We start from the raw sequence: 72,089 nt of genomic DNA, 5'->3' as shown, positions 1-72,089 counted from the left end.
TGTGAGGAACATGCTTTATCAGGACATCTATAGGCATGATGGTCTAATTGTCGACAATTGTAACATTTCATACTGGCAAAGTGTGATCCTCTTCCAAAGCCATAAAATCTTCCCATGTTACTAATGTCAGACCCTCTTCCCCTATTAAACTTTCATCTTCCACTTGTATCACTGCCCTATTTAGTCCATTTGGACTCCCCTTGAGGTCTATTTTCACCTCCTCTGCCACTAAATCCACCTCCATGACCCCTTGAGTCTCTTCCTTTGCCTTTGTCCTTAGGATAAGTTTCTTGCTTCTTTCTACTATTCTCCTCTACCTTGAGAGCTAGTTGATAACACTTATGGACTGCAGTTGGACTCAAGAGACTAATCTCTTCTTGGATGATCCACCTAAGCCCACTAAGGTATTTGGCTACCTTGATGTTTTCATCTTCTTGCACCTTTGACCTCAAACACAACTTGTGGAACTCCTCTATATAGGCAACTACATCCAAATCCCTTTTCCTAAGGTTTTGTCTTCTCTTATGTAGTTGTATTTCATAATGTTTAGGTAAGTATTTCTCTCTTACCTTAGCCTCCATTGGTTTCCAATAAGCTATAGGCTTCTTCCTTTCTTTCTCCCTTTTTGATTGGAGAAATTTCCACCAAGTAAGGGTTGGTCCCCTCATTCTTGACTTTTCTACTTTTACCTTCTGAGCCTACATGATGCCTTCACATTCAAAATGGTTCTCCATCCCTTCTATCTATTCCATCACCAACTCTAGTTCCATCTTGCCACTAAACAATGGAACACCTTCTAATGCTTTCCCTCCTAAAGCTTTTATAGCCTTGAGGAATGGCTCCTCTTGTAATGGTGGATTTGGTTCAAGGATCTCATCTATCAATTTCTTCTCCATCCTTCAATTTCTCGTTCACTTTATCAATCTTACCTACCACTTCCTCTAGCTTAATTTTCATAACGTCTAGAGATTCCTTAAGGAGCCTATTCTCCTCCTTCTGCTCTCTCATTTATTTAGCCAACTATGCATTGGTCACCATGCTTGTCTCACCCACTGACTTTGAAATATAATATGTCTTGGCCCCAAATCTTTAACTAGGCTCTGATACCAATTTTATAGGGAGGTTCTAGTCTTTTCTCAAGTCTTCTAACCAGGCTTGTCTAAGCCTTTTTAGAGCTTTTCTCACCACCCTAACTCCTAAGAGTCTTTTCTACTCCTCATCCTCACTAGAGCTCGCTACCAAGTATGATACTTCCCTTGACCTCTTGTGAACTCAATCCACTAAATTCACTCTCAAGAACTTCAAGTCTGCAACTTCCAACAACTTGGATGGATAGGCTTCATTTCATGCATAGTGGACATGAATTTTCTCCCACAATACTTGGATTCTTTATCAATTTCAAGAAACCCTATAAAATAGAGCTACTAGGCAATTAGACCTAATTAGGCCTCCAAAACTAGGTTTTGATGAATACTTGTCAAACTTTTGAAACAAGCCCCAAAAGAAACCTTAGATTTAGATACCCTTTTGGATGACCTCTTTGATTTTTAGGGTTTTAGGCTTTCAAGGTGTCTATACAGTAGGGTTTTTGATTTGGCCTAAAACACAAGGGTTTGCAAGTCAATTAAGGTTTTGGGTCTCAAACACATCCAATTTGCTAACCACAACTTTACCATTGGTTCCTCAAAAACTTGAACTAGCCAACTACCTCTCTACACCCTTTTCATTCACTCACCAATCAATCCAACCGTGTTTTTTTCAACTGTGATGTCTTTCTTAGTCAAGTACATATTGTCTTGCCTAGGGAAAAGCATTAAAAATAGAAAACCAACTCTACTCTCCAAAATCCATATTTGCACTGTACATGAAATTATCGTCCATGTCCCAAAAGGTCGTGACGATTCCACGGTGGGATTTATGGAAAGAATGTTTTTCCATCTGCAACTACAATCAAGACCATTATATTGGCTATGGAGAACATATTTTATTTACCTAATCGAAACTATTGACCTTACTCTATAAATGCAAACAAAGCAACTATATACAAGGCCCTAAACAACCATGAACAAAAATCCACCAATTCAGTCCATAACAATGGAGTTGCTCCAGTTGCAAGATGGTTGTGATAAAATTGCAAAGGAAAATGTTGCAACTATTATTGAAATTTGTTTATAGAAACTTCCAACCTTGATCAAGTCTTGGATGACCTCAAATAACTCCAAACTCCATGCCTCAACTATTGAAATCGTCCTCCAACTAATTTTTGGTGATTTTCAACTTTTGCCAAAATGTTGTCTTGAGCAACTTTTACAACATTTGAGATTTTGACCTTTTCTCAAGCTATGGGGTTTCCCAATTGAGTAGAATGAACACTTATGGGCTCTACTACTCTCCTAACATGCCTCTTTCACATTTTGACCTCATTAATGCCATTTTGCACATTTGGACCAATAGGTCGCAACTTTGGAACTTTTAGACAAACATCAAGGCAACTTTTGACAAGACTTGGAAAAACCTTTCCAAACAAGTCTCTAAACCCTCTAGACCTCCTAACACATTCATGGGACTCCAATTTAGTCCTTATTCCTCAGTGACTTGGCTATGGTCACCTACAAGCCAAAAGACTCTTAGGGTTTATGCCAAAACCCTAGGTGCTCCTACACCAAAGATCTAGCAAACCAACAACCCAATCATCAAGAAAATCGTAATAAAGTACCTAACCTACCTGAACAATCTAAAGATGTAAAGAGACAATTCAACAAAAGATGTTTTGCATGTAATCAACTTGGACACATGAAGAAGGACTGCATAGGTAAGTATTCTAAACCTTTTTCTAGATATGTTATAATAGCTTTATTTATGGTCATAGATCTAATGAATGTAGGAAACCTAGATTTGATAATGGTATCATATTTGAAACAACATGAGATCATAGAATATGAATCTAGAAGAAATGTGAACAATCCAAGAAAGAATGAAAGTGTGAAAGGAAAGCAAGTAGAAAGTTTTAATAAAACATTTGTGAAGGAAGGAGCCCTTGTGAATGCGAAGTATGGATTGCAAAGACAAAGAACACATCCGAAAATAAGTTGGAATTGGTACCTACTACTAAAAACCCCTCATCAACCTAAGCAACCATTTTGTAAGATTAAAATAGGGGATAATACATCATATATACATTAGACCTTTTTATGGCATAACAAAGTTACGTGGAGTTAATGATAGCTTGCAATAGATGAGATGAAGCTATGGCTAAGTTCGCAGAAAGAAATATGGTCTTATGCAAGGTCACGAAGGAAATCAATATTATTGGTTTGATACCAACTTTTTGAAGTATGTCTACTTGTGCAATTAATGTAGATGCAAGTTTGTAAGGATTTAAGGGTTAAAACTAAGTTAATTGGTCACCATTTGATCGATTAAAGATTGTGGAAAGGTTAGCAAAGCTATTTAAAGGTGTTTTGGAAGATTTCTAAGGAGATTTGAGCGAATTTTTGTGAAAGCCCTAATTTGCAATTTCTACAGGTATTTATCGGACTTGCGTAATTATCTATTGAAGAATATTTGAAGTTAAATTGGTGCAATGGAAATTCCAGTAGTATGTGATGTTAGAGAAAGACCTAGGTATAAATTCAAGAAGCATCCTTTCGTGTCTTTGGTAGATGACCCGATAGGAGCATTTTCTCAAATTCTAAATAGCATTTTGCATGTAAAGGATGCGTGTGCTTACATACATTGCAAATTTGAAACAATTGGGGACACTGATATTCATGAGGATATGAGTAAAGTGTGTAACAATGATCTATCATTCACACTAGGGTGTGAAAATTTGGGACAATTGAATATTACAAAGCATATGTTTTGTGAGAAATTTGATCAACATGAATGGACTAGGGTTATATTGAGCAAAATCCATGATGGAATTTTTTTGGTAGGTGATATTCATGTAATAATCACTAATGAATTGATTCACAAGTTGACTAGTCTAAGTAATGAAGGTAGTGTAGTTGTAAATGAAAAGAAAGTCAAGAATTTTGTTGAATTAAACACAAAAGCAACATGGGATGGTAGAGGCATGAAAGTTGATCAAGTCAAACAAACAAATGTAAGAGTACTCGGTAAGATAATTGGATACAAAATAAAGTATAGCTCTAGACCTAATTATGTATCAGTTGGGTTCATTCATGCAGCCTATTAGATGACAGCTGAGAAAGAAAAGGTTAACATGTGTGAAATCCTGAGGCAACAACTAATCGACAACCTTGATAGGATAAAGAAAGGAAAGTGCACACCATTTAGATTTGAGTCAATATTGATTCATCTTTTCTTTCAAGTTTTGGGAAGATTCCCTAGTATGCCTAATTTTGAGTGGAATTCAAATAATTGTGCAATGGAATTAATCATTCACTATTTCAGGAAACATCCTATAGAAAGAATGACAAATAATATTTTCAAAATGATAGAATCCTTCCAATTTGAAATGAAACAAAGAGTGGGATACCTACATGGGTTGTGGAGAATTAAAAAGATGAAATTTACTTCATGGTAGAAACAAATTTTACTTGCATGGAGGCAATTAAACCTAGGCTAACATACATAGACCCTAAGGGATAAGAGGTTGCTGAGCAAATGGTTGAAGGTTATGTAAAGTTGATTCTTGAGTCAAAAAGATAAGGAATGTCCTAGATGGGGGAAATATGAAGGAAAATACACGTAACTTAGAGATCGGCTCTACAATAAAGAAATCAAGAGGAAAGTTGGTAAGAAAGTAGATCAAATGGTCAAGAAATCAGGAGTGTCTAAGGAAGAATTTGAGGAAGCAAAGAAGACTGCATTTGAGATGAGAGCTAATGGTTAATCACAAATCCTATTTGTCAAACCACTCACTATTGATGCCACTCCTAGCACCCTTGTAGCATTAGTGACACCTAACGAAGTAGCTAAACGAGCATCCCCTAAGGAGGAAGTATAACTCATATACAATCAACACCACCTACACCCACTAGAAGGTCTATAAGGTCCTACAAAAAAGCCACCAGTTATTTTGAAGACAAAAGTTAAACAAGAAATGGAAGAACAACCTAAGAGGTCTATAAGAGTGAAAGACATGGCAGTTGGACCTGGATCAAATAAGAGACCAAAGATTGAAACAATTTACAAAAGGAGAAAAAGTCATAATGAAGAAAAAGATACATCGGCTCAAATACCGAGGATGAGAGGGCAAATACCACTGCCTAAAGAATAGCCAAAGCAAAATCAACCTGAACTAAGTAGTAGTGGAAAGAAAAAGAATTGGAAACCTAAGATTGGCAAGATGCATGACATGATCATAAATGAAGGTAACTTAGCAAAGTTAAAGAAATTTAATTACAATTATGATGCTAATCAAAAGAGGAATTTGAAAGTACCTATCATTAAGTATATGATCAAGTTTAGAACACCTCTAATTAGTCTACATGGAACTTTGCCTAATGAGATGTATGAATTATTGAACAAATCAAGGTTGAGGACAGTAGAGGAAGAGAAGAAGAGAACTATCTATTCGTTATTGTTGTGTTATCGAGAATGATGAGCAGTTAGAAAGGATTAAGAAAAAATTGTACCCACTTTTGAGAGACAAAATGAGAGAAAAAAGACTAATGGGTGGACTTTATGAAAAAGTAAGGGAAGAGACAGAAATGGCAGACTACCAAGTGTCAAGTGAGCCTAGTGTTTTGCCACCACTAGTAGTAGTAGAAGAACCACCACAACAAGACATTTCAGTCATGGATACAAAGGACAACATCATTTCCACATATCAGATGGATAACACTTCAATGTTCATATAGGGCATACATATTATTGTTGACACAATAATAGATCCTTTCAAGGATTATTCAAAAATTCGGATGGCAATTTGGTTAGTGATAACATTGAGAACTACTCTAGCGATGAAGATGAAAAAGATGATGGGAATGAGCACATTGAAATGAAGGAAAGCATAGGTTGTGAGGGCGTAAATGTTCAGCGAAGTGAAGAGTCATCCAAACGATTATTTTTCACTTGGCCCTATCATAGCTTGACAACATCAACCCTCACAATTGAGAGCCCAAATACCAGTTCTCTAGGACAAGGTCAAGAAGGACAAGTAGAACAGAAAGAAGAAGAAAAAGAGAAAAAGGCAGAAGAAGAGGAGAAAGAAGAGGGATAAGAAAAGAAAAATATTGTAGATTTACAGCCATCACAGACCATAACTAAACAAAGTAACGAGGCTATAATTCAGAAAGAGGATGAAATCAACAAGGAAAGACAGATTACAATAATGGAGACACCTCCTAAGGCAACTGATAAAACTACAACCATCACTTCAAAATCAACTTTTGAAGCATTATTTTCAGACTTGCCAACGGTTGTTACAAATATATTTGATGGAAACAAGGACATCTAAAAGTACATTCAATTATCAGCATTTTCTTTTGGGAAGATAGCAGAGGAATCTCGTAATATGAGTAAAATATACAAAGATTTCTTGAACAAACCATTGAAAAAATGCACAGTACCTTACCCTTTCTTGTACAGTTGAATGAGCAAAATATTGAAAATAAAGTAGAGAAATGATAGAGGAATTTGACAACCATTATTCTACTCTAGAAGAGGCAGTGAGAGTCAAAATACAAGCACATCATTATGGAAGACTTCTTAGTACAGTGTGTGACAACATTAGAAGTGACATGACAATATTAGATACTTGTATGAAGGAAATGAGGAAATGTATTACTAAAGGGAAAAATGTGTATGTTGATTGTGCTCTAGCACATAAACACACATCTAACATTACAAATGCCATAAAGGATAAAGAAAAAAAAATTGGGAAGTTGATTGATGACTTGAAGAGTAAAGATCTAAAACTTAGTGAGTTTGATCAGCAGGTTGGGAGAGCAAGTGATAAACTACGAATTTTGTAGCATGACAAGGATAGAATATTGAAGAAATTCAATTTACTCTGAATTCACTTGATTCCTAAACTCAATTTCATTCAGAAGTAGCTTGATATACTTTTGGAGGCAAAGATATCTTACGAGAAGTTTGCCTATACAGATTTGAATACAACATAATTGGCAACTTATGGCTTATGTGGAGTTATCACTGTTGCAAAAGTCATAAAATCTTCATGGGATGAAGACTTCAAGAATCTAAAGACAAACTTTTCTGATTGTATAAGTCTTTTGGGAAACAAATCAAGTTGAAGAAATGGCACTACTATTTTGACATGCACATAATTTTACTCAACTTTGTCACTGATGTCAAAGGGGTAGATATGATGGTAAGGAAAATTGTAAGTATTATGCATATTGTAAAGATTGCATGAGGGAGATATAAGTTAGAACATAGCCTAAGGGGGAGTATAATATATATGAAGAAGATGGTATTACTAATACAAATTATCCACATCTTTGAAATTTTCAAAAGGCCACAAATTTTGTAATTTTGTTAGCCAATTTTTTACATATGTTGTCATCAATGCCAAAGGGGGAGATTGTTGGTAATTTGACTAATGTAAATTATTAGAGTTGTCATTTATGGCAACATATAGTCTATTTTGAGATGGAAAAAAGATAAGAATAAGTTTGAAGTATAGAAACTGAGAAAATTGTCTAAATATGATAACGAGAAACACTGAACAACCAAACATTTTGTTTTGGTGAGTTCCATTGGAGGCACATGAAGTTACACACACATGAAGGAAGATAGTATGGATAGTACTTGCCATATATCTAAAACCGCTAAAGAAATATTGAGTTTTGTATGAATTATGGATTTAGTAGTAACAGTTTAACATGGCAAAATAAAGTAAAAGGTAGTATAATGGCATTTTGGTTAAGGGGTTATTTTGGTCTACCAAAATAATTGCTTAACAGTGTTGGGACGACATTCTAAATGTTAACCCACACATGGAAAAACTTTATCTAAAGATTTAGCAAAGTATCAAATAGCACAAGGCCTACAGGATGAAAAGTTTCGATATAAAGGAAAGGAACTTGTGTTGAGCGAAGTGTGGCATTGTATTGTATTGATGGAATGTTTATATGTGCACTTTATGTGATTGGTATAGATGTGAATTTGATGCTAGAACAAAGCAAAGCAATTGTATGTACAGTTTTGAAAAGGAACTACAAAGACATATCAGATATTGAGGATATCAGCACTATAAAAGGTTTTTGTATCTATCTCTATTGATAGCATTGTACAGTTGTATATGCATGTTTGAGCAGTGGGCACATCTTACACCTTTTGTATTGTAAATACAACTCCTAATAGGGTTGAGGCTTCTAACAAGGCCTAGTCCTCTAACAAGGACAAATACATTATACATATGTAATAGACTCCTAACATGGTCAATATCTTTCATAAGATACTTTTGATCACTGGATCATTTTGTGGGTACCATCCCCACCAGGGTTTTTCCTTGGCCAAGGTTTTCCTAATCAACAAGTAATGGTGTTATAAGTTTTTTTGTGTTATGCTTACGTTTACTTTTCGTTTTGATCATCTATGCAAGTGTAAAGGTTGTTAATAGAATCCATTGTTGGGCAAAAGTTTGTGGAACACTAATTCACCCTGCTCCCCCCTCCGCCCCCCACCCCGCCCTCAATATTTCCTATTTCTAACACCATATTACATTCAGATGTGCCCAACATGGCTTAAATTTATCAATAACACCATTCATATGCTATAATATCACATTTGACCATTCTGACTAAATTTGACCTACCAAATCTTGTTTGGTCTTACAATGACAAATTGGCTTATTAGCTTTACAAAAATGACTTCAAACGATAAAACGTATCATCCAAATGGTCCAATGGACCTTATTAGTTGTTTTCGTATTAAACTAACATCAAAACATTCATAGACCCCTTTTGACCTATAGTTGCTCCTACATCCAATAGGAATGGACTTTAATTTATTTGAATTAAATTTATTAGAAATGGGGCGTGGAAAATAATGGACAAGTGAATGCTTCTCAATAAGTTAATAATGAAAGAGAAAAGGCATATATAGTGGTAACACAAAACTAAAGACTTGGATTTGAGAATACATCCATCAAGCCCAATCCACTCAAAAGGTAGAAAATGTTCTAAATATAAAAACTATATTTCAAGATGACATTTTTTGAATGAAGATATCAGTGTAATATCCCCTTCAAAGTAGTTTAGAACAAATAATTAGCCTATTTGATTTTTGTAGGATAAAGTCTAGAAAAAAAAAAAATTTATTTAACATTATCTAGCAAAGTATATTTTATTAGTAATATTATCAAATCAAATTTCCAATTCATTATAAAGTAATTTAAGTGAAATATTTTGAGGCATTAATAAAGCCACTTTATTTGTCAAATTTAGATTAACTATTAAAAGACCAAGAATTTAACATTTTCTTCTATGGCTCTATTGTTTGAGGCCCCTCCCTCTTGGAGTCTGACTGGGCCTATGTTGAGAGAGTCCAAACTCTTTTCCTTCGACGCATTATCAAATGTCACTGGTCCACACCGCACAGCATCGTTCTAGCAGAGTTTGGTGCTCACCCTTTCAAATTGGGGACCATCTTTGATTTAGTTTGGCTTCTTCACCGGCTCCGGAGCTTTGTTGATTCCTCCAACGGTCGTCACAAATACTCTGGTCACAGGTCTCATTGCTCGAACACCTAAGTCTCTGCCCTCTTCGGCTCAAATGGTATTAGTTTGGATCGTCTTCCCCCCTTTCAGTTTTCTTTGGACGCTCCAGCCCATCTTCTTCCATCTCAGTGGGAGTTGAATAAGCACGTTAGACTTGACATCTACAAACAATATGTTATCATGACCTCAAGGAATCCCCTAGGTGAGCTTCATCCGCGTATGGCCTTCTATGCTGAGCATGCACTTGATATCCAGGATGGGATCATCTTACGCCCCTAGTACCTCACTCATTGTTGGACTCACACTCTTCACATCTCCTTAGGATCTTTTAGAGTGGGATCTCACCGGCTACATATTCAGATTGATCACCAGATTGGCAGGGAGGACAGGATCTATCGGCTCTTTCACCTCAAGGAGGTTGAGACCGAGTCTCACTTTATTTTTCATTGTTCCATTTTCTATGAGATCCAAGGGAGATTCTACTATTTGTTCAGAGAGTGTCGGTCTCTTCCCTCATTCTTCAGATATATTGACTAGCATTGTCTTGCACTCTACCTGCAGGAGACCATGCAACTTTGCAAGCACACTATACAACTCCAACTTTTCTTGACATCGACCCCTATGCAGGTCATCACCTCTTTTTTCAGTCCTACGGTCCCTACCCGAGGATTGAAGCAGCCTCCCTGCACTACCTCGATTCACAACAGATCTGTGAGACCCCGTAGAGATCTCACTCAGCAACGTCCCTCTAGTAGACCTCAGAGGCGACCTTTCATAGTACCTGATTGTTCTAATGCCCACCTTTCCATTATGGACTACCTCTCGCCTATGAGGAGTTTTTAGTTGTTGTTATTCCTTTTCTTGGTTCTTTTGTTGTTTTGCTTTCACGTTCTTTTTGCGGACACCGTTTGGTGCTCCCCCCTACTAGCATTTTCCCTTTGTACTGTTTCCAGTCCCTTAGACCCTCGTTGGTCTCATGTTGGACATTAATAAATTTATCTTATCTTATCTTATCTTGTGGTTTCAAGTTGTTCTTATTAAATAATGAATTTGGAGCTCATTTGGTTGCTTGGATTATTTTTCCTTCCTTTTGGAATTTATAATGCTTATTAGAAGCCAACCCCTAGAATAGAAATCTTTAGGCTATCGATTCCAATGGTGCAGTGATCCACCCTAATAACTTACATACCAAATTATTCAAGTTTTGTATTTACAACCCAACAATTATGGTTTAAAAATTGTTGTCTCGCGTAAAGGAAAATTTCAAGAATTTTGAAGATTATTTACAATGGTTTGAATATTTATGTGAGTCACTGATATTTAGGCCCTTGTATAGTCTTCTCATTGCTGGACATAAGTCTCATTCAATTAAATGGGTTTTTGTAAAATATTATTTGAGCTACTAATGTTTAGATGTTTGGATGGAGAGTCACATTCAATGGTGTAGATTCTTGAGCAATATTGCTTGAGTTGAGAGTTTCCAATGTTGGGTAGTTGTATGTGTTAGTCTAAGTGTGAGAAGTGATAGCATATTAATGGAAATTTTGTTTGGATGTGAGACAAGATAGCCACTTGATGTGGTATTAGTTGTTCCTAAATGTGTGAACCTTCCTTCTCCAATCACAAAACCTATTCAAGATTCATCATCACAGTCAAGGGTTCTAAATAGGGTGTATGAAATATTTACTTTTGTGAAAATTTGGTTCACCCTTAAACATTACACACTAAGGGGAAAAAATCTTGGAAAAAGTAAGTCAACTTTAACTATTTAACATTTTTTGCCTAGAAATCAGTTCTTAGCGTGTGATGTTTATAACACGGGGAAAGTGGAAGGTACATGTAGAAATATTGAAGATAGAATGAGGGTTTCTAAACTCAATTCTTTTAATCACTTAATTTTGAAAATATTTGTCTTCTTGAAGTCAACCTGCTCTTATGTATATTCATTATTACCCACAACACTTCAAATATGATAGCATTATAGGCAAATGGGGATCAAATTATATGCATTGATTATGGTATATTTCTTGTTTTATTATCACTTGTAATGGTTATAATTATACATCTATTCAATGACATAGATCGGCTCCATTATAAACACATGAAATAAATTAAATTATGGAAACTCAAATATCTCATAAACCAAAAGAACATTGTTTGACACAACTAATTAGAAGGAAATTATGAAATTGAGAAGATTTTGGATTGTGGGATTATATAGTGGTAAAAAAAAGCTTTGATTCTTTCTAATTGGGAATGAGTTATGCAACCTTTTAAAGACTACTACAATATAAAAAGAAATAGATTGAACTCAAATATTGAAAACAAAGGTCAAAGTCTGATACAGTTACAGAAGGTGAAAAGTTTATGGGTGATAAAGAGCATAGAGAGAAAGAATAGACCACCAGGAACCTAACATGGGAGGCATTCTCAATTATTTGACTAGATGGTTCAGTTTATAACAAGATTGCAAATCAATGTACAAAGGATGGAACAACTAACTTTAAGCCTCTTATTCCTAACTCTCCTTCTAGAAACAATCTTCAAGTTGAAAATGAACCAATACAACAAGAGTTACAAGTTTAGACGTTACAATATTGGAGAGATCTGAGTGCTAATTTTAGGATAAAATATATTTCCATCATTACATAGATCTAGATTGAAATAAACCTCAGAAAAGTGGTAGATATTGTAACAATTATTTGTAGAGAAAGGTTGGCAAGCTAATCATTCCCTACTATGACGGAGTCCCAAAAAACCCCAACTAGAGCATATGTGCAAAAGCTACATACTTATTTTCATCTAAATCCCATGCTAGAAGATGAAATCTAAGTATGAACATATTCACTTGGATTGTAGTAATCCTGAGTGGTGGTATCAAAGAATGGTCACAATAGGTTATAACCAAATTTATTATTAGGAAAAGTTAATTAAGAAGTTGATTGATAGGTTCAATAAAAAGAATATGGAACTTCACTAGGAGGAGTTTGAATATTAAGCAATGGAAATTTGTTGATGCTTATATAATTGATTTTTAGAAGCCATCAATTTTGCTTTTTGATATTTCTATGGAATGATTTTACTATTTATGAATGGATTATATGTGAATGCTAAATTTGAATCTATTTTTAAATAGAATAAACCCAATCGAGAACCTAGATGCATAAAATAGTTCAACAAACAATCAATAGGGCTCTACTTCTTGAAATGTAAAACATAATAAACAATACTATCACATTTATGGAATTCTTGATTCCATCGCTCTCTTATCCTTCAAGATATTGTAGAATTATGTTTGCTCTCAGTGATGCACAAGATGGCATGAAAGAAATGGAGTGCATTTGATTGGTGTTGATAAAACTATATGATGTAGGATAACAAGTCATCAATAATTGTAATAATCATAGTTAACCCTAAATGAGGAAACATGTTATTTTATAGAAGTCCTCAAGAGAATCAAGGATTAATATAAGAGATAAAAAGATAAATGGATAAGATAAGAATGAATCAGATTAAGAGACTAATTTGAAATTAAGGGATAAGATTAAGTGGCAGGTAAGAGTTAAGTGGAGATGATGACATTGGTAGCATATTTTTGAATTCAATGAACCTAAAAATGTTGGAAAAAGAAAAGAATGAAAAGGCAAAGTAAAAGACGAGTGGCATTTTTGACATGCCTATGAATTTAGCTGGTGATCCATGTGAATGAGATGGAGGGTTAAGATTGGATAGAAAATTATTATGAATTAATGCAACATATAAACGTATTAATTAATTAATAGAGGAAAAGGTAGAAAAATAGATAATTAATTACATGAGGGCATTTTTAAGTTTTTACAGTAATAAATCCATTAAGACAATGGAGTAAGACACCTAAGCCACCCACGCTACAGAGTCCATAAAAAAAGCTGAAAACATGAAATCCTCTACTAAAAATGGTAATCTTTTAGTCTAAAGGATTCACACATAAGAGAGAGAGAAGGATAATAAACCCTTTAAATATTTTCTTAAAAATGACAAATTAAATGATAAATCGTGAAATGAATTATGCTAAAAAGATATGGCTCAATAAGAAGCCTTGAGAATTGGGTCACGTATGTTTGGAAAAGGATAAGGTACATTATATTGAAGTGGTCTTTGATAGTGAAAATCAAGAGAGGTATAACAAACTCAAGATCTAGTAAACATAGTGATTTCAAAGATGAGTGATTAAGAAATGAGGAATATTCACATAAGGGTTGAAAGGTTGAACTATTTCTATCCTATTCAATACACCCAAACTTAATTATTTTAGTATGTAGATTCTTATAGCGGAATCATGTAATAGATTTAGTAGATAGTTGGACAACTCATAATTTCGTAGACCTGGTATAACTTCATAAATGGTTTTGACATAGTTTATACCCAATGGATCCCTTAGTTGAACATTACACTAGATAATTATACTACTACTAAATGACATGTATGTATAATTAGGGCATAAAAGTCCTATATTAGGAATCTAGTGGTTACATTCTAGAGGAAAGTACTCGAAAAACTTCCAAGATATAGGGTTCATGTTAAAAACAAATGGAAAAAAAAAAGATTTTTAAGAGGGATATCCAATGGTTCTCCAATTGTGTTGGAAAAGAGAATGGATTACATTTAGACATGGGAATGTGGCATGGGCATAACAATGTTTTATTTCTTCTACAAACTTTTCAAATAGTAGTGATTATTATAATGTGAGCATTTACACAATGTTGGAAAAACATAGTTTGGTATTCAATGAGATTTTTCCATGGAGACATGTAGATAGAGGGTTTAAGCATATCATTGAGTTAGAGAAGGGCTCTAACTATGTCGTCAAAACTTCGCATATGAACCCTAATAAAATTGAGGAGATAGAAAAACTCAAGGATTTATTGGAACATGCCACATTAAGCCTAGTTCAAGTCTATATGCTTCTTCAATTATCCTAGTGAAGAAGGATTCATGTAGATTATCGTATCCTAATGAAAAAGATCATTAATAAATGATACCCTATTCATAAGATCAATTATTTTCTACATGAGTTGCAGGGTGTAATTTACTTCTCAGACCAATCTTCAATGCTATGAAAATGCAACTATCTTGCACCACTTCAGCTGAGGATTCTCCTCTCAATGAGTAAGAGGATGATCCAACGCAGATCTTTCTTCCCAAATTAATTTTAGGTGGACAAGCCTTTACTATTAATTAAAAATATTAAAGTACATGTTTACAAAAAAAAAAAAACTGAGGGATACACAATCACCCTACAAGAGTCACACGGCCATAGGCCGGAAGGCTATAAAACTATTCATAAAAAAAAATCCACCTCAGGCTGCCAAAGATGTATCAAATGAGGGAGGTGGGTCATAATTGTCATCTATTTTACCCCATCAAGCATTGGAGTCCATAGGTGGGTTAGGCAAAGACCACCCATCATTAGTAGCATCTTTTTCTTTCTCTTTTTCCTCCTTGGTCCAAGGAGGCGAAATGGCCAAGGTTAGGTGAGGGACCAACCATTTGGATGAGGTGGCATCAAGCCATGAAGAGCCACCACCACGAGTGAGCCAACCAGCAGCAGGAGGAACAAGAGCAATAAGAGACCAATCCAGATAGATCGAGTGACAACGCCAACCATCATTCCCACTACCTAGAGAGTGGCGAGGAGCCTAGGACCGAGGAGTCTAGAAATGGCGGTGGAGGAACTACATCCACTGCAGCAACCACGAGGCATAGTGCAATCGGCAGAAAAAGAATCCGGTGGCACTTTGGCGATTGTACACAAGGCGTTACCCCTGTGGTTTAGAAGCTCTTGCAGGTGGGCCACCTCGAGCACCACCTTGTTAGCCTATACTTGGATCAACATCATCACATTGTTGCTTATGTAGGCTTTAGTGTACATAGATACATTTACAGCAAGAAAGTTGTGAGTGAAAAGAACAACCTTTCTATCTTTTCAAAGAGAAAATATAATCTCCATCCTAAAAGCATGCCAAATCTGAGTGTATTTGAAGGGGATTCTAGGCGAATCAACCAACAAAAATCATATGCCAAGAAAAAGGCTAAGGTCGAAATGGTTTGAAAAAGTCATGAACCCAACTCTGATAATGTTGAGCTCTTCATCACAACCAAATTATATGAAGGTCGATCTGTGGTTACCCACAAAAGGGACACCTAGGATTAGGGACTTTCCAAATGCTTGGGTCAAGAGCAAGCCTTGGAAAAGAACACACCAAGCAAAGTGTGCAATCTTCGGCTCAATAATGATGGTCCAAATAGTGTGAAACCATAGTCTCCAATTTTTTTTTGAGAAGACTGCAAGTGCCAACACTAGTTGAGGGTGTCAACCATGGGCAAATCTAGCACCAACCAATGGACTAAATATTAGGCTTATAACTAGATGAGTGTGCAAGGATACCATTACCAATCCTTTCACCACAACTTATCAGTTGAACACCCAACTTGTGAAGCATGTCAAGAGGCAAGGCATAAATCAGCAAGTCAAAAGTATGTCAATCTGGGCAAGATAGACAAAATTTAACTAGCATGTCTTCCCCTGTTTTGAGGTTCATGGTAGCTCTGGGGAACAAATTTTTGGGTATCCTGATGTGATGTTTATGAAAACGCAGAGCACTAACACCTTGAACCTTAGCAAGCGAAACCCCTTGCAAAGAAAAGAAGGGAGACCACCAAATATTATGTTGGTTCATAGAAAGCCCATCACCAACCCGATGAAGCCACGACTTGATGGCTTCCCATGCTCTCCAGACGCTTTAGACAACAAAAGTGCCCTAGATTTGAACTGGTCTATCATGATGAGAAGAGTTTGGAAACCAATCCCCTTCCAAGTCACTCTGTTAACAGGAAAACCTGTAGAAATGCAATGCCTAAAAAGAATTTTCCAGACCTCGTTCCCAATCAAAGCATGGACGACCCACTTAGCACATAAAGCAATTTCTTCGTTCTGCGTAGAAAGAAGGCATAAGCCTCCAAACTCCTAGGGAAGGCAACAATACTCTCTAGCTACTATAAAACCCAAGATGATTCTAGAAGCTTTGAGTGAATCCCGAAGGAGTTTCTCCAGCTCCATTTCTGAGGATTTTGAAGGAACCTGGCATGAAGAATAGTAAACATGGGTGGTTGCCAAAACTTTGGAGCAAATCCACACATTACCAGCCAAGGAAAGCATCTTCGTAATCTAGCATTCACGTTTCTTTTTAATCTTGGCAAGAACTACATTCCACAAATCAATAGGTGAAGCTTGGAAGGTAAACCCAAAAAGCGCAAGACCTCTCTATGTTGAGTCAATTTCCAACCATATTGAGAATGCCAAGGAGAAGTGGGAAGAAAAGATTGCTTATAACAGAGAATCGTGTACCATTGAATAGTCAAACTAGAGGCAAGACAAAAAGTGTCAAGGCATTGGAGAGCATTGGAAACATTTTCGTCATCCTCAATGAGAGTGAGGAATCATCGGCAAAATGGCCATTAACAAGCTGGGTAGGTAACTCAAGCAAGGAAATTCCTCTGACAAGGCTAGAAGAGATAGCACTGCCAAGCAAGTAGCCAAAACCCTCAACAACAAGCACATAGAGAGTAGAGGCTAAAGGGAAACCCTGGCGGATGGATCTAGAAAGGCCAAAAGCTTCAGATTGTTTGCCATTAATGGTAATACAACAGATGCATCATTAAAAAGCATTTGGACCAACTCAATTGAAGGTGGGACCAAAGTCGAGGGCTTGAAATACATGAAACGTAATGTTTATGATGGGTACTAAACACTATGTAATTCACCCTAACTCCCCAATTACTATCGTTGGAAGGACAATTGTGTTTTAAGTTTTTATGACTCCAATTTCCGTAGCCAACCCCGATTATATGATGTTTAGCGGGGAGGAGCATCCATGGTGATTTTTCCATCCTCTTTCCTTTTACTTGTTGGTTTTTTAGTTTATACAAGTCATATTTCCCCTATTGGTAGTCTTTGTAATGGAAACATTATTTTATATGTTGGGTCTCAATTTTTTAGGCAATATAATACATAGAAGTTTGACAAAATCTCTTTTGACACTTAAGTGGCATGGCTAGTTAATATATAGTTCCCACCTCGTGAACCATTTGGTGTTTGGGTTTAATTTCCATGTCAATATCATTAAATTGTTTAAGTAGAATGGATAAATTATTATTAGTAGATGGAACTATTGAGCTTCGTGCTACCAAAAACTGAGCGGACAAGTGTCTCTTGGTAACTTACCTATGTTTATAAGATGAATTCCTCACTCAAATTTCCATCAAAATTTCCTCCTATAACAACTCACAAAATCAGCAACAAAAAGCAAAGCAAACTTAGAACTAAAACAAGAAATGATTTGGAGTGATGTAGGATTGCTTATGGACCTAGAAGCTCCTACCTCAAAGGGAAGAAATAGTTCAAAAAAGTCAACTCAAATCAATGTGACAGTTAACTCAAAAAAAGGACAAACAAAACAAAGACTTATATTGTTTGAGTTTGACAGCCAACAAAAGGTGACAAAAAGTACATGGAGTGGATTAAAGGAGAGTCAACTATGTATCTGACAATGAGAAAACATGCCAACGTGTTGAAGTCTCAACCTCAAAGTGATTCACCCATCTATTTTGATTGACAAAGTGTAAACAAAGTCTTGTCAAAAGCTTTACTAATATAACACAATGACCAATATTAATATAGAAGTCAATCAAGTAAATGTGATACTATTGTAAAAGGTTAGTGCAAAGTTTATAAATAAATAAAATGCGTGCATATTAATAAATTCATTAACATGTATAACAACAACAATCTATCATAGTGGAAAGCAATTACAACATATTGAAGTGGCACAATGATTGATACTCAGCATAAATTCCTTCTTTCAAAAGCTTCCACATACAAATAAACAATTTTAAAATTCAAAGCATCAAGATATTGTTAAAGTCTTAGTGTACTTCAAAAAATGTCAGATTCCATCAAAACAGAGAAGAGACTAAAAAGGATTTTGTTGTACAAGATTGAAATGTCCCTTTTCTGATTTTGTATGATATTTCCAATCTTTAATCAGATCTTTAAGATCAAACAACTAATATCACAAAGATCCTCCAAATTTCTCAAGAAACCCCAAATCGGGTATGCCAGACATGGTGCCAAAAGCTTCACAGCTTCACCTATTATTAATAAATCTGAAAATGGCCATTTTTACAGATTTTTCAGCAGCATAACAGCTTACAAAATGACATTTCCAGATCTATATAGCCTTTACACAACAGCTCACAAATGTAGGACAAAAACTATGCTTATCGGGCTCCCGAAATTAACACAAAAATGCCCAGAAACACCACAAAAACACTAATAAACTATCTCAGAAGTTTAATCACGTCCCAATACATATATTCAGCTCTATTTTAACAGTTTAAAGTCTGAAATACAGCAACAACCAAAACTGATATGAAATGCTCAACTGAAAACACCAAACTCATGCAAAAAACACACCCAAAAACCCACAAATCTACACTGTTCAGCACAAAGGCAAACTCTGTATGAGCATGCACATGGAATGGCTTCAAACTCTCGTCCTTAGCCTTCCTGGAAACTTGCAAACTCCCGTTCTTGGGTCTCCCTGGAAACCTGCAAACTCTCGTTCTTGGGTCTCCTTCTCCACAGGTTTGGCAGCCTCTGAAGAATAACAAAGAATGAGCAAAATCAAGTTCTCCTCCCTGCCCAAAATGCCTCCAAACCCCTTAAAAGAGGCCATAACCGTAACTCACGTCCAAGAGAGGTTAATGAAACATATTTTAATAATAATTTCATTTATTAGTCCAACGGTTTCCAAAGATTAACCCCCCTTTTTCTAAAACTTCACTTTCTTGGGCCTGCCTGTCTTAGCAAAGATTATTATTTTTTTATTATTTGAAAAGGGGACATGACAAGTCCTCCCCTCCCCAAACATTGCTTGTCCTCAAGCAATGGCTGAACAATAAACCAATCAATCCACCTGGATCCCAAATATAGTCATGAACTATACTACTACCAATTAACACAGGCTCCTGCAATATCCTCTGCAATATGACCAAGAGGAATCCATAATCAAACTGACAATTATAGCTCAACCAAACTCCAAAATCACCACCACCATAGTCAAAAACCCATGAGACACAAACTCTTAGAACATCAGAACCCAAGTAAAGTGGACAAATCAGACTGCGAGCACAATAAATACCATCAACGCATCCCACTGGCCTATACGAAATGTACAATCCAACTCTGCAACAATGGTGAATGCTCTCATATGAAACTATACCAAGTATGGAGAATCCACACACTGTACAACTCCTGCAATCAACACAACTCTGTAGATCATCAGCCACTGTCTCATAACTATAACTCCCATGCACCCCTGATGGTGAAAAGCCATCACAAGATGAACAACAAGAAATGGAATCCAAACCAAATTTTCCTACCATCAACTCCTCAACACAAGGATCAATTGCTAACTGATGTACATACCCTGCTGAAGCATCACTCCAAAACCCCTGCTCTAAGTCATGTATTATCAAGCTATCAACTACATGACCTATCACCATGTCGTGCCCATCACAACTCTCATCCCGAGGCATCAAACTATTCCATAACTGATGATAAGCACTAGGAACCAAAGTACATCTCTGTATCATAATCTCATTAACATGGTCATCAAAGGTAAATTGATGAGCGTACCTCATAGTGTAATGCCAATAGAATGCGCCAATCTCAGTCAGTGGCTCAGACTGTAATCCAGATGAAACTAACTGCAATTGATCATTAACCATATTGGAATTGACTACTATCTCTGAAGATATCACCAAGGGAGTAGTATTACTAGTAGGAACCATGCCAACTGTCGACTCACCAACATCACACATGCTCTTTGATACATCTCTAGTCTCTGTGCCATCAGTACTAGAGGCCACCACCATGTCAAGCATACAACAATCTGCTACAAAACCCAACTCAACTGAACCTGACTCTAGTGGGAATGAAGCTGATATGCCAATGTTAGTATCAAGGATGGATACATCCCCATCTCCACTGTCTCTGAAAATCTCGGCCATGGACATCCTCGGATCACCAAACACCATAGCTTGTGACTGTATAGAATCAGGTAAAGACTGTAGCCACTCTAACTCCATGGTCGCCTTAGCTAAATGAAACTGTGACTCCGTGAAAGCCAACTGTGTACTCTCAAGAATCTCAAAAGTCACCTCAAGTTGCTCAGTAAGCTCACTCACCTCATCTTCCTTGGCCAACAATGCATCATATGCTGTACTGCCCCACTCCATAAGATAATCTCTGTCAGCTACCAACTGCATATAATTCTGTCTCAAAATCTGAATAGCCTCCCATAAAGAGTGGATCTCTGTCAAGGAAAGATAATTGCCTTCTTGCTCATCACTAGTAGGAGAACCCCATCCATAAACTGCTAACAACTGACGAACAGCATCAAAATGCTGGCAAGCGATAGCAATGTCTCGGTCACTAACTCTTAACTGATTAGGCACATGATGGCACTGGCTTGACTGTCTCCTACAAACCTCCTCTGATGCACTGTCTAAAGGAGTATCCTCAAAGTCACTAGTCTCTAGAGTATTACAAGCCATACCCTGTTAATTAAATCTAAAGCTCATATCAACATACGGAGTATCAAAAACATTAGCACTGCTGTCCGACTCCTCTGTACCCAAGGAAACTAAGTCTTCAAAACTGCCCACTACATCCTCCTAGATGTCATCAATGCCAATATGATCCTGGGACTCATCTGTACACACTGCCAAATATGAAATATCATCAACACATTCCAGCAAGTATGGTCGACTAGATATATGAACAAAGCCCAACACCGGTGTATAAAAACTAATACAAACATCGGATAAGCTCCTGGCACAAGAAAAGACAACACCGTGCAATCTGCTAATCAAATCCATGGTAGCACCCAAACAATCACTGCTACCAAAAAGTGTTAATGATTTACAGTCAACTGAACCCCAAATGCCAATATAAGAATCTCGAGTCCATATCTGTAAACTAGAATTAGCTGGTAACTCAAGCAAAATCCTAACTTGAGTAATATGACCAATACCAACTAACTCCACATACCTGTCATGATGAGATAATGTAGTGACAATACTGTCTTCACACACCTTCAGCTGGCGGGATAAATCATGTGAAGTACTACTAGCCTCAACCTCATGTGACGAAGCATCTAACTGTGCCTGGTACTCTCTCTCAGAAAAGTCATGAATGCTCAATGTCGCTCATCTACACCAGGTATCTCACCATCATGCACAACAACATCCTCATAATCATCATCCTTGAGTTCAAATCTATCTATCACTCTTTGACTAAAATCATCAAATGCAGTTACCTGATCATGACCTTGAGTAGTCATTCCATGATACCACCAATCATAGGCTGCATCTTCCAAGTGTAGACTTGCAATTTGAACAATATCACTCTCCTTCATGGGGTTAAGTGTGAAGAAGGTCTGTAATTTTTGTAGCCATGCTCTAGCTGAAATTTTATTTGTTCCATCAAAAGTAGGTGCTATAAACTTGCTTATTTTATTTTTGAGCTCTCTTCCACTTATGTCATGCTCCCTTCTGTACTCTTTCTTGGGCATCAAGGTGTTCATCATATCCACATATTCTCTAAAAGGAACTGAACTATGAAAGTCGTCATCTAAGCCATTATAAGTAGCTCTTAATGTAATCAAGTTACCTGTAACCTCTTCCATAGGATTAATGGCTGGATTTGGTACTGGTGGCTCATCTGCAGGCAAGAAAATAGTTTTGGTTGATTTAGATGGTGTGGATTTCAGATTTCTTGGCTCCTCTGAAGTGCTCTCTTTCTCATTAATAGATGCAACTCCTTGTAGTTTTTCTGTCAATATTCGCAAAGCCTCTCTAGTTTCTGCCAAACTATCCACTGTTTGCTTCTGAGTATTTTGGATGTCTTGGAAGAATTTCTTTGCCATCTCATCTGGATCAGCCATACTTTTCCCTTCCTTGGATTTTGTACTTTTATTTTCAACTCGAGGTTTGATCAAAATTTCTTTATTTTTTTCTCGCTACAAATATCTTTTTTCTCTTTCACTTAGTTGCATGCAACCATAAATTTTGACATGCAGCTGATTAGAAGCAACATGCAACCACCAAATTCACCAAGAACTAATATGCATATGATTAGAAGTAGAATGCAACCATAAATTTTGACATGCAAGATTTGGGTAGTTATGCAAGATCTGGGTAGTTGTCAAAACTGACATGCAAACTTCTACAACCACCAAATTCACCAAGAACTAACATGAAAATGATTAGAAGTAGAATGTAACCATAAATTTTAACATGCAGCTGATTAGAATAAACATGCAACCATAAATTATGACATGCAAAATCTGGATAGTTGTCAAAACTGACATGCAAGATTTGGGTAGTTGTCAAAACTAACCTGCAACTCCTACAAACCCTCAGGCTGGCAAGATCATGGCTCTGATACCACTGAAATGTCCCTTTTCTGATTTTGTATGATATTTCCAATCTTTAATCAGATCTTTAAGATCAAACAACTAATATCACAAAGATCCTCCAAATTTCTCAAGAAACCCCAAATCGGGTATGCCAGAAATGGTGCCAAAAGCTTCACAGCTTCACCTATTATTAATAAATCTGAAAATGGCCATTTTTACAGATTTTTCAGCAGCATAACAACCTACAAAATGACATTTCCAGATCTATATAGCTTTTACACAACAGCTCACAAATGTATGAACAAAAACTATGCTCATTGGGCTCTCGAAATTAACACAAAAATGCCCAGAAACACCACAAAAACACTAATAAACTATCTCAGAAGTTTAATCACGTCCCAATACATATATTCAGCTCTATTTTAACAGCTTAAAGTCTGAAATACAGCAGCAACCAAAACTGATATGAAATGCTCAACTGAAAACACCAAACTCATGCAAAAAACACACCCAAAAACCCACAAATCTACACTGTTCAGCACAAAGGCAAACTCTGTATGAGCATGCACATGGAATGGCTTCAAACTCCCATCCTTAGCCTTCCTGGAAACTTGCAAACTCCCGTTCTTGGGTCTCCCTGGAAACCTGCAAACTCCCGTTCTTGGGTCTCCTTCTCCACAAGTTTGGCAGCCTCGAAAGAATAACAAAGAATGAGCAAAATCAAGTTCTCCTCCCTGCCCAAAATGCCTCCAAACCCCTTAAAAGAGGCCATAACCGTAACTCACGTCCAAGAGAGGTTAATGAAACATTTTAATAATAATTTCATTTATTAGTCCAACGGTTTCCAAAGATTAACCCCCTTTTTTCTGAAACTTCACTTTCTTGGGCCTGCCTGTCTTAGCAAAGATTATTATTTTTTAATTATTTGAAAAGGGGACATGACAAAGATTAATGGTGCACCAACCAAATATAAGTATCATATCCTCCAAGTTGGATGGTGATACACATATGTTGAATAACTTGATTTTTCATTGATACAAACAAAGTTCTGTCAATGTCATCAAGACATCAAAAGATGATAAATAGTATACTGGTAGAGAAGTAATTATTTTAGTTTCTTGATGCTTGTAGTTTTAATTGTGATTATATTTTGTGCATAAGGAAAAAATGAATCTCAAGCTGACTGAAAGATGCATAATGCACATACAATAAGGAAGATGTTTGGTTTCAAAATGTCAAGTTATTAACAAGGTCATTGAAGATTTGCCATGCAATCTTCATCGAAACATCCAAAGATTTTTAACATGCACTTAAATAGCATCTTCTATTTATAGTTTGTTGCCAACTGTTGTTATAGATTGTCTGGCTCCTCATGCATGCAAGAGACATGAACAATAAGAGATAAATTATAATATTTCAAAGGCAAACACATGTTGTAATATTAAAACTAATGGATGAGATCATTTTAAAAATGCATTGCAGGTCATGCAAGAAGTTGTGGTTAAAGTCGAAATCCAATCAATTTGTTTCATGCAAAATTTTTACAATATAAATGTCTTTTTGCACTTATTATGAGATGATAGTAATTGTAAAACCTGCATATAGCTAAAGTTGGTATTAACCAAGCATTTAGTGTTATTGTTATCCAGAAAGATTATTTTCTCAATGAAATTTATTACGCTTGTCTTGCTTGTGAATGTTTATTGAGATGTCTCAATATACATGGTGAGAGTTAAATTGGTTCGACGAATTTTCAGGTTTGTGTTGTAGATCAGCTTGAAGTAGATAGTAGATTTATACCAAGTCCTACATTTAATATACCATAGCATTTGTGTTTAGGTGTTAACCTACCCAATCTATGTTTAACATTGTATATTTTAACAAAAAATTGTAACCTTGTCTTAGGATTTCTCCAATAAAAAAAATACAAAATCCTTAACCTTGTGCTAAAACAGCATCTCCACCTTTTACAATAGGCGAACCAAGAAAAAGACACGTCAAATTGATTCAATCAGAACCTGAAACCTCACAAAAACATTGCAACGATTAAAATTATCAATGAATATTTTTTTTTGGTAGGTTATTTCTTATTCAGCAGGAAGCTTCCCGTTTCTAATTCAAAAAGCAGTTTGAATATGCATTTGTTCTGTTTTTCGCTGCACTTTAAAGTGTAAAATACTGAAAATAATAACATGGATTTTTAAAAATTCAAAGTTTTTCTTCCAGAACTTGCAAGCACAAAACACCTAATGCTCGTAGTATTTGGTTTTAGCTTTTGTGGTAGAAAGGGCTCAATATGGTGTTGCACATACATATACTGATTTCTTAACTAAAAATTTGCTATTTATAAAAGAGGGTGATAGTTTGATTTCAGGAGAAATTCTAGTTGTAATTGGCATCGCCATTCATTTATTTTAGATACATTATGATTACCCTTGGCTAATAAGTGAATGACGTGAACAAAATTATATTTTGTCATAGATATATCATTTCCAGGAATCGTTGTGTATGGTTTTAAAAGAATAGAATAGGAGAGTACTCAGTTGCATACAGCCATTGATAAAAAAGAAAGATCTAAACTTATGTTGGACCATATGGTAGTCACAGTTGGCCTTATAAGTGCTGCAGTTCCAATGCAGGGCCAACCGGTGGTCACATCATATAAAAAATTGAATATTGTTGTATACTCTGACTCCTCTCTTAAAGTTTTGCAATTTCAAAACAAATGGCTTGTTTTGGAGAGTCATGGCTCTGGGGGAAAAGTTGTTGAAGTTGCCACTGAAGATGTTTACTGAGCTGTCGTAGTTGCTGCTGAATTCTGATAGAGAACTTGAAACCTACAGAAATAATGATTAGTTTAATTCGCTAGCATATTAAGGTGTACAGTCATTTAACAATGGTAAAATAAACGTCAAACATGCAGCCAATACATAATACCAGCAACATGATTAACAAAAATATCACGCCATGATTAAATACATCCAGAAAAAATTGTTTTGGGGCATTCCAAAGTATGTAATGCTTTGGTTTCTCTTCCACTTTGGCATTGCTGGAAGATCATATCACCTTTCTATGTTTTATTGGGCATAGAATTCCATTGTATTCTTGGTTTTAACCATCTTCGGACTTTTGATAGTGGTATGTAGCAGTTTTACATTAGTAGATACAGGCACAATTAAAGTTTCAGATATATGTGTGAGGATGGTAATGTTTTATAGCATCAGTCAGATAAAACATAAAGTGTGAACTTAAAGATTAACTCTATGATTATATATATATATATATATATAGCCTCATAATAATATATATATCTATAATGATATTATTCTAAGGTTTTATATATTACTGAATTTTCTAAATTACTCTTTTTTTATTCTATTAGTCAAATTCTTATTACTTTCCTTATATGGCGGGGCCCTTTCCTTGAACTAAAATGGTCATCCACGTTAACAGACAAATATCCCATCGTACTGTTTGGAGGGTATCTTGAGTTTGTTTAAATTTAATATGCTTCGCTAAGTTTGGGTGGAATCACTCCCATCGAACGTGACTGCTAACCTTGTACTTATATGTGCTCTGCGACCATGCAAAGAGATACATCTGCCAAGATAAAAAAAACTCAGACCAAAATCAGCTCTACGTCACATTTGATTTGTCTTGCAACTTGGAGTTTAAAACTATTATAACTCCAACAAATGCATTGAATATTATTACAAACAGATGTCTGACCTTGGACGAAGATCCTGATATAACATTGAACATTGAATTGTTGGTCGTATTTAATAAGACATAAGTCATATAAAAATAAATATATACGAGTTCAAGTGATTAAAGGATTAACATAATAAGACTCATATGTATATAATATATTTAGTGAATTGAAAATTACCAATCTGATTGAAGTTTTTTAACAGAGGACACTAGTGATGCCAAGAGGGCATGTTATATATTGATGTTCAGCCTTGATTTGTGTCATTTTATTATGGAAGATGTTGAGCTTTGTCATCTTCCATCTATGAAGGTTTCAGTCCTTTTTACTCTGCAGCGGAAGTAGTTTCAGTTAAAAATATTATCCCATGTGAAGTAGAGCTTCTCAAAAGCCCAAGAGGCAGAGTTAAGCACTTGTAATTAACTCAGAGTGGCATCAGGGGAAAATGCTCACTCTTCCTAGGGGTTTATGCCTATTTAGCAGCTTTTCAGGCAGTAATTAGTGTATTGCAAAATTTGTAGTTGATGCTAGAAACTTCATCATGCTATGTCGCACATGCCTTTGTAAGTTAAAATTCACTGTAAATGGTAGAAATGGCTATAAAGACGTGCAAAGAAGTCTGATTCTTGTTGATTCCTGGGATGTGACATAGCCAACTGAAAGATATCCACTCATGCGATAGAGCCAATTTATAGAATATTGATAATCACTTCAAAATATTTTCACATGAAATTGGCAACAGCGGCTTGATTCACATTCCAGAAAAATATCAATTTCATTAATTTTTCATGAGAGAACAAACAACATGACGAGCTTTTATTTTAGCCATGTGCCTTACAGTCTGAAATGAAATAACACAGTGCTCTTTTCAAAGAAACACTCACAGATGGCCCTTGGCAATTGCAATATCTCTGATAAGATTGCACTTCCAGGTGCAAGCTACAGCAGTGTTGAAGAGTGTGGAAAATCCTCTTTGCTGGCTGCCATCTTCTCCTTGGATCAAACTCATCGTGATCCTGATTTGCAGACCTCCTCCATAATTATTCTACTTATTCTTGTGTCTAGACTCCAATTCACAGCTGGTGTAATTCTGAGAATGATATCTCTGGCTTTGCCCTGTCAGAGACAGGTAAATACTGACTGAACATTCTTACCCAACTTGTAGTTCAGACTCCCAGTGTGATCGTATGAATGGGTTGCGGGTCTTCCTTCTGTACTTCCAAGGCATCACTCTCTATTTTCTCTGGTCTGCAATCACAAAACTAATATTAATTTCCTTAATCTGTGATGCTCAATTCAAAAGGTCATACATGCTATTGACTTGGGATTTTTTGTCTTACTAGTCTACGTTCACAGAGGCAATTCTCATCAATCCAACATGCCCAACCCTGGAGCCTACCTTTATATAAGGTGATCCACTGACTTAGCCAGGTCAGACCAGGAAAAAGAAATAAAAGCATTTTATTAAAAACCATTCTTACAACTCCCTAAGTTGGCCAAGGCTGACGTGTTGTGACATTTTTGCACCATTGCCCCATCGCAAACGGGGACCCCCTCTTTTGCTCAGCAGTAGAGTAGTGGTTGTAGTTTGTTCTAGTTTGGCAACATTTCGAAGTCTTGAGGGTTTTAGAAGTTCAGGTTTAAGGATGGATTGAGGTGAAAAGTTTCTTGGATGTGAGTCAAAGCCTTATAGGAGAGTCAGTTGCAAGGTCAAATTCCAAATCCTTGGTCAAGTCTTTCACCACTAGATGATAGAAGAGTCTTAGTAATACCATGATTACCTCTTAACTTGTAAAGCATTTGAACGAGTCTGAAATCAAAGGAAGCCTTAGCTGAGTTCTTTGAAAAAATTGAAAATCTGATGTGAAGTCCAACTTGAAAATCTAAAGTGGAAACTTGAAAGAATGGAAACCTGATTGGAAAATGAGCACGAATAAGACTGGAAATCATGAGCAAAGGGATGAATTCATAAAGGAAGATTATGTGCAACACTTAGTTCTTTTAGAAAGCTTGGAAAATTCCAAGAGGTGGTAGGAACTGAAGTTCCAAGGGTAGGTCACAATCCGACCTCCCCTTGGAACATTAATTCCATCACCCACCCAGATATAGAACTGAATTTCAAAATGACGGAGCCAATCACTTGCCAAGGCTGGTAAAATTGATAGAGAGACATGTTAATGTGATAATCAGGAGGCAAAATGGACAGATTTGAACATGAGATTATGAAAATGGGAGACCTCAACAATCTGATCTGAGATAAATATTAAATATCATTGAAATCGGGAAATAAAATGACAAGAGAGATTTTAGATGAGCAAGGGAGAAGAACTAAGGTTTCAGGAAGCTAGTCATGCAACGTTTCTAAGTTGGACAATCTTGGAGAATTCAAAGATGGGCTCGGATTCTGACCGCCTCTTGGAACTTTTATAGATCTGACTATCACTTGGAACTTTTGCAGATCTGACTATCACTTGGAACTTCTGTCCCAAATTTCTGCCCTCTCTTAAGTGGGATTTCCAGTGCTCCCATCATTTCTGGCCGAGTATAAGATCGCCCAAGGCATGTTTGGTTACTGTTGGCTATTTCCGCCCCCATTCAGCCCATCACATATAACCAATATGAGAAAACTTCAAGGGGTTGGATTCTTTGCGGTGGGTTAACACATCAAGATTTGTGGTTAACATTTCACTGAGTAGCTCGGTTACTGTCTCAATGTTCTTTCACCGAGTGGCTCGGTTTTTTGCTTTGAGGTTCTCGTTGAAGTGTTCCTTTTGTTCTTTTACCAAGTAGCTCGTTAGTGGTGGAAGGTTAACCTTGTGTTAACCCATTGTGCTATTTCGCAGGGGTCATTTTTTGGCAGCTTGTGAAATAGCGTAATGTTTTGCTATTTCTTCCAACTTTCATTAGGAAATGTGTCAACTGTCAGATTTAAAGTTTCTTCATCGGTTGTATTTTAATCATTTATTGGAAGATTTTTGCGACATTTGGGCCATCCATTTCAAATAGTAAGATCTACATCAACTTTTTGGGGTAAATCGGATCTTTTCCATGCGGGTCAACTCTACAGGTGTACGCAGGTGGGTTAACATTTCGTGTTATCCCTTCCCACGTTTTTTGACAGTGGCGCAATTTGATCTCTTGCATCCAACACACGTCTTCAAGGCCAGTTCTTTAATTTTGGGCGACTTTTTGGGGCCTTATTCCACGATGCCAATGTATCTCCATGCCTCTTTATTGCTTGTAAGGATCAAATCTGTCAAATTTATCCTTCTATTTTGCTGGATGCATTCCTTTTGGCTTTTCCTTACACTTCTATGAGCAAGTTGCATTACAAGATCATATTGTTTTCTAATTCTTCTTCATTGCTCCTCTGCAAGCTAACTCCACCATGGTTGGAGTTTGAACTTCAAAGTTAGATTTGAGTTATGCCTGAACTTTTTTTAAAGAAAAGTTGTAAATAATTTTTGGGTTCTTCTCTGTTTGCATTTTGCAGCAGCATTATGCTCTGCAATTGTATTCCTTTGCCTTCCATTAATGAGATTTCTTTGTTCTTACCTCTTCTTGCCATTCATTAACTTGTGGATGTTTATTGCCTTGTTTTGAATGTTTCTTTTCCATTTTCTTAGATTTGTGTGTTGTCTTTAATCTACTGGTAGTTGCTGCATAGTGAAAACCAATTTCCTTTCATCATTTGATCAGTTTCTAACCTACGTGCAAGTTCTTGGAAAGTCGAATAGAGTTGAGATTTGTATATTTGAGTGTTTCACTGATGTGTAGTGCATCTATAGGCAGAGGTAGTAACCGTGTTTCAATCTAGTGCATGACCCCCTTACCCTTTCAGCATTTACTTTTCATGCAATCTCTCTCCCTTTTCCCTCAAAACAGTCGTTTAGGTGCACACTGATTGTAAAGAAGTTGGCCTTTTCCAAGATTCAACCTCAGAGCGCAAGTCCCACACTCGGAGGTTGTTTTCATATTACACAAGGTCGCTTGAGGGTCATACCTCAAACATGGTTATCAAGAAAAGGGCTCAAAGCATATAGCAAGAAGGTGACCAAGGTTTTGAATTCAAATTGTGAAGGCTTTGCAAGGTACAATTATGGACTAGTTTCAAGTGGCCTTGGGACAAATTTCCATAGGACTCCTAAATTGCTGCCTTCCTAGAAGACCACTAATAAACAAAGTCAGAGGCAAAGCTCTTAGAGAACCAGAAAGTTCGTTGACAACTTGGTCGAGTATGGTTTAAATGGTGAATGGATAGTGATGAATGCATTAACTTAGGAGCATTTGTTGGGCTTATGCATATATAATCAGGTGATTGTAAATAACAGCCAGAATTTCAAATCCAAAGTTGGAAGTTGCCAATGATTATTCATGAGGATGCTGAACAAGTAGTTTCTTCAAAAGTTGAAATCACATTGTTTGGAATGGTATTTAAAATATTCTAATGTCCTTTCTATTCACTGGCATGAGTTAAATGCGAGATCTTTATTATTTTGCTAGATGGAATGGAGAATGGAGATGTTTGTGAACAAGGAGGGACTATGGCAAAGATCAAAGGATTGGACACAGAGGTTCAAGTGAGAGTAGTCTTTCACCTCAAGATCTCGAGCAAGTACCAAATGGAAACTTCAAGGATCGACAAGTTGCAAATGGTTCCCCTAGAGGACAAGCCGGATTGTGTTCAAGATCGAAGGCCAAAATTGTTGAGTTTTGTAGCTGCAACAGAGATTTTATTACCTGTTATGGTTGCCTAATTTTGTTCCTGTTGATTGTCTTCATCACTGCTGAGCTCATGATGGAGTCTTTGTTCTGCTGCTCATGTTGTATCAACAGAACTACTAAATCCATTGAAGACTTCTTTTATTCCTCCTTATCACTGGTTCATGTCTACATAGCATTGTGTTTACTAGTCATCATGGTTCCCTGGGCTATTTGCACCACTGACTGGATTCTGTCCGATCTCACAGTCGTTTTGATTGTCTACTGTTCTCATATTATATGATTGTGATTAATATTCTTTTATAAGAGCTCATTGGGTTACTACTTATCACTGGCAGTTTTGATAGCAGATGTGACTTCACATCTTTATGAGAGTATTCATTTTGTAAGGGAAAAACTCTTTGGTTCATCTTCCAAATGCTATGCGATGTCTTTGATGTCGCACCTTCTTTCAAGGTATCAGGTGTGATACATATGCTTGTAGAAGAACTTATTGCGACGTCAGTGTGTGTTTGTATTGCGATATTCTGTGCATGCCACTAGGTGCCTGTGTGTGTATCGTGAGCTTCATGTGTGTTTGTCTGCCATGAGCAGCTTCAGCATATAATATACTCCAATGTGTTGCAAGGAAATATTAGATATTAAAGGGATACACTGCTGTATCATTAAGAGATATTGTTATTGTATTCATCTGTAGGATGATGCCAAAGTCATTGTAGAGAGCTGTGATTTGATTTACTCTTATATTTAGCTCTGTGAAAGCCAGCATATGATTCAAAAGGAGATTCTTCTGGATAAGCATGTGAAGCTTTGTGTTGATTCTCTTGTTTTCAATAAAGGATCTATTTTCAGGTGTTGCCGGGTTTTTCCCTCGAGCAGGATGGTTTTCCCAGGGTAAATCTCAGTGTTCATTTGTTCTTGTGTTTTGTTTAAGATATCTGCTCTCTGTTTTATTATTCTGGTTCAAAACATTAACAAAAATGAAGATGTAAATCCAAGTTAAAATTCGAGTATTCAAGATGGAAATGAAAGAACCTGTTGTACAAGGATAAAGAACAAGTCTACAAGTGAAGAAAAATCATCACAAACTTGAATTTCATTCGGAAACCCAAGTTCAATTAGAAAGATCCAAAGTAATGAAGCACTTACATCACTTCTACAAGATCAACGCAAGGTGAAGTTCAAGCAAATAAAGATGATGAACTCAAAAGAATGGAGAAGATTCATGAAGATGAAGCAATTCAGGAATAGAAGCCATCGCAATTGATTGAAGCCTTGATAATGTTGAGTATCAAGAGATTTCATTTTCTTATGTTAAAAAATTTGACGCCTGAAAGAAAAAAAATTGAGAAAAAACTCGGCCAGTTTTGAGCAAAAACTTCGCAAAAAACTTAGGAACTAAAAAAAGTTAAAAAACTGCTTAAATTTAATTAGATGTGCATTTTTTTGCAAAATTCAATGAGAAGATGCATCCAATGAGTCAATAAATGAGAATATAAAAGAAACAAGCTGAGTCTAGATATATTTAAAAACCCAAATTGGGTACAAAATTGCATTCACATAGTAATTAGTTTCTGTAAAATTAACAGCAAATACATCATTACAATTACATCTTCCTCTTCCTAGCTCTACTAACAAATAAGGGAGACAAACTGGAAAGAGTCTAGTCCGAGAAGAAGAAGCCTATGCTGGGCGTGACTGTGCCTCGTCATTCGGTATATCTGATGATGTGTGTGGTTTGCTCTCCATCCTGGAAGTACCTTCTCCTAGCACTGGCAATGACTCCTCTTCTAGCTCATCCTCCTCAATGTCATCCAATCTTAAACCAAATCTACCCTCCTCCTCCTCCTCCTCCATAGCCTTCCTCTCCAAATCAGTGATGTCATCCTCTGTAAACAACGGAGGTTGCTCCTCTTTAATCAACTGCAATCACCTAGCAAGGGCTTCGAAACCTCCTTTCTTCCTTGCTGCCAAACCCAAACACTGCAACCAAAAAAAAAAATGAAATATGCCATTTTTTGAGTTTAAATGCTGGAATGTCAATGCAGGTAAGTTTTTTTCTCTCGCTGATTAATTGGCAAATTTTTCACAAAAAACTACGCAATTTTTTCTGACAATTTTTTCTCTGAAAAAGTTGCCGTGCTCAAAACTCGGCAAGAAATCACCACTGTGAGATTGATCGGCAATTTTGCCATTTATGGTTAATACTTTTGAAACTGCAAACTGTACTAAAAAACAGGGGATTTATTGCCTATTGCTCCAAGGATATTGACATTTTGAAAGATGAGATTCTCATATTGCAATATGGCTGTCAACAATTGTTTCTAAATACACCAGACACTTGCCAATCAACTTGGCCTAGGAACATGTGTCAGACACTTTGCTTTATTCTTATAAAGAAACTGAATATCCTTGTCCACATCTAAATTGATGATTTTGATGATTTCCTTGACAGGAAAATGAATGAATAGAGTCAACAGAAATATATATTGGCAGCTGTTGAGTAATTTAAGGCGCACCTTGAATTACTTAGATGCTTGAAGAAGGTCACCACTGCCAACAGAATTGTACTTGTAAAAATGAGAGGCAAAACGTCTCCTAAATAGAGAGAGCTATTTGAGAATCTTCCATTCGTGCATGATTGATTCCATCTGAATCAGATACCATGCAGTTCACGCATGAATGATAATATGGCATTTTTCTCCTATAAAAGAATGAATACATCTTTTGCAAAAAGAATGATGTTTGGAAGCAACAACTGAATGTATGTTTAGTTGATTAAGGGATGAAAACTTCAAATGGCTTTGACACAAATTTTTATATTTTTTTGAGGTTTTTTTATTTATATTTTCATCTAGTGGCTTCTACATGTTAGGTTTCTATTTAGTAAGATTTTTTTTAGATTTTTTTATGATATCTCATTTTTATCATTTCTTTTATTTTTCTTTATCTTATCTATTTTTCTTTGCTTGTTCTCTCTTTTCCATTAGATCTCTTCTTTCCTTTTTCACCTTTGGTCCTTCTCAGTTGACCTACTATCCCCTCACCCTTTCCATTGGTTTCTTCTCACCTTCTTTGAAACTTGAGTCACCCCCTCCCCAAACCTTTCTAACCCTTCTTGGTCTGCTATTTTTCTTATGTTTCTCCTACAGCTCTCCCATCCTGATAGTGGATCATGGAGTATGATCTGAAATGTTGCTGTGAGCAAAAGCTTACACAATGACATCCAGAAATTATGCAAGCAATCTTAATGGACTGTGGAAATCTTATATCCCTTATGTTCTTTTGTTATTAGAAGTGTTTATATGCATTTGAGATGGCACTTAAGACCAAAGTCCTTACAACAATTTGAACCAATGGGGAGCGAAGCCATTCACTAGTATTATGACTCATGAGTTATCAAGTCCCTTAACCTCATTCGGAGGGATTTCACTTAAGGGAATTGCTCAGTGGCTAGCCCACCCAAAAGAGATTTGGTCGCCTTATGATAATATAACAAAATGGTTGAAATGGCACTTCAAACCAAAGTTATTACAACAAAGATGAACAAGATACTGTATCCTTTCACGTTTATTATGAATTATCAAGTCCCTTAATCTCAGTTGGAGGAATTTTGCTTTGGGCATTGCTAAGTGGCTAGACCACCTGAACGAGATTACGTCACCCTATGATAAAATAACCAATTTGTTGTAGCCCTAAAATGTGACTTATCATTATACACTATCCTGTGATCAAGTAACCCTAGAAGAGATAACAGTGGTTGACTCAAAATTGGATTAGTAAATGTGAAAGATAGAATGCTTAGTAACGAAGTAATTTCCCTTAATGGTACCAGAATTTTGAAAACTTACTGCCCATTTTTGGAATCATTGTCATTACACTATTAATCACCATAATTGATTTGTACATTATTTACACCGAAGAGGGTGGCCCAGATTCACAATGAATACTAGCACAAGAAAAGCTAGTTTTGCTTACACTGAAGGGATGGAAGGCCCAAGCACTACAACCAAGCTGTAGAAGTGGTGGAAGACCCAAGGACCACAGGTAAGAAAAACCCATAAAGATGTTGTAGAGTGGGTGGAAACAGAAGCAATAAAAATGATATCGATATTGCTATTACAAGACCTGCTAGAGAAGGGGAAAGGACAGTTCTCATTCACCAAATTTAATTTGTACGCTATTCACATATAAGAGTGTGGCACAGATTCTGAATGGCCATCATCATAAGAAAAGTTGTTTTTGTTTTCACTCAAGGGATAGAAGGTTGAAGGAGCATCATCAAATGCCCTCCCTTAGTTGCGTGTGTGAGCTATTTCCTATTTGTTCAATATATATTTATTTGGTTTCTGCTCTTGGTGGCCCTCTTGAGATTATTTTATGTATAAGTTCCAAAGCATTAGCACCATCTCTATAGATGATTATTCATCAACTGCTCAACTTTGATCAAAATCTTATGGTAAAGCCTTCATGTCACCCTATTGATTTTACCTCTACTACAAATTTATGTTAGGAATATTGCATCATTCATGGGGTGCATATCATAATTATTTATGACATTTGATATAGTTTGTTTTATATTAGTGGTACAAATATTTATTTGTATTGAGTTGTTGAAACTTAAAACAACTCAATTTAGGGAGTTCGTATATGAAGTTTCCTATGAAATGGGACAAAAAAACTCGTGTGTATATGTTTATGATTCATACTATGAGAGTGATGGACTAAAAGAGTTTTTTTCTATGTAAAATTCCTCTCATTGCTTTAATGGTATCAAAGCAAGTTGAAGGTAGTGATGTGAGCTGGCAAGCTCATCCTCCCACTCAGTTTTGGGGAAATTTTGTGTCAGCCTGCTTATGTGTGCCCGAATATATTATTTTGAGTTTCTAGTTTTTTTCTTTTTCCTTTTATAAAAGTCAAGTTTGTAGACAACAATGGTGCTAAACACTTAGTCTTGAAAATCTGTAGGGGATCCACACTTCTTACTTTTAAGTGTTATTTCTAAGTTACCAATTCGGATGCGGATTCCAAAGTGGATACGGGATGCGGGGATATTTTTTGGATGTGGATGCGAGAGGAAACGTATGTGTGTGTGTGTGTGTGTGTGTAATATATGCAAGGAAATGCAAGAAATATACAAAAAAAAATCATTTGATAGTATGACTATGAATCTATGATACTTAACCCTTTATCAAAATTCAAGATATTTCAAAATTCATATGATATATCAATATGTGCTTGTCCAACATTAGAGTTTAGTCTTAGACAATAAGTTCAAATAGGTCATGTTCGAGATTCCAACAAAATAAAAACATAGTTAATGATTGAATTATTGAAGATTCAATCAACTTGCATCAGAATCTGACTCTAAATGATAGGGATTCACAAGAAAATTCACATTCTCATCATCATCTCCAATTGCTGAAAGATCATTTGAACCAAACATGGTTCCACTTATGCTAGATGCACAGTGCCACGCTATCATCATCACTATCTCCAATTGTAATAAGATCATTAAGTGTTGCATCCAAATCTGCACACTCAAGGGCTACTTCCCAAAGCTTTGTTGCCCCTTCCTTGTAATGATCATTCTTACATGACAAAAGATGCAAGTTGGTGTGGACAAAGACCAAGTCCTCAGTTTTCTTGGAGCCCAACTGGTTGTGCTTCACCGAATGGATAAAGGAGTATGTACTCCAATTCCTTTCAGCAGCAGAAGAACTAGCAACCTAGATAGTTGTCACAAAACATACAAATGAAAAGCAAATTAATTTTAAAGAATGTGTGGAACACTAATTTTTAGAATGTAAGTGTAAACATAAAAGTTTACAACAAATTTACTAAACAAAATAAAAAACTTACTTGTGATAGGACCTTGATTGCAAGAGGTTGAAGATGCTTGAAACATTGACGATACATGTACCACCATGAGATAGCTCCCATTTTATTTTGGTCCTTTAGTGCAAATGGAGAATGCCTTAACCCCGAAGCAAACAACCCAAATTCTTCCCTCACTTTTTCATGCATTTCTTCCAATGGGAAGAGTCTCGTAAGACCTTTGTGGCACCCCTCAACAACCTCCTCATCCGCAAATGGTGCAACTCTACCAAGCATACCAACTACCTCCCCACTATAGTACCTAGGAGATGAGGCATATGTAAGGAGGTGCAATGGGGTAGTCATCTTATTCCAGCGATGGTGGATAATTGTTTGCACTTGTTTGCGTAAGGCTTCGCATTGTGTGGGGTCACTCTCATGTGCTTGCATAGAATGTTCATCATACACATCCCCCAAGCAAGGTGTATCTGTATCAAAAAAACAAAGCATAGTCATGATGGGGTCAGAGAAATCCAATACATATGCCACACGAGCCCACCAACTCTCATTCAAGATCAAATCCTTGATCCTTTGTGCTCTTTCTGAATTTGAGATCTTCCATATGCCTCATTGATTACCAATGACCATTTGGCCCAATGCAGCCTTTACCTTGAGGAGTCGTCTCAATACAATTGTATGAGATGTAAAATGGGTCTCAGCAACCTAAGTAAGTTAACAATATGTCAATTGACAAAATAATTATAATATTTTTAATTTTTAACTAAATTACAAATCCATGAAACTTGGTAATTTTAAAAAATCAATTTGGAGTATGTTCTAAAAATGGATTGTGACATGTGGTGGTTGGTCACAAATATCTGTATGTCCTCCCCCTCTTGGTATATTTTCTTCACCCAATCTATTTGAGTGCCAATCCTCTGCATGATCAAGTTAAGGGAGTGAACAGTTCATGGGTCCAAAAAATATGCTCATACCGACTCTCAACTAAAGCACCCACACCCCTACAATATTTGGCATTGTTTGTGATCACCCGTACTACATTCTCACTACCCACCATCTCGATGGCCTCAATGAGAATTCTAGAAATGAATTCGGAATCCTTCACTTGCCCCTCACAATCAATAGCCTTCAAGAACATTGCCCCTTTGGGGGAAACTGCAATCACATTAATCAGTGGTTGGTTTCTTGTATCCTTCCAACCTTCTGACACAATAGTAGACCCAAAGTTTTCCAAGATTTTTTGATTGGTTGAAGGTCTTTCTAAATATGTATCTTCTCTTGTTGCAATAGAATAGAGTCGTACGCACCTTTTCATACCCTGGGCTTGTGTAGTCAGCTGGTGATTCTTTGATTGCTGCCACCATTTCCTTCCAATATGGCGATCTCACCAAGTTGAAAGGAAGCCCATTCGCATAGAGGCAACGTGCAATAGCTTCATCAACGTGGTCTCTTGCCTCCATTTTAAATGTAGCGTGCAATGGGCCTCTTTTGCGGGTTGTAATTCCCACTTCTTCCTCATCCTCTCCTGGCACAGGTACTTGCAAGAATGGGTGTTGGGAGGATGCAATTGGTTCAGTGGGTGCATGCAGCTTGCTCTAAGGATGGACCTTAATAGTAGCTTTTTTTGATCTATTGATCAATGCATCAGCAGCTTCCTATTCTCTTACAAATGAAAGTATTTTTGCACTAGTCATCCCAATACCATTTTTGCCTTTGCACATTCCAAATCCTTTGCCAGTAGGGCCCATAAAATGAAACTTCACTCGAGAATATGAGCTATTGAAAGGTTTTCCTTTGTTACTTTGACAATAATTGCACTTCCAATAGTATGAGCCACCTCCTGCAACCTGTGATATCCGTGTTTTCTGTCTCCGCAAAGGAGAACCTATATCAGTTTTAAAATTATCAGTCCCTTCCCCTCCTTGCTCCCCCACTGAACTTTGACTAGCACTACCACTGATATCTATTTTTGCCTAGTTTTTTGCAACCTATTCTATAAGAAAATAAATAAATTTTAATTAGGTCCTAACAACTATGAACATCATGCATAAAAGCGGAAAGAAGTGAAAAAACTACTAGAATAGATACCCAAAATTGCTTCTACATATCTTTCAAAAAATAAATCTTCAAGAACTTGAAAAAATTCATCAAAAACTTTTAAAAATTCATTGAAATACTCAAGAATGGGATTGATCACTTACCTTGAATGATTTTGAACTCCTTTGCGAAAGCTATCTCTCCCTCTTTGATTGATCCTTTTCAAAAATGCTAAACTTGGCTTCCCAATGACAATGCAAACTAGAGACCAAATGAGAAGTGGCCTTAGGTGCAAAAAAAGTTCCAAAATGAGTTGTGAATGCTTCAATATTCACCTTTAGGGTCGTTTTAGGCTTTCATGGCAAAAAAACCTAAAGAATACAATTACAGCATGTGTTGAATGGGCAGCTTAAGTGTTTGTTTTGTTTTTAATGTTTTTTTGGCCTTTTTGGCTGCTGGGCTGGCGGATGCTCCCGGATGCGTCCGAAAACCCTAAAGACACTCGCCGAAAGCCACTCGTAGGCTCACAGATGCGTTTGGAAGCCAAAGAACACATCCAAGGGCCTACAGCTGGCTTCCGGCCAGCTTCTACAGAGCTTCCAGACGCATCTGGAATCTGTCCGCATCGAATGCAGAAGCCTAGCCTATACCAGACGAATCGGTATCCTAGCTTAAACTTGTAATCATTTAGTAAAACTTGATATCAAGAAAAAGGTGATAATAATTGTATAAATATTCTGCAGAATGTATATATATGGATACTCACCATTTGAAGATTGAGTGTAGATGGAATACAAATGATTATGGAGAAGATGGAGAATTTTACCATACTACTTTCTGAAGATGTTGAATGCAGCCTGAATTTTATTATCTCACTAAAAGTAGTGAGTTCGTAAGGTAACACCAACAACAGAATTGCAAATAGGAACTTCAACAGCCTCAACAATTTTTACATGCAGTTCCATCTCACCATAGTGATAATCATCCTTGTGCTATTGAGGTTCTTATTCAGTATAATGTTTTCTCACCTTCTTCATACACCAACGACTTACGAGATGGGAGGGCAATAGAGCTTGTTGAGCTGTGGGTGCAAATAATGGTAACACTATTAAGGTGATTCATGGACTGGAGTGATCAATCTTTAAGAACTTTATGTTTTAGCTGTAATCTGGTGAAGCTACTCAAAGTATAGGCCAAGGGCTCCATATGCACAGTGTACCTCACTATCTTTGAGGACCAGGAGATCTTGTGGTTACTTCCCAAATATAGCCCCACCTTCCATCCACAGTGTATCAATGTGTGGGTATACAAACACACAATGTAGTGATAAAATATTAGCAAGTGAAAGTTTATGGGCTACATAATTTGCTTCATCTCCAGCATAAGCAGATTGCAGTTCTTGGAGGGCAAGGTGTGATGAGGGATCAAAATGTCTTCATTGAATTTTATTATTGGGCCTAAAAAGAGATACATGAATATCGTAGAAGGCATCTAATAGCTTGCATTGTTGATATGATAGATGATCCTAATAAAATTGCAGATCATTTGTTGTTGTGGAAATTAATATGGATGACTATTATGGGGTTGTTAGTTCAGCTATTGACGACCCGATTGAATGTCGCCACTAGGTGATCAATGGGTGACATTTGCAAAAGCATCATATAGAGAAGTATCCACTAAGAGTTAGGCTTGTGTTGTGGCTCATAGTTGAGTTTTCTATAGGGCTAACATTCAGAGAAATTTGTCCCTGTAGAGCTCACATTCAGAGAAGTTTGTCCAAACTTACTGTTGCAACCAACTGTTCCATCAGATACCTCAGATTTGGTGCTATTAGCAAGATCAAATGACTCATACTTGCTACATACCTTCATTTGATTGGAAGTCTACTTTCTTTTTCCTTTGTTCTTAACAACGGGATTAGACAACTTTCTCAAATCAGTTTATCTTCCATTAACAGTAACTTGAACCTCATGCTCTATTGTACTAAAACTGAAGATTCTAAAAACACTCAAGTTCTTTGCTCTTCCTCCTTCCTTATCCTTCAAAGGAATCAAAACAAACTTCTTGCAATCCTTCTCAATTGTATCAGTATTCTTTCTACAATCATGAATAGTTTCTCTGTTGAATTGCCAAGGTCTTCCAAGTAAAACATGACAAGCACTCACGTTAACCACGTTTCATAAAACTTCATCCTCAAAAGGTCCAATACTGAAATTAACCAAACATTGCTCTCAAACCTATACCGAATGATCATCATGAAACCGGTTGATACCATAAGAAGTAGGATGTTTCAACCTTTGTAATCCAAATTTCCTAACAATTTCCTCTAATACAAGATTGTCAATACTACCTCCATCCATAATAACCTTGCAACATTTACCTCCAGATTTGCAAATAGTTCTAAACAAGTTTCTTCTTTACACTAGTTCCTCATCATGCTTAGCCAACATGATCTTTCTCATCAAAAGAGTATCCAACTTCAGGTGAAGCTAAATCAACATCAAATTTCTTCTCACTCTAGTCTTCTTGTACTACCAAGTTTTTTGTCAATCTCTTTAGGAGGACACTCAAAAGTTTGATCTCCTTTACCACATTTGAAACAAGTACTCTTGAACACAAATTTCTTACCCTTTTCTACTTTTGTCAAATGTTTACCTTGCTTTCTTCCTAACTTATCTTCTACCCTCAATGCATATTGATGAGCATCTTCAACAAAACTATGTTTCAACATACTCATCTTGAATATTAAATTTCAAACCATTAACATACCTTGCAACCTTTTCCTTAGAAGATTAACAATGTTCAAATCTGATTTGCATTTTGTAAAATTCTTCAATGTATTCTTTCACAATCATATCCTCTTGTCTCAAGTTCTGCAACTTCTTAAACAATTCAAGTTCATAATCTTCAGGAATGAATTTAGCCTTCAATCTAGAAACCATAGGTTTCCATCTACTAATCTTAAGTTCATCATTATCCTCTCTATCTTTCTGCAATTCTTCCCACCACAAGGAAGTGTGTCATTTTAAATTAGTCCATGCTAACCTAACTCTCTATGGATCTACAATATTCTCAAGCTCAAAATAACCCTCAAGTTCATTAATCCAATCTATCAATTCCTCGGGATCTAAAGAACCAGAATAATTTGATACCTCCATTCTATGAGTTTTACCAACTTGTGCCATATCTCTTACTAATTTTTCCTTTTCTGCAGGGATCTCTACTTCAGGTACTTCAAGATCTTCAATAGCTTCCACATATTTATCCTATGTCTCAAGATTTCTCCTCAAGCCATTCAAGACATTACAGATCTCATTCCACATCTCTGCCTTTAATTCTTCAAACATGTGCTCCAACCTCCTAGGATTCATCCTTCTAGGCGCCATACTGAATCAAGCAAGGTGTAACTACCTCAACTTCTACGACCTATTCACCAACAAGAAGCCAACAAGTCTGTAATAGGTTACCAACAACTTGTGCAAGTCCTTTGCAATTGTAAGCCAGAACCACGATCTTCCACCTCATAACCAAGAAGTTCAAGTCTTGACAAGTCCACCAAGATCAACTAGGCTATGATACCATCTGATGGAGTACAAGGCTGGTTTATCCCCCAAGGAGATGACCAAAACCCCCAACGAGGATAACACAACAGGAGTACAACAAGATACAAGTTAAAACAAGCCAAATTGTTATCAATTGATCTTGAATTACATCAAATGAACACCATACATGCCAGGTTGTAAGACCTCCCTGGTGACGGCCAATACATTCCAAATTACAAACCAACTCTTCTACTTCGAACCTCAGCTACCATTTCCTTCTCTATATTGCCCCCCTCCTCCCTACAAGGCACATCTACATTACATATATAGCCATATAGACCCACAAGTCAGCTTTGAGTTCACATTCTCCCAAAATAGGAAATGTGTTATACATTATAGGACTGACCCATAAAGATAAATGACTAAATAAATAAGAACATTTGCAGCCTTAGATTTAGGTCCTCAAATGATCCAAGAAACCATATGCAAAGTCACCAAATCTCACGGAAGGAGATGAACTTCACAGAAGTAGAATGTCACACCTCGATGGAAGAACTACATTGCAAATCAGCACCCAAGAAGATGAAACATAACTCCAAACATTTGTAACATTAAATCCTATGATCATAGGATAATGATTCAGGATAGGTCCACAATAAGAAGCCAATCCCGCCGAATCTGGAACGAGAAATCAAGTGATCGCCAACTCAAACTGTCAGACATAAACAGAAAAACAGAAAATAAAGCAATGTCTTTCTGGGTGATGCAAGAATACCAACAGCCCAAGGATGCTCCTGCATGAAAATGTTTGTGCTATTCTTGGATGAAAGTACATTAAGCATAGTGAAGCTGGTTCCACTATGGCTTGTCATGAATAGATGTGTATGTCTCTACTCATTACTTATGATGAACTAGTGATCATTGGTCCTCTTATCCCCATTTATTAGCTTTGTTATAATTTGTTTTATATTAGAGAGATGAATATTTATTTGCATTGAGTTATTTAATCAACTTGATATATTTTGGGAGTCCGTTTATGAGATTTTCTATATAACCAAAATTAAGTATCTTATTATATGTTTATAAAATAAAGAGCATTTCTCTATGTAAAATTACTTTGATTGCTATCAATTTAATTGAAACATTAGATGTTAACTTGAGCCTAACAAATAAGAATTTATATTTCAAATTAATCAAATACACTGCAAAAAAATAAGAATTGGCAATAGGCTTGCACCTTGGCAGTATTTGATTCTTATAGGCAATCATGCTTTCATTACTTTCATTACCAATGAACTTCTCCTAGGAGCCGGAAAACCCCGAATAATGTTCCCTAGACCTCTTCTCCTGCCACTCGCTCAAGCAGAAACATGTTTCCCTTGTCATCCCTGCCAATTCTAGTAGTATTGTCAAGATATCTTTCTCCGTATTAAGGACTAACAGTCATTGCCAGTGTGGGAAACAACTACTAACATGTAATCCTTTTGAACAACATCAAGGTACTGGAATTTTAGATTTACCGTTATGGAGTAGAGATTTATAGGAAAGAGATATGTTTTAAGTTTAAACACTCTTAAGAACTAGACAACAAGGATACGTAATTTCCAGCCAGCCTTCAGGGTTGAAAATGCTGAGAAGCAGGTCGTAGTTCTTTTTAAACAAGTTTAGCAGCTGCCAGCCAAAATGTCATGTCACGAAATTTTGAGTCGTTCAACAAATAGAAACATTTTAAGGAAGCTAATAAGTGCATTTCTGAAAACATATGTTCATTTACCTTTTCAGGCACTATAGTTGACCTTTTAAACTGGATATCAACACGCTGATTGCAAAACAACACGAGTGTCGCTTAGGACAATTCAACAAGGACAACAATTGAACAATTTGAGGTTATAAAGAGTAGACCAGTATGAACTGAGTGGTGCAGTTTACTTCCAACCAGATAAACAACACAAATCATCTAAAAACGAAGTGGCGGATATGAATAGCAAGCAAGATATTTTCAAGTTAATCAAGAATATTGACTAATCCAAATGATAAAGAGATGGAGTTCTAAACCTGAGGGCTTGCAAACGTGTAGGAAGCCTCGATAACTAGTTCTCCACTAAGCATTCCTAAGCCAGTAACACTAAAACAAATCTTGTTCTGGGCCATTTTCTGCAGTCACATGATTAACGCTTACGAACCAAAATGGGTCCCTCTTAAATCAAAACTGAAATCATCTGAATCGCATAGCTTCCAAGGCCTAAAAAATCCAACCTTATCTGACCTATTCTCTAGCATACACCACCACATAATTTGCATTATACTTGAACACTAAATTTACCTTTTTTACGTCAACGGTCTGAATAAACTCTCCAAGTGTAATGAAATCTCGGAGACCCAATTTTGTTCGCTTTGAGCCAAGAATGGATATTGTACTGTAAAGAAGCCTCCACTGACCATCTACCTGGAAGAAACTAGACTTCAGGTAATCCTTGTGTAATAAAAAAACCAACCAACCAAATTTGTTTTACAAGAATGAAATATTGGTGACTCTTCCCCATTAAAAAATTTAACTTACGAATACATGTATATTAGAGGGCTATATTCTACCCTAAAAAAAACAATAGGATGTTTTGGCAAATCTCATACATTATAAACAGACTTGGGGTTCTTTAATTTCAAAAAAAATGACTAATCTAATTTCTGTAAATTTTGTGGACAAACGATCAATCGGCAAAACACAGCTCATAAGTGTAAAAAAATTACATTTTGTATCCTAAAACGGAAGCATGCATTTGTAGGTACTTAAACCACAGCAGCAACCATACTAAGATTACAATGTTTATAGCTACAGCACACTTATACTAACGCTGAAACAAAGAAATGAAAAAGCCCACTCTGTTATTAGGGTTACCATTTCAAGATTTTCAGTCAGATTGGACACAGTATTTTGTCCTTCAAGCAGCTTTAGCAGCTTCTCTATTTCAGCTTTTCTTTTCGCCTCGACCCCAAAAATACCTCTGTTCAAGCCTTTAAAATCAGCAAACACCTTAAGTTACCATTTACAGCCACATTAACAAACAATTATGTCTACTCCACGGCAAAACGACCAGAAGCATCCATAAATATCTACACAACCAACCAAACACCAGTAGTTTAATCTCTCTAAATCCCAGAATAGTAGTAACAAAAAGAATTTCAAACAGGAAAACCTTGTAGTGAACTCTTAAGGGCTGCTTTTATTTCATCGACGCTCTCAAACTCAGGGGCTGCCTTGAAAACGTCTGTTCCTGAAACCCCATTTACAGGCCTGGTCTGCTTCGAATTTATTGCCATGAAAAATCCATGATTACCCACAACGTTGTTACTAAGGATCTTCTTCTTGGGTTCACTGTAAAACGAACAACTCATCGCCGAATGCAAACATTTACTTTGCCTTATGTTCTTCTTTACCTTTAAAGTGTTGACAGGAATGATTGTGTGTCTTAGGAAGCAGACAGTGGCCATGTTATTGGAGCGCAAAATCTTCCAGGTATCCTACAAATGACTTCTTGCCATTCCTTCACTTCTCGAATCAACGAATTGAGCATTCACCCAAGAAACTAATTATCCAAATGGTAGACTCCATCTGCTTATTCAGTTCCTCCCTACAGCGAACTTATCTACCAGTTACCCACTTATGAATATCACAGGACGTCACCATGACTTTCCCGCTAGATTGAGGATAAGGAGTGATGACAGTACAACAAAGGGTGTGGATTGAGGGAGGGAAACAAGGTTAACCTCCTCCTAGATCTCATAATTTAGTATTACTACCTGTCTTAAGAGAAACGAGACTAATGTCGGCTTCACCTCCATTTTTATTGTACTTGCCGTAGGCAATTTGCATTCAGTTGAACTAAATTAATCATAGATAAACATGTATTTTTTAATTAAATATTCTTAAAATTTTCATAAATATTTATTAATTAAAAATATTATATAAATGACTTATTTGAATTATGATTGGCTTAATCATGGTCTTATAATACCTCTTTTTTCGGAGCTAGCGTCTATATTCATTTTTTCTAGCAAGATTTTAGGATTATAATCTCAAGATCAAATTTAAATATTTTACAAACTATTTACCTAATTTTTTGATCAATGCTTCAATTAATATGTGTTTTATTTTAATTAAGATATTTAATTATTCTTAATGACCAAGGTTTTGAATTTGATGGTCGTATTGGTCGTTTTATATTTTTTAATCATATATGATAGCTGAAAAATTCTAAGATCGTATAAATTGATAGGTTTTAGAGAACCGTCAATATGACAAATAAATTTATTAGTAAACTGTGAATAATTGTGAATAATTGTTATAGGCAATTTAGTATTATTAGGTTGAGAGGCTTTTTATAGTGGAAATATTCATCAATGTAAAAAAATTGACATTTGTCTGACTGTTTTATGAAGTACTAAGCTGATAGAATAAAATATTAAATTAATGTGCTTCAACTACAATTAATGTACAGCTATTAACACAAATAAAAATCACCTCATATATCACAAAAGCACTATAACGGATCATCCTATTATTTCTTTAAAAACAAAACAATTCTAGAAGAAACCTTTTTAGGAATATAATCAAATTTAATTTAGAAACATACTTATAAGAATCATACAAATTAATTTTCAATACTAAATACAATATATTATTATTTTCATTTTTTTAGTAAATTCTTGGAAAAAATATAATAGAAACATATTTCAACAATCCAATAAAACATTATATTAAAAAAAAAAATTAAGATTTTTTTAATTATATTAAAAAAAATTGTTTCAAATTCAGAAAGTAATATGAAGAAACTAAATAAAAGAACAAATTAAAATAATTTTACAACTTATTTTTAGGAAAAATATCAAACGAAAAATAAAGAAAAAAATTCAAATAGAGAAGAAATTGACCAACAATTCTTTTATATGTTTTATAGGATACATATATACAAAAACAAAATTATATGTTTTATAATTTTAGTTTTTATATACCATGTATATCTTAAACTATAAGTCAACCCTAATATTAATATTAATATCACCTAATTAGTATTAAAAAAATTAACTTGGATATCATGATTATAAATTTTATATTTCTTAAATTGAATATCTCTTGAATTTGCTAGAATTGGATAAGGAAACAATGGCTAAGGAAATAAAGAAGCACACTAGAGAATTTGCACCTAAATATAGGGCAATCAACATATTGTAGAACAATATTGAGGATATTGTACAAAAGACCACCCAGTTGTGGAAGTTACTATATGGTTTGTCAACACCCAAGGCAATAATGCAGACACCTTTTATTCAAAATTTTAATTAAAATTTTAGATATGTTAATACATTATTTAATATTATATATGTTTCTATTTTTTGTTTTTTTATGTTTAGAAATGTTTCTAATGATTGTATATTTATATTAATTTAGAATGTTTGTTAAAATATAATATAATAAATTTTAAAATTTAATTTTTATGTTATTTATTACATAGTTATATTAATTTTAAAAATATCTTAAACTAACATAAATGAACTTAGAAACTTCTTTTTTGTTTGAGATTTTTTATATATTACTAATTTATAATTATAAGTAGTTATTAATTAAAACTTGCATATATTGTTATTAATTAAAATTTATTATTTTCTCATTTATAAAATGTTTAAATTTAAAATGATCTTTTCAATTATTTTAAAACTAAAAAAATGGCAATCAATTTTTTTTAAATGTAAAATGAAAGACATGAAAATATTTAGCCATCATTGAAAAATCATATGACAGGCAGGGCGACCATCAAATTACAAGCCTGGGTGCAAGGGTTAGGTTGATAGTTTTATATAATAATATTATATTAACAAGTGCCACATAGTTGCTTGTATTTGCCAATAGTTATAATAGTTTAAGATTAAAAATTTAGTAGTTAGAAAATAGTGAATTGAGTTAAGTTATAATAGTTTAAGAATAAAAATTTAATAGTGAGCTCTAATGATGTTAATTAAATTAAATTTAATCAATATTTTTTATTTGTTTAAGATTTTAAAAAACTATTTTCATACATATTAAAATATTTGGAGAATAATAATTTCTATGAAGTTTTAAGAGTTTGACAGTCTTATGTGTTTCATATTTTATATATATTTCATCCCTAAATATAGGTAGTGGTTTCTGGAAATCCGCTCTTATAAGACTCAAATAATATGAGCCAATCAAACTAAAGTAAAATATTTTTCATTATTTTAGAAATTAAGATTTGACATATAAACACTAGAAACAATGAAAAGATTAAATTAAATATAAAAATACTTATGTTTCATTGGTTGAAGTAGGTAATATTAATCACTCGTTACGCACAAGTGATTGCAATAGTATGTGCCTTCGGCAAATACAATAAGTGATATTAGAAAGGAAAATATTATTAATGATATATTTTGAAAACGGAGATTCTTTTATCTAACCAATATTTTAGTAAAAAGGTTAGATATTATATACAATATTTAATATTCATTACAAAAAATTCATAACAACTAAATTTTATTTTAAAATAAAATACATTAAAAATATTATTTTGATATTTCCTATGCTTTTATTTTATTTTTTAAATATTATAGTGTATGTTTTAATGTTGTGATGTTTCTAATATGTTACATTGTTCAAAATGAAGTAATCAAAAAATAATAATGTTAATACAAGTTAGTTAAAAAATAAGAACTTGTCATTTATCCAACATTATGGAGAAAAAATGAATTATTTTAGATAATATAAATTATATTAGGACCTAAATGTTAATCCATTATTAATGCAAGTGACACATTGGGAGGTTCAACATAAATTCATGATGCAAATTTATCCGCAACTAAGCATTTGCGTCCAAATTTTTCTTCCTTGCAAGTTCTAAGTCAGGTTTGCTCTTTTCTTAGTATGATGGTGACTCACCTTGGCAAACATTTGGCTCTGAGTATTTCTTCATTTTGCCATCTAAGGTCCTAATTTTGTTGGACTCAAATTCATAGATATTTCGTTGTGATTTCTTTTCATTCAAAGAGAACATTTCAAGGCATTCTAACAACTTGCCATTGTTATCAACTTGTGTTGTTACAATAGGATAATGTTACTCTTTCAAACTACACAAAGCACGAGTAACATATTTGTTAGCTAAAATGAAAAAAAATTCTAAGAGGAACAATATGACCCGTAACAACAGTCCATGTACTCTTCAATATTTATGTGTAAATTGAATTCCTATCAAGCTTGTAAAAATAAGAAATTCTCTCCGTGCATTGAGAACATAGGAAAGAGTGGCTTGGTTGAACTTTTGAATCTATCCTCTACAATTCAAAGAAAAGTTCCAAAACTTCATCCTTATGCCCAATTTGAATATAATTGGTGTCTTTTTCTCACTTCCATGCCAATTGGCTTCAATGGCATTGTTTTAAACAAACAATGTTTTCTGCACACATTTGCCATAGTACTTGCACTTACAATTTATTTATTTTCATTCTTCTATTATCAAGAGGTGACTATAAATTTTTGTATTTTTGCATAAACATGAAGTATAACTAAATTTAATTTAGGTTAACTAACCTCTTGGTCTAGAACTCTCAATTTGACAAAGAGGTTAATAACTTTTTTAAAAATATATCTTTTGGATTTCCCCCTTAACCTATTTCCATTTAGAAGTTTCATTAACCTCTCATAACTTTCAACTAGGGTATCAAATTTCAAAAAATCTAAAATGCTAGAGGGAGTTAGAGATGAGCCAAAGACTTTGCAACCACAACACCATAAAATTTGAATAAAATCTCAACCATTTCAATGCTCAAAGTTGGTCATGTTTCAGCTCATTTTTTAACTCAGAATGATGGAAATTTTTGGACATTTGAATCGCACATACCATGCAAAATATTAGCCATGTCATAGATATTGTCTCTCCATAAGCAACCTTGGCTAACAAGAGGAAAATTTTAAAAAATCAGTCCAAGTTTAATACTAGGGCAACAATTTTGAAATAAGGGTCAAGCAGAAATGATAAGATAATGTAAAAAAAAATAGTTAGATGGTTAAAATGTTGAATATTTGAATAAGTATGTACACCAAAACCTAAAATAAGGATATACCTTTTAAGAACGAGACTCAAAGATAAAGAAATATTTGAATTCATTTGTGTCTCAAATTATCCTTGAAATATAAATATTCTACACTCTCTATGAAGGGTCAAGTATATTTGTTTTGGTCTTTCCTATAGATGTAGATTTGTCAAGTGACATAAATGGTCTATTATATGTGCATTCTCATACTTTTTAAATCAATAGATTCACCTTTCTACTCTACCATTTAGACTAGTACTATATTAAACTACCATTAGAGAATTGTCAATATATCACTTCGACACATGTTCTCCTAGGTTGATGACTACAAAAGGTAAAATATGAGATATAATAGACTTTAAGTGTGTAATTGCTCTAGAATTATTTCATGTAAAACTATGCCTCTTTTAGGTACTATCAAAATATTCTCTATACGTCCTTTCTCAATGCAAATTATTGATCAATATTATTATTAGTATTTCATGATGTAATCGATGTAATTAAATGCCTTTGAATGCATGCTTATCGTTACAAAATACCCAAAATGTATGTTTAGTTGGCTCTTAGTGTGAGAGATGTATATAAGAATCTTTGAACGAAATGTTGATCCCACATCTACAAGAATGGTGAAGAACATTGAATTGGTCAATCATGTCAATGAAAAATACTTAGAGACATGCAGTAATAGGTAGGTTTTGTAGATGAATAAGGCGTGGATAAATCTATATGAATATGCATATCTATATTTGAATAAAGACAAAAGAAATGAGTTCAACATTACATAATAAGATTATAACATTTCTTTATTAATAAACATATTAAACTATTCTATGAATTAAGAACACAAACACCATGGAAAACTTTGTATTTCATGTCACGAAAGAAAAAAAGAGGCATTGAGAATGACATTGATTTTTAAAGGAGGCACATAAATCAAAGTTATTTTCGTTGTGTAGGACTAGAGCAACATAATGATTGCCACAAAGGTGAATGTTTTAGAAAATGATTCTCTAAATGCTTAATAGTCTGAAAATTTGTTCTTATTACAGAAGTCTTAGTAATAGTTGTTTGAAGTGTTTTTGTGATACAGAGGTTGGAAGTTTGTGTATACAATTCAGGGACTTTGATGCTAGTTTAGGAATATTTCAAAGTCTCTATTCTGGCAAACATTCACTATCAATGAGTGGGCCACTGAATGTGAACATTATTATGATGGTAGTTGAGATGGGCAATACTAAGAAAACAAAAATACACTTAATTTACTTACCACTATAGTGAATGGAACACGAGAAGTTAAGTAGGAAAGCAAATACTATCAACATAATGATTCTGCTTCCATAGCCTAGAAAAATAAACTTTTAAGTGTACATATCTTGATTAATCTATACATATCCCATTCCCTCTATTGCTTTGAATGTATTTCATGTAATTTACAATGTAGACCAACTTCACAAGAGCATTTTATTTTTGGTCAAGTTGTGTTTAAATGAAAACTCCTTGCCACAATTGTTGCAGGTATACATCGTCATACAATGGCTTCTTTTGCAATGGTTCTTCACGCAAACCATTGATTTCTAGGGTTAAAATTGAGATGCCTCCTATTCAACCTACAATTTTCAATCGAGCACAAAAAAATACAATAGGCACAGTGGGTGAGATTGAGAGAGAGACAACAAACGTAAACAAAGTGATCTTGAAAACAATAATTGTAGCCCAAATTTCTACAGTCAGTACTTTGAGACAGCTCAATGCCAAATATACAAAATATTTAGCTAAGTGCATTTGAGACAAAATCCATGAACATTACATGTCTGGCAAAAGAACCACATAGGTCCTCCAAGTAGCCTAGAATACAATGCCATTTTTAAGGAGAAAAAGCTATAGAAGTTCCCACTATTGCCTCTACGTGAACTATTATTGACCCAGATCATTTGGGCAACCCATTTTCATTAAACATACTCTACGTAACATAGAACTGTCTATTCCTAAGGATTAAAGTATAGTGTTAAATCTTAGGGAGTTAGTCATCAATATAAAAGGTTTATAATGTATGATTCTCCAAGAGGCCATGACATGACTAGTCACAAACAAGCAAAAAAAAGTGGCCCTGTTTGTTTATGGATTCTGTTCTTAGAAAACACAGCCAAAATCATAAGAAAATCTACAAAAGTGTTCAAGACTACAATGCCCCAGGTCTGTCTCTACAACAACAAAGTACTAAAATGATAGAAATATGCCAACAGAGTTGTGAAACTTACCAAACAAATGTTGTGTAACACACGACTTCTTATCGCCCTCCATTTGATCGCATACAGCCAAAATCAAGCCAACCTTTCTACGTTCCAATGGAAATTTTGAAAACAAAGGCAAGGTGCAAAAATCTACATTTGAGCTCATGTCGTGAAAACAAACCCAAACCTTTTTGCTTCCCAAGGAAAAGATTAAAATACAAAGACAAAATCAAAAGTGTCATTGTTCATCTAATCAGATCTTTGGAGTGAATCGTACTATAGAACCATGGGTTTGGTACAAAAAAAAACCAGAAAAAACATTAAGTTTGAATGATATCAGTCACAAGTCATCATCCAATGAAGGATTATGAGAATTAAACCCTAGTCTTTGGCAAGAAAGCGAATGACTATGAAAAGGATTTTAACGATGTTGTTATGGTAAGACACAACAAAATGAATGGTGATTGTTGAGTTAGTTCCATAGATATCCATGTTGGTTGGCACAATATTTTTTTATGTTGTAGCTTATTTTCCAACGTAAGACTGTTTCCATTGTTTTCTAAGGAGTGAAGCCTATCAACTTAATTAAATAATTATGTCAATATCAAAATAAAATTAATAAATATTACCTAGATCTAATGAGTGCTATGTGTTTTATTTATTATATAAAAAATGGATTCATTTAATCACTTTTTATGAAACATGGGTCGATTAATTTGAATCAAAAACTACATAGTTAAATTTTGATCACAACTAAAATAAAATAAAATGTTTATTAGTTCCTACAATGGTATTTATGAAATCTTTATAATAATAATAAAATTATAATATCTCTATTAATCGATAGAAATAAAGTATTTTTCAATGTGTCAAATTTGTTATGTAATTTCAATATTTTAAATATTTTTCAATTTTAAAAAGTGTTAATTATTCAAAATGTTATTAGATACAGGGGAAAAAGTAAAGAGAAAATTAATTTTTACATTAAAAATTGACCTAATAATTTAACTACTTTCTTTATACATATTCCTATGTCTCCATTTTTGTTCTAGAAGTCTCTCTCCATGTATTCAAAATTAGTTTAAATTGGAATTTCAACCTTCAAAATCTTCAATCAATGGATCGACATCAAACTTTGGAGTAATTTGATGCAAGGATGGTTGGGAATATTAGGGCCAAAGGCACACCTAACAGTCCAAACACCTTGCAAAGTTAACACAATGGAAGCAAATAACAAAGAACAACACCAAAGAGAGAAGAAACTGTTAGAATTGGTAATCTTTCCTTGGTTGTATTTATTAAATGGGATAAACCAAGGTATCCCTTATGTTGTTTTTCCTCTAGTCCATGTGTGAGGAAAAGTCTTTTTTGCAATTCCTTTATTAAGGAAAATAGTTTATTCCTCCTTAAGAGGATTATGACACTTGTTATGCACACACTTATGAATGTGGCAATCATTCACATGGGAGTTACAAATAACTCCTCTTCTCATCTCTTTATAAGAGATGCTTCTCTCTCATTCTATCAACACACAATCACGATGTAGTTCATGTAATGAGCCCTATGGCTCCACATTATCTCCTTCTCTTTCTTTCTTCATTCTTAGGCATTTGCCTCATTCATATAATTCACAAGGGGTTTTCTTTGCTTTCCCCTTTCAAAATCATTGTCTCCTCCTTTGTGTTGATCTTGGAAAGCTCTTATGAAGTATGGTAATTATGTTCATCACAAACTCTCTTGGATTAAATTATAATTCTTTATTTTTAGTTCATTTCTATTTTATTATTTCTATCATGGTATCAGAGCTAACTAATCATTGTTTTGAGTTTTATGTGATGAAGGTTGTCATTCATTGGAGCACACCTTATTAAAATAATTTCTACCTGGTATTTCTATTAAAAAATAATAATTTTTTTTGCTCTTGTTTTAACAAGTAGCATCTATCAAATTTATTTTCAGCATTTTTAAAAATTTAATGTGCAACTTTTTTTATTAAATATTTAAAATCAAAAAAAAATTCCTTGACATTTTTAACGCAAGGAACACTTAATTAATATTATTCATGACTATAATATGAGTCAACTTACATTACCAGATTTAATCATTTTTATTTTGTATTTGAAAATTTAATATTTCACTTATCTAGATTGATTTTTAATATTTAATCTTTTTTTAGAATTTTTGTGTATCTCTAATCTTTTTATATCCAAACTCTACTATATTTTTTCATCTCATATTTGGTAGTTAAAACTCATAGTTAAATCTTTTTTGCAAATTTAAAATTTATTCAAATCCATATCTTTTGAGAATTATTATTTATTGTTCATTTTTAGTATCTCTGTTAATTCTTTTCTTTCAAATTCTGAACTTTCCTTATACTCTAACCTTTCTAGTTTTTTTAGAATCTTTCCTTTCTTCTCACTATTTTTCTCTGTTTAAACTCATCTATTTAATCATATTCCTCTTCTCTTCATTGTTTTGTTCAAGTTTTTAACATGGTTTCTTCGCTAATTAATTTGTTTGCTGCTCCTTGTGTGAGAGCCTTTGTGCAATTTTTTTATTAGTTGTTGCTCATTATTATTTATCTTGTTTCTCTATTTTTGTGATAAGTTTCTCACCTTCTCCTCTTTGGCAAAGTGCTTTTTTATACCTGTTCGGTAGCTCTCTCTTAGATGGGTTGGCTCCCCTTACACATTTCTTTTCCTTTCTCACGATTTGAGTGACTGCCCTGTAGCATGTTCCTCTTCTGTCGTGCCTCTTCTCTTCTACGTGAGCACTTTATTTTAACTCTTGTAGTGTCTCCTCGCTGCTCACATGCTCACCCCTTGCTGTTGTATTTAAAAACAATATTGATAAGCTCCTTGCTCATTAGTGAGCGTCCTCTTTCCTCCAACTCAAGTCGTCTTCCTTGCTATGGCTACCTTCCTCGCATTATTCTTCCATGATTCTTTATCAATGCATATCTCTATCAGTCTTTATTTGACAATAATTATTGGTAGAGGACATTTATAAAAGAGCAAGAAACTTTTCATATAGTATGCCAGTTCATAGTCTTTGTGCTAAAAGAGCATTTTTTTGCTATAATATAACTACTGCAGTGGAAAATTTGAATAAACTATATAGTGCAATTTGATTAGCCTAAACTTAATCTGTCTTTTCCTTCAATAAAAAAAAAATCATCACTAATTGGGAGAAAATAAGTGCTATTAATATCGTCATTCAACTATGTATTGGACTATGTAGCATCTCTGTGTAGCATTTACTATTTTATTTATGTACTTATTATCATTTCATTTCCTACTCTACCATTTTCTAATTATTTCCATCTGACACAAAAATTTTAATTATTCCACTCACTCTCTGCAATTAGCGCTTCTACCAGTTTTTATCAGTCTAATTTTAGATTATTCCATATGGGTAATATCTTTGTGAAACATTCTTTGCTGCAATAATTTTTATTCTTTGGATGTAATTTATTTTAATGCATATTACATTATTGACTTAAAAAATATTTTTTTTAAACCATTTTTTTAATCTGATTTTATACTTCTTTCTTTTACTTATATTCTCACTTTACTCTTTATTTCCTCACGATAATTTCAAAGACCATGTATTTACTCTTGTAGTTATAGATTTAATTAATTTACATTACTCCATAATGCTTCTTTATTTCTTTTTTTTAATCTTTTTTTTCATAACATAGTATTCATTTATTTTATCCTCTATAATTTTTGATACTATAATTGTTACTATTAATTATTAGTTATTATTATTTTTATTCTATATATTTGAAATCTATATTTATATCTTCTCGTCTATTGACGTTTCATTTATATTCCTAGATTTTAAAATAAATAAATAAAACATTTCAAATATTGAGATTTTTGCGTGTCTTGTCACATTAAAAGTTTCATTCTTTAATGATATATCTATATATATATATATATATATATATATATATATATATATATATATATATATATATATATATATGTATATACATATATATATGTATATACATATATGTATGTATATATATACATACATATATGTATATACATACATATATATACATATATATATGTATGTATATACATATATGTATGTATATATATACATACATATATATGTAGATACATATATATATGTATATACATATATGTATGTATATATATACATACATATATGTATATACATACATATATATATGTATATATATGTATGTATATACATATATGTATATACATATATATATGTATATATATATATATATGTGTGTGTGTATATACATATATATATACATATATATATATATATACATACATATATATATATATATATGTATGTATATATATATATATATATATGTATGTATATATATATATATATATATATATGTATGTATATATATATATATGTATATGTATATATATATATACATATATATGTATGTATATACATATATATGTATGTATATACATACATATATATATATATACATATATATATATATATACATATATATATATATATATATATATATATATATATATATATATTCTCATCGTGTTTTTAACATCTTGGATACTGACTATTAAGTTTTTTAATTAAATTTTTTTATCTATGATCTTTAGGTCATTCTTTTTACATATAAATTATTCTTTATTTTTTTTAAGTATTATTAATTTCTATTAAAGAAAATACTTGCATTCTTTTACATTTCTTAGAGAGGACTTTATTTAAGTAATTATAGTTTTACTTTTACAAGGGAGATATTTATTTATTTTCTCTTTGTTTCAACTCATGTTTATATTATTTGAAACATTTAAATCCTATGTTCAAATTTGTACTAATATTTATCATTTGGCTTTATTATTCTAATTTAACTTCATTAATTTTACCAAAAATTTCTATTATGTCTAAAAAATTCATATAGAACATTTAAATTCATGATACTTTTTTTGAATAGGAAGTAATAAAATATTTTATATTTATATTATCTAAGTGTGGTATTTTCCTTCCCTCCATACAAAATTCTCATATTTGATTCTAGTTCAAAATTAACTTTATTACCTTATTTTTAATAAATTGTTCAAGCTCTTCCTATTAGGTAAATACATTGATTTCCCATATTACTTACTTTACTATCTTGACTATGCTAATGTTTTTTATTTGGATTGTGTTTTCAAATATCCATTAATATTTATGTGAAATATTTTATATCATTATGCCTTTCAATTAAATTGCATATTGATGATTTGGGGTACATTTACTATTATTTAATCAACCTTTTTGAGGGTATACTATCACTTATTCTCCTTGGATTATTGTAGTCCTTTAGTCTTTACACCATTTGTCTTTCGTATGATCTTATCTTCTATGTTGTTAGTTGTATGATTTCATTCCATGATATTTAGGTTTATTTGTGTATATATGGGTGCACGCATATATACCTAGATAAATATACAAGCTATTGTGACTATGATGATTCATAAAGTCTTTGGGTATATTCTTATGTCACATAAATGTGTTTTATAATCCAATGCATAAAATCACTTAAGTACCCATGTTCACCCTCAATGGAGTTTTCCTACTGATATCCATTTATTATTTTCATTGCTCTTCAAATTTATCTCAGCTTATTCATCAAATTATTTGAGATTATGAGTTATCTTACATTATTGCCTTCAATTTTACTATGATCTATTGATTTGCACATAGTTGCACTTTTATGCTTTTATAACATCATTCTTTGCCCATGTTGGCACTTTATGGTTTTATACCATTGATCTACATGATTTATATGATTTTTTTTTTACTTGCATAGGGAGCCAAATTTTTTTTCAAGGTTAACTATGTAGGTCCCCTCAGTATAATTGATACATAGTTTCCTTATCTGGCCCATGGAGTATCCCTCCATCCTATATTGGTGTGCACTCATATTTATATGGAGTTTCCCTCCATTTGGTCCTATTTTTTCTACTTTGAAAGGATTGATATTTATATGGAGTTTCCCTCCAGTTGGTTCTATTGGTTCCAGTTTGAAAGATTGATATTTATATGGAGTTTCCCTCCATTTGATTCTATATGCTCTACTTTGAAAGGTTGATATTTATGGAGTTTCCCTCCATGTTGTTCCATTTTGTTCCTCAACAAAGAGGATACTATTATTGGAGTTTTCCCTCCAAATTCAGATGATTTGATCCAATTTGAAGGCAATATGTTGTTAAACCCTCATAATCCATTCATTTGAGTATCCTAACAGAAATTATGATAGTTATAATTTGATCAGCATATGTCTCTTTATTTACTTTAGTTTCATATATTAATGTGATGATGATTTGCATACTTTATTGCTTAGATCATGAGTCATGCACGTTGTGGAGGGACGCCCCCATTAACTTGTAGTGGGATGATTCGTTAAGTGGACTGTCTATATCCACATGATTGATGCAATGTTGATGCAAGTATCATTAGTTGGCCTTGTCTGTGGTCATTAGTACATTAGTATAATATACCTTTTTTCATGAGAACACTGATCAAACCTTTTTTGTGCTTATTAATAATATTTTGAGCATATACTTTATCTTGATATTAGGTTGACTCCATTGCCTTGTGGTAACATGTTGTATCTTCCTCTCTAATTATCTTATTAAAAAGGATTTCTAATTCGAATATAATATGAAATTATCCTTGTGGATAGTTGTCTTGTTTCTTGTGTCTATGTTTTTCAGGTAATCCATCCAAGCACATACAAGACAATATTATTTGGTGTACTTTAATGACCTATCTAGTTCTCTCTGGACTCTATGAAGATCTACATACACTCACTAGAGACCTTTTGCATAATTATCAAAGATCAAGTTGCTGCTATTTAGAATTTCATTGTAAAAATTTGGGTTTAATACCCTTTGATGTAATTTCCCCAAGTAAATATTAAAAGGGGGTGTTAGAATTGGTAATCTTTCCTTGGTTGTATTTATTAAATGGGATAAACCAAGGTATCCCTTATGTTGTTTGGTCTCTAGTCCACATGTGAGGAGAAGTCTCTTTTGCAATTCCTTTATTAAGGAAAATAGTTTATTCCTCCTTAAGAGGATTATGACACTTGTTATGCACACACTTATGAATGTGGCAATCATTCACATGGGAGTTACAAATAACTCCTCTTCTCATCTCTTTATAAGAGGTGCTTCTCTCTCATTCTATCAACACACAATCACGATGTAGTTCATGTAATGAGCCCTATGGCTCCACATTATCTCCTTCTCTTTCTTTCTTCATTCTTAGGCATTTGCCTCATTCATATAATTCACAAGGGGTTTTCTTTGCTTTCCCCTTTCAAAATCCTTGTCTCATCCTTTGCGTTGATCTTGGAAAGCTCTTATAAAGTATGGTAATTATGTTCATCACAAACTCTCTTGGATTAAATTATAAGTCTTTATATTTAGTTCATTTTGATTTTATTATTTCTATCAGAAACATCAATAGCTTTATTGATTCATCAATTATCCAAACAGGCCTAGTTGTAAGGCATTTTGGGTTACTACCAATACAAGATGATTACAACTTCAAGATCCATGATTTGTGCAAACTCTAATTCTAGATTTGCTCTTCTGTGATCATTCACATCTCCTTTCAAATCTCTAAGTGATACATAACCTAGGCCTAGATGCCTCTACTTATACTTGCCAAAACGACTTACAAAATATTCTAGATCTTTAACTAAGAGGTCAACCTCAAAATAGTATGCCTGCATCAGAATGCATGATCATTACATTATAATTCATGATTCTAATTAAATGAACAAGTCAGCTCATACTATGAACTAATCATAGACAAACTTGACTAGAGAAGGAATCAAGCATCAACAAACTAGCAAGCTCACTCGGCACATGAAGGAACTCGGCAACAACAAGACTCGGCCAATGAAGGAACTCGACCAATACTGTAGGAACTTGGCCAACATGGGGAACTCAGCCAATACTGGAGGAATTTGGCAACAACTGCAACTTGGCAATAACTAGTTGAATGCACAAAAATGAGTAGGATAGCAAGGCAACCTAGGATGCTCCTGCATCAGACAACCAGGTATGAAAGAAATGATTTTGAAGAAACATTGAGATGTCACAACCTGAGTTGAATCCAACTCAATTTGAGAAATCCATGTAGCATCTTCCATTGGTTTGTTTTTCCACTTCACTAAATATTCACAGTAATGTTTTCCTCTTGTGCTTTTACCAACTCTCTGATCCAATATATGTTCAACCTCTTTAATCTGCTTCTTAGGATAATCATATGATACATCAACTTCATCATCTGACTCATAATACTTATGAAAATTAGCAATATTGAATATAGGAGATATATCCATGTCATCGGGTAACTCAACTTCATAAGCATTACCACTATCAAGCTTCCTTGAGATTCTACAAGGACCAAACTTCTTCATCTTTAGCTTACTATATGTCCCAACAGGAAATCTACCCTTCTTCAAATGAACCATCACCTCATCATCAACTTCAAAAACATGATGTCTCCTGGACTTATCTGCATTCTCCTTATACTTCTGATTACTTTGTTCCAACCTTTACTTCCTCATACAAAGACTTCATTAAATCAGCAATTACTTTCCCTTCAATACTTCTCTTCTCTTCACCAACAAAATCTCTCAAATCTAATATGCCTCTAGGCTACATTCCAGTAAGAATCTCAAAAGGCTTTTTCCCAGTACTCCTATCTACAGAATTATTATACGCAAACTCAACTTATGTCAAGATCATGTCCCAATTACTTAGCTTATCTCCAACTAAACATCTCAATATATTACCCAAGCTTCTATTCACAACCTTTGTCTATCCATTTGTTTGTGGATGGAATGTAGAACTGAGCCTCAACTTGGTATCCATCTTCTCCCACAAAGTCCTCCAAAAGTAACCAACAAATTTACTATCTCTGTCAGAGATAATACTTCTTGGTAATCCATGCAATCTAACAATCTCTTTGAAGAAAAGATCTGCAACATGCATTGCTTCTGATGTCTTTTTACATGGTATGAAAATGTGTCGTCTTAGAAAATCTATCCACAACAAAAAAATATGGAATCATACCCTCTTATTGTCTTAGGTAATCCATACTAATGTCACTCCAAGGTTTCTTAGGAACAGAAATAGGTGTACATGCAATCCAATGTTTTGACTTACTCCTTTTGCAACTTGATAAATTCCACAACTCCTTACAAACTTTTGAACATCCTTATACATATGCGGTCAATAATACTTATCCTTAAGAAAAATCAATGTCTTATAAATTCCAAAATGTCTATCCAATCCACCACAATACTTTTCCTTAATCAAATTAACTCCCACAAAACTTATTGGTATACATAATTGAATTCCTTTGAACAACATACATTCTTGAATGAAATAATCTTCATACTCACTTAATTGATCTAATAGATTTGGTGCTTTGCACTCTCTCCACGCCTCTAAAAATTAGGTTCAGCATCGTACAACTCCTTAATCTCATCAAAATTGAGAACTTTAACCTTCATCTCGATCAATAAAGAACGTCTCTTTCTCAATGCATTTGTAACTCGGTTAGTGACTCCACTTTTATTCTTTATCAAAAATGTGAAACTCCGCAAGTACTCAACCCACTTCATATGTCTTTGATTCAACTTATGTTGACTTTCTAAATACTATAAAGCTTTATGATCATTGTATAACACAAACTCCTTAGGAATCAAATAATGTTTCCACTTCTTCAAGGCTTGGAAACATAGAACTCTTGATCATACACAGAATACTTCTTTTTAGCATCATTTAATTTCTCACTAAAGAAAGCAACATGTTTACCATCTTGACTCAACATAGCTCCTATTGCACTACCACTTGCATCACACTCAACTTGAAATACCTTATTGAAATCAAGAAAAGCTTATATAGGTAACTCATCAACCTTTTGTTTCAAAGTCTCAAACCTCTTGTTTGCTCCATGTGTCCACTTGAAATCCTTTTTATCTCCTCTCATAGTCATAGTCATAACATTACAAACATAACTGAAATTCTTTATAAACTTTCTACAAAAACTAGCCAAACCATGAAATGATCTTACCTCACCCATATTCTCGGGTTTAGGCCACTCCAAAATTGCTTTAACCTTCTTAGGTTCCATTCTCAAACCATAGGGAAAATCACAAATCACAAATACACGATCTCTTCTTGCATAAAGGGACACATCTTTAATTTAATCATCAACTTCTCCTCTTTTAGCCTTTTCAATACTTGCCTAATATGCTCAAGATGTTCTTCCTTAGTCTTAACAAATATCAAAATATCATCCAAATAAACAATCACAAACTTACTCAGAGAGGTTGTTGTTATAGGAACTTCTATTACTGGTGTTATTAAAGATCTTATCTAAGTGTTATCTAGATTTTTTCTGGACTTTTGGCCCCTGTTGTTTTGTTGACTTATGTTGGTTGTTGGTCACTATAAAACCAGCTTGACTTGGTTGTTGGTCCCTGTTAAGCCAGCTCCTAACTTTGGTTCTTTTTTGTTTAGGGTTTCAGATCCCCTTCAAACCTACTTTTACCTAATTAAAATAATCACAAAATTACCCAATAATTTCTTTAGAATTTCATTCATCAATCTCATGAAAGTACTTGGTGCATTACTCAAACCAAAAGGCATAACCAACCATTCAAACAAAGCATATTTTGTCTTGAAAGTTGTTTTCCATTCATCACCTTCTCTAATTTTGATATGATGATAACCACTCTTCAAATCAATCTTGGTAAAATACTTTTCTCCACTCAAACAATCCATTATGTCATCTATCCTCGGCATAGGAAACCTAGATTTTACTATTATCTTTTTAATAGCTATAGAATAAGTACATATTCTCCATTCTTCATTCTTCTTAGGTGCTAATATAGTAGGTACAACACACGGACTCAAGCTTTCTCTGGTCAAATATTTCTATAACAATTCATGCACTTGTGTGTTAAATTCTCCAATCTTAGTAGGTGTCAACCTATATGGTATTTACTTCATAAAACTAGCTCCAGGAATCAGATCCATACAATGAATTATACTTCTTATTGGTAGTAAACCATCAAGAATATCATCTATAGTAATATCCTTGTACTCATTCAACAAGTTTTCAGTTTCTATTGGAACTCGGCTAACATTGTCTACTTCTGTTTTCAGTCAGCCTCTACTATCTTATGTCACTTAACCATTACTAGTTTCAGTCAGTCGACCATAACTACCACAACTCGACGCTCTAGGAATTATAGCAAAACAAACTTGGTTCTTTTTCATCTCCTTCTCAAATTGTTTCCCATTGACCATAAAAACTCTAACAATAGTAAAATTTACCTCATCTGGGATTTCAATTAAAGGCAACAATCTTTTCTTCACTCCATTCAACCAAAGTGTATATTGATTCAATCTACTATCATGCACAATATGTCTATCATACTGCCAAGGTCTATAGTGCAGAGCACCTCCCTTATTTTTGGCTTGATGGATGGTTTGGGTTTTGTTTAGGGTTATTTAAGAGTCTTTGTGGGATTTTAATAAGATCTAATGGTCTTTGGAACCAAACTTGTCCCAATTTGTTGGTGAGGGCAAAAGTTGGTCATAAGGCCAAAAGTTGTCAAATGAGTTAAAAGTTGCTAAGATTGAGAAACTAGGGTATTTGGTTCCCTGTAGGGTCCTAAGGGTCCTAGGATAGGTCTAGGGGCACCCACTTTCCCAAGACATTCATAAAAGCAAAATTGCAATTTTTGCAAGAAAGTTGCAAATGAGGAAATGGGTGGTTGTAACCACTCATGCTCAAGTAATTGAGCATGGGATGAAGATTTTTGGAGGTTAGAATGAATTTCAGTTGTAGACCACACGTGTGAATTATCTATATACGAAGTTTCCTTGAGTTTTCATTGTCTTTACAAGGTTTATAACACTTTTTTACGACTGTGTACGGGTTGGGCTGCATGATTTGATTTCGTGGCCATGTAGAGTTTGGTCTTAGCTTCTTTTTCATATCCAACTCTGGTTTAAAGCTGCAAGGTTGAAATGTTATACTAGTTTTTAGGTGACTGGACTGTAATCTCCATTTACAGAGTTGCTAGAACAAAAATGGCCCTAACCTAATCATCCATTGTTGAAAATGCATGAAACCTCGTGGATTGATAGGTTAGGCCTTATAAATAGTGTTTTTGTTTTCCTTTCTATTTTTTCAACTGATCTCCTAGTTGTGGAGTGATGTTTTAGGTTGACTTCTTGAAGTAGGTGAGTTAGGACAACGAGAAGATGTGTTTGAAGAGCACACCCATGATCTGGTATGATTGATCCAATGACATGGATGGAAGCCCTAGGATGTGTTGGAAATGTATGGTAGGCTAAGTGACTAAGGGGGGCTTGAATCAAGAACCAATAAAACTTTAACTTCAATTCACCAATTAATCCTCTTTAAGCTAATTTGATCTAATTGCATGCATGAAAGATTGGAAGTGATAAAACATTCATAATAGTTGACTCAATGATTGGTAACCTAGAAACCTTCCAAGTAGAAAGTTAAACTAGGGAAGGATGATACCCAGAAGCTTTAGTATTGCAGTATAAAGTTGGTTGATTAAGGCTTACAAATGATCACTTTTGGTGATCTGCCCTGTTAGGAGAAATAAGGACTATTAGGTCCACCTTGTAAAAGGATTTACACAATACAATGAAGTATGCACTCAGTTAGGATATTTAACACAAGACTATTAAATCCACCTTGTTAGAGGATTTGATTGATGCACCTTTTAGGATGAACCAACGGTTGATCTCTGCTTTGCAACTCAGTTTGCTAATTGAGACTCCTTTGATGTAGAAATGATCACCTTGTTGTGATAGATGAGACTCTGCTTTTCCTTATACTACAAATAGCCTTTACTCTTCAATTCACATTCATACTTGTTACATATTCACACTCTTCTCATTTGGATATGACAAGATATCTTGCATATATACCAATCCAAATGATTACCTTATGAAGTTGGATACAATACCTAATACAACAATTTTCACTAAGTTGACTCAATGCTGTAATGTAGGTTTTGAAGACCACTCGGGTGATATTCTTACACTTGGCAACACAATTAACTCAGTAAGCTCTGGTGCTCGATTGACGCTAGTGCTCAGTCCACATTGATCACTTAGGAGTAGACATGAACTCGATTAGCACTGATGACTCAACAAACATTGGAGAACTCAGTTGACACTGAAGGGCTTGGTTGACACTACAGCTTGGTCAACACTACCTTCCTTCTTCTTGGTTAACACAACTAGCTTGGTAAACACTATTAGCTCGGCTTACACTACTTTCTATTTGTGAAGCTTGGTAGACTCTATGAAGCTTTGCTTACACTATTTTCTACTTGTGAAGCTTGGTAGACTCTGTGAAGCTTGGCAGCAATGTAACCAACCAAATGATTAAGTGTTTAGGCACTAATTGACAAATGATTTGACCATAATGTCAACAATCTCCCCCTTTAGCATTAGTGACAAAAACACTTATCATACCAAAATTTTGAATACTTTAAAAATAGTATAAGTCAAAACTCCCCCTATCAATGTGCTTGGGTCTGTCACTTAGTTTTGACTACTATGTTGATACACGACTGACACTGACTCTATTTTTGTTTTCAAAATTTGTTTTTCTAGCTTTGTTTTACATAATTATATTTCTCCCTTTTTGTATTTCCCCTTTGATGTTGTCTTATTCCTTATATACATATGTTATATTCTATATTCCTTCTTATAGATATATTCCCCTTTTTTTGACACAAATGCCAAAAAAATGCATAATTACAAGGTGTTGCCCGGATGTCAAAATTGCCTCAATTCCCGCCTTTTTGAACTATGGTTATTCTTAGAATATCCCTCATTTTAAGAATTAAAATGGTCACTTACTCTCAGATTTTTTTAGAAATTTTTCCCTTCAAATATCTCTAGCTCATTCACAACTCCGTCCAGCACTTCAAAATTTTTAAATCTAGCTCCTGAGTCAAAAGTTGTTGTAGGTTAATGGAAGGAACCAAAAAATGCATTTTCAATCAAAATCTTAACCATTAACCTTTAAAAAGGTTAAGGTTTGGGGTCCAAAACATGTGTTTCACTTTGAAATCTTAACCTCTCCATCAAAAAGAGGTTAAGATAAAATTCCAAAACATGTATTTCGAACCATTAACCTTAACCTCTAAAAAAAAAATGTTAAGATTTAAGTTCAAAACACGTATTTTAGTTTGGTTATTAACCTTTTTTTCCAACTGATAAAGGTTAAGAATTAGAAGTAGGGTCATCTCAAAAGCATATGTAAGATGGAAAATGCATTTCAGACATGAAGGTATGGAATCGCTGGTTTGAAGATGTGGAGTCACGGCATATACCATGATTAAGGAAGGTCAACAATCCAGCTCTACCATGAATTTGATGTTTTAGCTTGCAACACATTACATTATTGAAGGAGATGATTAACACATACTTCTTGTGAGTCTAGTTGGTAGAAGATCATTGACATATCACTTTGATAATACTCAAATATGAAAATAAACATGGTGATAATGCACAACTCCTAGTCCCCACCATGTCATTGATTCAATAACTTGAGTTTGTGCGTAAGGAGTGTTTAATATGGTAAATAAGAATTGTGCTAATACAAATGAATTAAGAAAGCCTACATAGTCAACCATACATTGGTTCAGATTTCTAAATGATTCAATTCACCTGCCTACAACTTTCCTCCATCCCCCAACCCGCAACATTCAATGTAGATGCAACATATGTGATCTAATAGAAGGTTCCTGCAGGTGCCATATCTCATGAATTGGTCTTATATGTGATTTGAAGTCTTTCAAACTCAATGCGCAGAGGAGAAATTCATTTCTAATCCAAAACATTTAAAAAGTGCATAGACATTGAAGTTGAAACAGTAAGAAAGGCAGTGGATTTGACTTGTTTGATGAAATGCACAATTAGAATGTGATTGAACTATTTGACACAATTCTTCAATCTCCAACACATTGGTGACCTCTGGCTCTCCCTCCCCACAGTATCCATAGAAAGACTTCAATGTCACTAATTGATTCAAAGAGTTGGCAAGATGATGGAGTGAATATATTCAAGACCAGTTCACTCATATGGTCAAACCAAATATCATCAACTAATTGTAATGAGTGTAGCTTATGAGTAAGACCATCGCCTCCATCTAGTTTCTAATATAGCTCTATTTAAATTGATGACAAAAATATTAAATAAGTCACACTTTTTATTCTCCTTGCTCACGAAGAAAGACATACAAGTGAATATGCATGCATGGTATAAAAGCGTACACAAGCACATGAGCTACTTGACATAATTCCTTTAAAAAAAGGGGGTCAGCAATCTTCTTATTTTATTGATTGGTGGTATTCCCATTGCAATGCTCACTGTGTTGTCTGCAACCATGGCTATTTGCCTCTCTTAGTAGGGAGCCATTACTAAGAGAATGGTTGCCATTGAAGAAATGGTTGGAATGGATGTCCTCGACAATGATAAAATTGGAACTCTAACACTAAATAAGTTGAGGATGGATAAAAATCCCATTGAGGTATTTACAAAGAGAGTAGATAAAGAACATGTGGTGTTGCTAGCAGTAAGGGCTTCAAGAACTAAAAAACAAGATGCCATTGATGTTTCCATGGTTGGAATGATGTCAGGTCCAAAGGAGGCAAGAGTAAGGATCACTGAATTTAATTTTCAACCATTCAATCCTGCGGACAAGAGAACTGCTCTCACTTACATTGATTCGAAAGAAAATTGGCACAAAGCCAATAAAGGAGCACTCGAGAAATTTTTAGAACTTTTCAAGTGCAAGGAAGACATGAAAAATAAGCTACATTCAATGATTGATAAGTATATTGAACAAGGGCTTCGATCTTTGGTTGTGGCCAGAGAAGAAGTGCCAGAGAGAAAGACATAGAGTGTTGGAGGACCTTAGGTTTTCATAAGTTTGTTGCCTTTGTTTGAACGTCCTCACCATGACATTGGAGAAACCATTCGTAGAGCTCTTAACCTTGGAGTCAATGTAAAGATGATCACAAGTGACCAGCCAGCTATTGCTAAAGAGATAGGACAAAGGCTTGGAATGAGAACTATTATATATCCTTCAACTGCCTTACTTGGCCAAGACAAGATGATATTTGAATCATCTCTTCCCATTGATGATTTGATTGAAATGGTTGATGGATTTGTTGGAGTATTCCTAGAACACAAGTATGAAATAGTGAGACAACTTCAACAAAGAAAAGCACAGTTGGTAGATATAAGCATAATTGGAGAGATCATGAACAAAAAGTTAGTATTCAGTATACTCATACATGCCTCGTGCTCTTGACCTCTTCATGAAAAGAGGGATATGCGTTCATTAATAAAGTGATGTAACTTGAATAAATCATTCAAATATCAAAAGGAGATCGACAAGGACTAATTGTTCAATCTTCCTCTCGAAAGATGTAAGGTCTAGGTTTAATATTGTACTTGGTTAATTCTGTAGAGGCTAATTAACACCTCCCAAATTACATATTTTGGAGGTAGTTATTAACCACGAAGGAGTAGTTCTTAACCTCCGCATCTATATAAAAACTCATTTTTGGCTTTGTAAAAGGATTTTTTCAGATTTTAGAAAAAGGGAACACTATGCTAAAATTTTGATCAGAAGATGATATTTGGAAAGTTTGTACAAATTTTGTCTTTGCAATCAAAAATTCCTCTTAAGTTCTTGGTGCAAGAAAATAAAGGAATGTGCAATTTGAGTTCTCTCCTTTCGAATCTAAATTGTTAGAAATGTTGATACTCTTTGCAATGAGCATCCTCACAATATTGTGCAGATGTTTGTGAATCTTTGGATCAACATTGTGTTAGTAATAGTTCTCAAGCATACATCTTGATTGTTGTTATTAGCAATTTTACGTTAGTCCAGGAAAGCTTTGAAGTCATGTGGTGCATTCATCATCAATGGCTTTCTATTTATATTTTAAAGTTTGATTTCACTTTTATTTGAAAAACTTCAAAATTATATCATACGAGGGAGTTGTCCCTGTAAACGTAGCCGAAGGCCGCATATCAAGGGCCTATCCAACTGTTGTGAACAATTTGCCACATACACTCCATTGGGCCATTTTCAAGTGACAAATCTGTTTACCAACAAAATTTTTGGCAACTCTATTGGGGATTGAAACAAGAAAGATTAATCAATCGCTTGCGATGAAATAACATGGTATTATCGCATGAGAATGTGCTTCTAGTTCTCCAACCGAATCTTGGTTTCCAAGACATACAGGAAGATATTATTTCAAATTTGAACACTCTAGCCTAGAGGTGTAGATGAAGTTCTCAGCAATATCATCAAGTAAATCAAGTTCTAGAAGAAGAAGAAGAATTTGGAGAAATCTTGCGAAGAGCTCCTATTGGTCAAGATATTGTAGTCATTGAAAGAATAGTTGTTATTCCAAGAAGGAACAGGAAAAATCTTGGTCACATCCAAGGTCAAGTAAATAATAATTAGTAAGCTAGCTAATAAAGGTATCTTCCCTTGAATGAAGGTTGGCGACTCTATTTTGAAGTCTAAATATTGGCAGATTCTATCTGAGGTTCAAATTCAAAACATGGTTTGGTACAAAGGGAAAGTGGAAAGTGAAAGTGACAGTTATAGTGATGAGGAATACTTTTCATACTCAAAGAAACACATTCCTAATGAACCTTTGTAGGTAGATTTGTTGAAGAATTTCTATGGTGGCAAGAGGCTAGATCTTAGAATGGTTCATCCTTACTTGCTACAAATTTTCCAAAAGATCGAAGGAGATGATGGAAAAGATTATGGGTTTCTTTCTCATGATCATGATTCTTTATTTGGAAAAGGTTTAATATATAAAGAAGGCCTTGTCAAAAAATATGTTTCATTTAAATCAGCAATAAAGAGTAATGGAAATGTTTCTCATTCACCTGTCTCTTAACAAAATCAATTTTTCTTCGATCCTAAGCAAGGTAGCTTCTTGAAGAGTTTCTACGGTGGACGAAAACTAGATCCAGAAAAGATCCATCTATCTTTGCTTCAAACTTTGCAAAGGATAGATGAAGAAGATGGTAAAGATAATCATTTTTTCTCTCATAGACCAAAACCTTTTTTAGAAAGAAGTTCCACATGTGAGCATAAGGAAGAACTTTATTATAAAAGTGATTCATGTGAATTGAAGATGGATAATGGTGGTAAAAAAGGTGCCCCAATTCCTGCACCTATTGCTCATCAAAATCGTACTTCCATTAATCCCAATCAAGTTGAATTTTTAAAAATCTTCTATGGCAATGCATGCCTGGATCCTAACAAATTACATCCTTCTTTACTTCAAACACTGCAAGAACTTGAGAAAGAAGACCCATGCAAGAATTATTTTCTTGATAGCACAACATCTCCTGATCCAAATGTTAGAAAGGACTCGTCTAAATCTTCACGTGTGAAAGAAGACGAGGATTCTATGTATAATCAAGGAGAGGGTCAAGAAATGGAATCAATAGGAGAAGAAGGGTCTACTAATGTATTAGCGCATCACTATGAAGATTTTAATACCTAGGAGAACGTATTCAATCATCTCAATCCTAATGAGAAAGAAAAGGAAATATCAAATGTTTGTCAAGGAGCTACACA

The 72,089-nt window shown here is 34.5% G+C and overlaps 1 protein-coding gene and 1 pseudogene across 5 annotated transcripts; one reads left to right on the top strand and one right to left on the bottom strand.

Moving 5' to 3' along the window:
• Positions 1-25,629: 25,629 nt before the first annotated feature.
• On the bottom strand, positions 25,630-46,908 carry LOC149532207 (Plastid-lipid associated protein PAP / fibrillin family protein). 5 transcript variants are annotated; one of them, XM_089811334.1, is made up of 8 exons: positions 46,221-46,908; positions 45,923-46,038; positions 45,350-45,472; positions 45,082-45,180; positions 44,801-44,845; positions 44,624-44,697; positions 44,264-44,444; positions 25,630-26,015 (listed from the first exon to the last, which is right to left on the bottom strand). In XM_089811334.1, exons 1-7 carry the CDS (start codon positions 46,513-46,515, stop codon positions 44,360-44,362), a joined length of 837 nt encoding a protein of 278 aa, XP_089667460.1. In that variant the 5' UTR covers positions 46,516-46,908; the 3' UTR covers positions 25,630-26,015; positions 44,264-44,359. The 5 variants fall into 5 exon arrangements, with proteins under 5 accessions (XP_089667460.1, XP_089667457.1, XP_089667456.1 ...); XM_089811330.1 differs by lacking the exon at positions 25,630-26,015 and adding an exon at positions 27,644-28,135 and having other exon boundaries at positions 46,221-46,734; XM_089811332.1 differs by lacking the exon at positions 25,630-26,015 and adding an exon at positions 33,106-33,592 and having other exon boundaries at positions 46,221-46,803.
• A 21,986-nt stretch (positions 46,909-68,894) lies between these two features.
• LOC149532206 (plasma membrane ATPase pseudogene) lies at positions 68,895-69,782 on the top strand (annotated as a pseudogene).
• Positions 69,783-72,089: the final 2,307 nt, after the last annotated feature.

This window comes from Cupressus sempervirens, chromosome 11 (genome assembly GCF_028749045.1).
Source record: "Cupressus sempervirens isolate cs-2001-9-10 chromosome 11, ASM2874904v1, whole genome shotgun sequence".
NCBI lineage: Eukaryota > Viridiplantae > Streptophyta > Pinopsida > Cupressales > Cupressaceae > Cupressus > Cupressus sempervirens.
Note: the sequence above shows the minus strand (reverse complement) of the source record. Positions and strands in the feature narration are given on the sequence as shown.

What these genes read in the sequence shown, in the direction of transcription:
- LOC149532207 (XM_089811334.1), bottom strand. Translation starts at nt 46,515, where the DNA reads ATGGCCACTGTCTGCTTCCTAAGACACACAATCATTCCTGTCAACACT. An exon ending in TGACTGAAAATCTTGAAATG is followed by an intron (nt 45,473 to 45,922) that starts GTAACCCTAATA and finishes AGTTTCTTCCAG; the next exon opens with GTAGATGGTCAGTGGAGGCT. An exon ending in CAACTATAGTGCCTGAAAAG is followed by an intron (nt 44,698 to 44,800) that starts GTAAATGAACAT and finishes TTTGGCTGGCAG; the next exon opens with CTGCTAAACTTGTTTAAAAA.